The sequence below is a fragment of the Acinonyx jubatus genome, chromosome A2, assembly GCF_027475565.1.
Source record: "Acinonyx jubatus isolate Ajub_Pintada_27869175 chromosome A2, VMU_Ajub_asm_v1.0, whole genome shotgun sequence".
Lineage (NCBI taxonomy): Eukaryota > Metazoa > Chordata > Mammalia > Carnivora > Felidae > Acinonyx > Acinonyx jubatus.
In genome coordinates, this window is record NC_069383.1 from 99,885,193 (window position 1) to 99,957,281 (window position 72,089).

Below are 72,089 nucleotides of genomic sequence, written 5' to 3' on the forward strand. Positions count from 1 at the left end.
AAAGAGTGGCCCTTGTGAAGGAGTCTTGGGCCCATTTCACAATGGTTGCCCTTTCCCACATCCTGCCAGAGTCAGAAGGAATCCTTCTCACATCGTTACCGCAAAAGCTGATGCAATGCCTGCTGTGTAAAGCCACAAAAATGTAGAGACGTCCCTAAGACTTCCAACAACACTTGTTTATCTTTCTTACACTTGTTCTCATTCAGCCCCCAGTGTTGTTCAAAGTTATCATTGAAGTATTCCTGAGAGTTTATAGTGCCAGCAGTCCCAGGAACACAGATCTCAGCTGTAACACTCTGGCTTTACCTCTCTCCTCGGATTTTGTGGTGATGGCTTGCCATATAATCTCAGTTCCCTGAAGGGTCCAAAGAAAGTCATTGTTTTTTGTTTGTTTGTTTTTTATTGTCATTGTGAGGACAGAGGTGACACTTTCTAATCTCTTTAGATGTCAGAGCTGACACCAGAAGTTTTTTATGTTCTTTTTTTTTAATATTTATTTACTTTTGAGAGAGATAGCAGGTGCATGCAAGTGGGGAGGAGCAGACAGAGGGAGAGAGAATGACAGCATGGAGCCCCATGTGGGGCTTGAACCCACTAACTGCTAGACCATGACCTGAGCCAACATCAAAAGTGAGGCACCCAAACAACTGAACCACCCAGATACCCCTATCATTTTCAATAAAAAAAAAAAAGTTTCAGAGATTTATTTGTAGTATTGTAATACCATAATAGGAACATTGCCTTTTATTAAAGAGTAATTCCCTTTATTTTTATCCTTACCTCACTAGTTTGTTTGTTTGTTTTTTTTACATTTTTTAAAGTTTATTTATTTTTGAGAGAGACAGAGACAGTGTAAGCAGGGGAGAGGCAGATAGAGAGGGAGACACAGAATCCGAAGCAGGCTCCAGGCTCCGAGCTGTCAGCACAGAGCCCGACACGGGGCTCAAACACACAAACTGTGAGATCACGACCTGAACCGAGTCATATGCTTAAGTGACTGAGGCATCCAGGCATGCCCTTACCTCACTATTTTAAAAAAAATTTCTTAAGAGAACAAGATTCACAAGTGTCACAAGAACAAACTTACCTCCTTAATGGAGTCCTTTCTAATTGTATTTTCACAGGGGTGATACTTTTCTGCTTAATACCGTCTTCAGTAAGCTGTCACATTTTCACTAGGATGCAGGTAGCTTTATTTCATCAAAAATCAATTTGCAGTTTTAATGTGGGCACATTTTCCCCACAGCAATGACGTCCTATTGTGAAGCAGAACTAAGAGGAATAATTTGTCTATGTGCAGTTAAGGCCTCAAACTCTGAATCTAATTGTTTGTGTGCAAAAATTCTGCTTTATGAACTGTTACTCCTATCTTTATAGTGTAATTTGAGGGAGGGCAGCTTGGTGAGTTGTTTCTTAATTTAATGGACTTCAATATACCACCACCAGCTGCCAAATAATTTGTGAAATGCATTATCATTTTCTGCATGTTGTCCTGAGAGAGACAAAAGTAAAAAGGCTGTTAAGTGTGCGGCAAAGAAAAGTAAACATCATCCTCTAAAATGCAATTATATTAGCTTATCTTTCTTGTTTATGGATTAATTAGCACAAAAAAGTAAAATGACTATTTTTATTAAATTGAAAAATTAATCAATTAATGTAGAATTTAGCCATAATTGTTTGGCAATAATTTGTTGCCTCTACCGCATTGAAAAATGTCGACACTAACTATATAATAGCTATGCAAAGATTTTACATTCGTAAAGTGCCCATGGCATAGCCTATCACAGCCAAGATGTCTCTAAGCTCATATGTTTGCATATGCATGTGGGAGTTCAAAGCTACTCGAGATTAGAAAAAACGAAAATGACTTAAGACCGTTTCTGTTTTCTTTCTTTTATGGTTTTTTCCTTGCATTGTAATTCTCAAACTCACAGTGTTAAGGTTAACCTTAAGAAGATGTCACAGCGATGACAGCCATTAAAACCATTTAAGAATTTGGAAATGTGGGCTACCAGGGGGAATAAATACACTGCATTTGCAGGGCCTAAGGACTTTCACTCTAGATTACACTCTAGATTAATTGATTAACTTGCAAAATTGGTTAACAATCACAATAGGACATTTCAGCTGCTCGCAGATCGTTGCTTGCCTCATTTGAATGCCCCCTTATCTGGTCTTTGAAGACAGATAATATGTATTTTTCCTTGTACACTTTTCCTTGTACACCTTCTTCCTGCCTGGTTTAAAGAGCATTAACTATGAAAATTGTCGTGGATTCTTTGCTTTTGTCATGTTTCCAGGACACTTTATAGCTTGGAAGCTCAACACTGAAATATCTCCATGCCAGCACTATTTATTTAACTATGGGAAACCTAAAATAAGATCCTGCTGAGGTTCGGGCTTGTACATATCACTGAGGTTCTGTTCCTTCTTTCCCACCATACATAAGAGCAATGACACAGAGGGCCACAGTGATTATTCTACAAGCCTGTTGACAAGACTGGCCCTTTGCTGGTGTCTGTGAACTTGGATTTCACCAGGGTTCCTACCCTTCCCAGAACTGATAAGAGTAGCTCACTATGCCTAAATGGTTTGGCAAACATCGTGGTTTGTGCTTATCAAAGAAAGAAAGATTTAATGAAATTTGTTAAGGCATAGTAAGGCAGGCTTTATTCAAGGGGAGGACCATCGCAATAGGTACAGCAGCATTATAATAGAGTTTTGCAGTAAGGGAGAGAGATTGGGTTCAACCTCTGAAGGCAGCATGGGCAGTGGGGATTTACAGCCAAAGAGCAGGGTGGGAGTCAGTGGGTAGAGAATTACTAGAGGAATCATCAGATGGAATGTGGCAGGGGGTGGGGATTCTTGTCAAACCAACCCAAGAGGATTTTTGCTGAAGGCAGGCCAGGGTGATCAGACATCAGCTGAGGCATGATGGGAGATGAGGAACCTAATTAGATCATGAAAGTTATCAGATAGGAGGGTGGGGGAATCTTGCAAAACTGACTTAGCAAGATTCTTCCTAAAACTAGATTTCACTAGGAAGGGCACATTCTGACTAAAATTTGTAAAGAAGCTTTGTCATGCCAAACATGCTTTCTTTCTAGGTGTCTGAAGGTTTGGTGTGCCATGGAGAAGTTACCACCCCCACTAAAAACTCTGGGTGCTGATTCTCTAATGCATGTCTGTTATAGACTCTGTCCCTCCACTGAGACAGGACTCAGTCCAGCCTGAGTCTGGTTTCCCTCTGACTTCACTTCATGTATCATTTTCCTGATTCTTCCCTATATTCTTTTACTGTAATACACCATAGCCATGGGTAAGCCCATACTGAATGTTGTGGGTCCTCCAGGGAGTCACCGAGACTGAAGCTGGTCTCGGGGACCCTCACCACCACTGTACCCTAACTTTTTGATCCATTTAGTCTAGAACTACACCAGCTTTCCCATTCTAAACTGCTAGCTCATTCAAAGTTTTCCTTTACATTATTTCAGAGTAGTGGTAGTGTCTTTAATCTATTTGACTCCAAGACAGATAATTTTGCTTTACCACTAGTTGGTTTGAGGTCTTAGATAAGTAAGGAAGCCTCTTGAAATTGTGGTTTCTCAACTTGCATGTGACAGAATGAATCTATAAGGCCCCTCTTTCAACAGGCGGTGGATATCACGAAAGTTTGTGTTCTTGGAGTCATAGAGTCTCATCTTTTTTTATTACATAACATTAAAACATAAAAGCTCAGCTTAAATGGAAACATTTTCTGTACATCTCATCCTATCTCACTGACTAAATTCTGGCTGTTTTTGTTGTGGTGGTGGTGGTCGTTGTATCATCAGTTGAAATGCTTCTGGTTTGAGTAATAGATTTCCTGGAGAGGGGTCAGTATCTTAAACACTGAGGAGTTTAATATCACTGGTAACAAGAAGTTCTGTGAACTATGATTCCACGATTAATTAATTAACACACCCAAATAACCAAGGGCCCAGATGTCACCAATATTTGTTTTGTATCCTCAACATTGTTTTACAAATGTTCATTTTTGAGAGAAAAGGCATGAGCAGGGGAGAGACAGACAGAGAGGGGGAGAAAGGACAGGAAGTGGATTTTGCACTGACAGCAGAGAGCCTGATGCACGTATCAAAGTCATGAATTATTAGATCACAATCTAAGCCAAAGTTGGACGCTCAACCGACTGAGCTTTTATCCTCAGCATTTTTTTAATGTTTATTTATTTTTGAGAGAGAGAGACAGAATGAAAGAGGGGGAGGGGCAGAGAGAGAGAAGACACAGAATCCGAAGCAGGCTCCAGGCTCCAAGCTGTCAGCACAGAGCCCGATGTGGGGCTCAAACTTATGGACCGCAAGATCATGACCTGAGCCACAGTCAGACGATTAACCGACTCAGCCACCCAGGCACCACTCCTCACCACTTTTAATGTGTCTTCAGGCTTATCATGTCATGACTGCAAGATGGATTCCACAACTCTAGGCATTGGATTCTCACAATCTGAATCAGAGTATAGAAAGTAATGTTTTTAAGCATGTCTTCTTTCTTCAGGGAGAAAAATAGTTCTTACACAACTCCCAATAAGATGTTCATATATTTTGTCAGCCAGGTAGTAATTACATTGATAAACCTTGTGAAAATTATTCTACACGGAGAGAAAAGTAATGATCATAATACAGTTTAGATTAAGCACAAAGTAACATTGGGGTCAGGCAGGGACCATCTTCCATGAGAAGCTGAACATTAGAGGAAAAGTCTCAGACTCTGTAAGAAGAGAGGACTGAGAACATGACTGCAATAAAGGCAAAAACCAGATTCCTCCACGGAGCTTTGATCCAATCAGCTATAATGATTATAGTAGTTGCCATCACATCCAGAAACGTGTGTATTCATTATAAACCATCTTCTCATTTATACATACCTTTCCTACCTGCAAAGTTTAGTAATAACATTATATGTTCTTTAATTGGAATACCATAATCTCTTCCATGCTGTTGTTAACCACATATTACTTTCCAATATTTCTAATAAAAATACATTTATAAGTAACATAACATCTTTTTTTTAATGTTTATTTATTTTTGACAGAGACAGAGCATGAGTGGGGGAGGGGCAGAGAGAGAGGGAGACACAGAATCTGAAACAGGCTTCAGGCTCTGAGCTGTCAGCACAGAGCCCAACGCGGGGCTCCAACTCACAGATCGCAAGATCATGACCTGAGCCGAAGGCAGACGCTCAACTGACTGAGCCACCAAGGCGCCCCAACATAACACCTTTTTATGAAAATATCTTTATACATTTTTTTCACATTTGAAAAAAAAGATGTAGAATTTGTATGGAACTGTAAAAATCCCTGAACAGCCACAGCAATCTTGAGAAAGATAAACAAAGTTGGGGGTATAACACTTCCGATTTTAAGCTACATTACAAAGCTACAGTAATCAAAACAGTATGAGGTTGGCATAATAGGAAACACATGGATCAATGGAACAGAGTGGAGAGCCCATAAATAAACCCATGCATACATGGTCAATTCGTTAATGAGAAAGCAGCTAAGAATATACAGTGGGGACAGTACAATCCCTTTGATAAATGGTGCTTGGGCAACTGAACAATCACATGCAAAAGAGTGAAAGCAATTGGTTAAAACCAATTGATCATGAATAAAAAATTTTAAATGTAAGGCTGTAGAACTTTAGAAGAAAACATAGGTAGCAAGCTCCTTGTAATTGGTCTTGGTAGTGATTGTTTTGGATAGGACTCCAAAAGCAAAGACAGCAAATACAAACTTAGAGAAAAGGGACTACATCAAGCTAAAAAGCTTTTTCACAGCAAAGGAAACCATCAGCAAAATGAAAAAGCAACCTACTGAATGGGAGAAAATATTTGCAAATGATCAACCTGATTAGGAGTTAATATACAAAATATATAGTGAACTCTCAACAGAAAATAAAAACAAACAGTTCAATTAAAAATGGACAGAGGATCTGGATAAGACTTTTTTCCCCAAAGAAGACATACAGATGGCCAACAGGCACACAAAAAGATGTCAACATCACTAATTATCAGGGAAATGCAAATCAAAAACACAATTTGTTATCACCTTACACCTGTCAAAATGGCTAGTAACAAAAACACAAGAAATAACAAGCATTAGTGACTATGTGCAGAAAAGAGAACCTTAGCACACTTTTGGTGGGGATGTAAATTGGTGCAGCCACTGTTGAAAACAGTGTGGAAGTTCCTCAAAAAAATTGAAAATAGAACTACCATGCGATCTTGTAATTTCACTTCTGGGTATTTTTCCTAAAAAAATGAAAACACTAACAAAAAATATATGCACCCTCATGTCCATCGAAGCCTTTTATAAAAACTAAGATAGGGAAGCAACCTAGGCATCCATCAATGGATGGGATGGTTGGGTAAAGAAAATTTGGTATACACACAGACACACACAGAGGAATATAATTTACCTATAAAAAAGAATATCTTGCCATTTGCAACAACATGGATAAACCTTAATGGTGTTATGCTAAGTGAAACAATCACACAAAGACAAATACCATTTGATCTCATTTATATGTGGAATCTAAAAACATACCCAATGAACCAAATAAAAAACAAACTGATCTAATAGATACAGAGAACTGATTTGTGGTTACCAGAAGCAGAGGTGAGGGGAAATGAGAAGAAGGGTTAAAATGTATAAATTATCAACTATACAATAAGTCATGGGGGTGTATGTACAGCATGGGGGCTATAGATAATACTGTATCACATATTTGAAAGTTACTAAAAGAATAGATCTTAAAATCTTTTAAGATCCATCATAAGACAAAAATTGGTAATGATGTGTAGTGATGGATGTTAACTAGATGTATATTATGGTGATTATTTCACAATAACACAAATATGGAATCATGTTGTATACCTGAAACTAATATAATGTCATATGACAATTACAGCTAAATAATAAAAAGTAAGCAAAACAATGGACTCTTGCAACCCACATGTAAGGGATTAAACCAGGGAATGAACACCAGGGGGTAGGGATCCTTGGGGCCATATCAGAGGCTGCCTACCAGGGAGCCTATCACACCATGTCAGTATATATAAATCTATCTCTTTATCATTAAAACTATATAGCATTCTTTTTTTTTAAGTTTATTCATGTATTTGAGAGAGATAGAGACAGCACAAGTTGGGGAGGGACAGAGAGGGAGAAAGAGAGAATCCCAACAAGCTCCACGCTGCCAACGCAGAGCCCAATGCGGGACTTGAACTCATGAAACTGAGATCATGACCTGACCCGACATCAAAAGTAGGATGCTTAACTGCCTGAGCCACCCCACTGCCCCCAAACTATAGAGCGTTCTAATATAGAAATGAAATAATTTCCTATTTGAACAATTTCCTATTACTGTATTTTAGGATATTTATAATCTTCGACTAATTTTTTACTAAAATTTCTTGATCACATACATTTTCACATATATTCAATTATTTCTGGAGGATCAGTTTTTAGAAGTGAAATTGCTAGGTCAAAGAATCTGCACAAGTTAATTATTCATATATACTGCCAAATTGCCTTCCAAAAACATTGTTACCAATTTACCTGTCAACAATTTCTCAGTAATACTTTAAATAGTAAACATTAAAATATTTGAATATTTCTCTTTTCCATACATAAGAACTATTGGAGCGGTCCCACCTTCTTTTCATGGCCTTCTCCCCAGCGTTCCTTCCCCAACTCCCCCAGTCTGGTATTCGATGATCTGGAGCTGTGATCTCTATAACTGTATATTCCACTTAATACCCCCACTTGTGCACCTTTTATTCTCCATCAGAGAGATGTTGGTGAAGAACGTATTAGCTAGACCAGACTAAGTTGTGCTGCAGTTACAAATAAAACCAGACATCTCACTGGCTTAGAGATGAACATGTATTCTTTGCTCACACAAAGTTCATATTAGGTGTTAGGGACTCTCCATAACAGCTTTCTTCCTATGGCGATTCAGTCATCTGCTTCTATCTGGTTCCAGCAGAGCAACATGTGATCTCCTTGGTTGACGTAGGGGAAAAGCAGAGACATAAAGGGTTAATTAAGAGCTCTTAACGTCCTCAGCCAAGAACTGGCATACATCGTTTTACTCAAAGTGCATTCACCGAATTCATCTTGCAGACACACCAAGGATTTTGGTGAACATTGAATTGTTAATGAAAAGTTGAACTTTACTAAATAATGAATAAATACCAATAAACATTTATATGAATAAAATGTAATAAATAATGCTAACTGACATATATGTTAATAAACATTAATATTGATAAATTATTTAATGTCTATTAAGTTATATATCTGTCACAAAACACAACAGACAAATACACTTTTGTAGATCATAGTGACTTCTCTCAACAGGCCTAGATATTGTCAACAAATTGTCAGCCTTTCCTTGACTTTGGTCTTCTTGATAAAGTTGCCTAAAAATAGAAAAATAAAATTGTTAGTCTCTAACCTTGTCTTGCTTTTTACAGATAGACCTGTGCCCTTTTGCTCAAATGTTGAAATGATTGTTTCCAAGATAATATATTAACAAACATGTGCTCTAAGGCATTCTTTCTATAATATACAACAATATGGTTAACTTATTTTACTAGATTAAGGAATATTAGCTTTTTCAAACCTCGTAGCATTACATATTTTTAATATACTGCTTACTATTACTCTCAAGCTTATGATATACTATTCAAAATTCTCAAAGTTATAGAAAGTTAAGAGGTAATGAAGCATTTGCTTTATTTTTATTTAATGAAAATTCATGCAATCTTTTTTTCTCTTTAAAAAGTAGTAGGTCTTAATATAACCTGTACAATATTTAAAGTATTTAAGAACTATATACATTAATTACTGTTTAAAGTGTAACCTTTTCTAATGAATCAAATCCAAGAAGAACTAAATAAATGAAGATGGGTTTCATGTTCATGGGTAGGAAGATTCAATATTGTCAAAATGTCAGTTCTTCCCAATGTAATCTATAGGGTAAATGCAATCCCAATTAAAACCCCAGTAAATTATTTTGTGGCTATTATCAAACTGATTCTAAAGTTTATATGGAGAGGCAAAAGACCTAAGATAACCAACACAGTGTTAAAGCAGCACAACAAAAATTGAGGGAGCACCTGGTGGCTGACCAAAGTCAGTTGAGCGTCCAGCTTTGGCTCACATCATGATCTTGCAGTTTGTGAGTTCAACCCCCACATCCAGGCTCTCTGCTGTCAACCTGTCAGTGCAGAGCCAGCTTCAGATCCTCTGTCCCTCTCTCTCTGTCCCTCCCTGACTTGTGCTCTACCAAAAATACATAAATATCAAAAAATTAAAAAAAAAAAGTTGGAGGACTGACACTACTCAATGTTAAGTCTTTACCGTGAAGCTACAGTAATCAAGACAGTATGATATTCATGAAAAAATGGACGAGTAGATCATGCAATAGAATAGAGTCCAGAATTAGACCCTCATAAATAGTCAACATCTGATTTTAAAGTGTGCCAAAGACCTAAACAGACACCTTGCCAAAGAAGATACAAGGATACCAAATAAGCCTATGAAAAATATGTTTCACATCATATGTCATTGCAATATTTTGTGCATACCTGAGACTTACAAATAGTTTCTCTACAGATGTGTTTTAACATTGTCTTGTCATTTGAATCTTTTTAATTTATTCTCATTTTTTTTTCTGTTGTGGTGTTCTTTATCTGATATATCCTATTTTTGAGTTTTTGATTTTTCCTTTTTCCTGGTTGGTTTTATTACATTTAATTTTTCTAGTGGGTAGTAAGTTTTAGACACATATATCATGGTGTTTCAAATTGTTAGAATTGTGAAGAGAAATTAGTTTGCAAACTGATTACCTTTGAATAAGTACTGTATCTGGCCTACTATTACATAGATACATATAGCTGTAGATATAGTTATAGATATAGATATAGCTATGGATGTATATATATATACAGATGATATGGATATAGATATAGATGATATAGAATAGATATAGGTATATATGATATATAGATATAGTTATAGATAATATAGATATAGATAATATATAGATATATACATAATATAGATATAGATAGACATGATATAGATAGAGATAGAGATTTTTTCCCTAAATGTTCATAGGAACTCATTTATGAAGAATGCAGGACTCCAAAATTGTACTAATCACCATAGATAATAGAAGATAAATCCACAGGCAGATAGGCGAATTTATGGGAAAACTCCTGTTTTTTAGTGCTCTATAGAATGAAATGTAAAATAGATTACTGCTCAAATATTAGGCCAAATTGTGAAAAATCATCTATTGTTATTGTTCGTAAACCCTCCCGAATTCACTTACTTCTCATTGTCTTTATATTTATTAAAATTGGATGTAAGTAAAATGAGCATTTGACACTACTCAATTTATTATCTTTTTTAAGAAAACCTCTCTCTTCCTCTCTCTCTTTTTAAAGATAATACAGGAGTGTCTGGGTGGCTCAGTCAGTTAAGCGTCTGACTTCAACTCAGATCATGATCTTAAGGTTTGTGGGTTTGAGCCCTGCTTTGTGCTGACAGCTCTGAGCCTGGAGCTTGCTTCGCATTCTGTGTCTCCATTTCTCTCTGCCTCTCCCCTGCTTGCACTCTCTCTCCCTCTCTCTCTCTTAAAAATAAACATTTAAAAAATAGATAATTCATATTAAACGCAATCCCATGTGCATATATCTAATTACTGATAATTTCAACTTCATCTGTGTTTTGTTTGGTATTCATTGGTCATGTCTGTATTTTTAATTTTTAATTTTAATTCTGTCTAGCTGACATTAGGTGTTATAATCGTTTCAGGTATGCAGTAGAGTAATTCAACACTTGCATACAACACTCGGTGCTCATCACAATGAGTGTACTCCTTAATCCCCACCTCCTCTTTAATTCATTCTCCCAGTCCCTCCCCTCTGGTATCCATCAGTGTGTTCTCTGTAGTTCAGAGTCTGTTTCTTGGTTTGCCTCTCTTTCTCTTTTGTCCCCTTTGCTCATATGTTTTATTTCTTAAATCCACATATGAGTGAAATCATATGGTATTTGTCTTTCTCTGATTGGCCTATTTCACTTAGTATAATACTCTTTTGCTCCATCCATGTCATTGCAAATGACAAGATTTCACTATTTTTTTATGGCTGAATAATATTTCATTGTATATATATACCACCTCTTTATCCATTCATCAGTCAATGAACACTTGGGCTGCTTCCATAATTTGGCTATTATAGATAATGTTGCTATGAACATTCCGGGGCATGTATCTCTTTGAGTTAGTGTTTTTGTATTCTTTGAGTAAATACCCAGTAGTGCTAATACTATATCATAGAGTACTTGCATTTTTAACATTTTTGGGGAACTTCCACACTGTTCACAGTGGCTGCACCAGTTTGCATTCCCACCAAGAGTGCAAGAGGATTTTCCTTTCCCCACATCCACACCAACAGCTGCTGCTTCTTGTGTTGTTTTTAGCCATTCTGACAGGTATGAGGTGATATCTCATTGTAGCTTTGATTTGTATTTCCCTGATGATCAATGATGTTGAACATTCTTTCCTGTGTGTGTTGGCCATCTGTATGTCTTTGGAAAAATGTCTATTCATGTCTTCTATCCATTTTTTTCATTGGATTATTTGTATTTTGGGTGTTGGGTTATAAGTTCTTTATATATTTTGGATACTAATCCTTCATCAGATAGGTCATTTGCAAACATCTTCTGTTCTTAAGTTGCTTTTTAGTTTTGTTGATTGCTTCCTTTGCTGTGCAGAAGCTTTTTATTTTGATGAAGTCCCAATAGTTTATTTTTGCTTTTGTTTCCCTTGCCTCTGGAGACATATCTAGAAAGATGTTCCTACATCAACACAGGTTACTGCCTGTGTTGTCCTCTGGGATCTTTATGGTTTCAGGTATCACATTAGGTCTTTAATCCATTTTTAATTTATTTTTGTGTTTAGTGTAAGAAAGTGGTCCTATTCTTTTCTTTTGCATGTTTCTATCATGTTTTCTAAATAGCATTTGTTGCAGATTTTTTCCCATTGGATATTCTCTCCTGATTTGTCAAAGATGAGTTGACCATATAGTGTGTCTTCGTTTTTAGGTTTTCTATTCTGTTCTATTGATTTATGTGTCTGTTTTTGTGCCAATACCATCCTGTCTTGATCACTACAGTTTTATAATATTACATGAAGCCGGAATTGTGATGCCTTCAGCTTTACTTCTTTTTTAAAGATTGCTTTGGCTATTCGGGGACTTTTGTGGTTCCATACAAATTTTAAGATTGTTTGTTCTAGCTCCTTGAAAAATGTTGGTGGCATTTTGTTAGGGACTGAATTAAATGTGTAGATTGCTTTGGGGAGTGTACACATTTTAACCATATTTTTTTCCTGATCCATGAACATGGAATATTTTTCCATTTCTTTGTGTCATCTTTAATTTCTTTCACCAGTGTTTTATAGTTTTCAGAGTACAGGTCTTTCACCTCTGTAGTTAGGTTTATCCCTATGTCTCTTATTCTTTTTGGTGCAATTGTATAAATGGAATTGGTGACTTAATTTCTCTTTCTGCTGCTTCATTATTTGTTTATAGAAATGCAACAGATTTCTGTATGTTGATTTTGTATCCTGTGACTTTACTGAATCTGTTTATCAGTTCTTGCAGTTTTTTGGTGGTGTCTTTTGAGTTTTCTACATACAGTATCATGCCATCTGCAACTGGTCAAAGTTTTACATCTTCCTTGCCAATTTGGATGCCTTTTATTTATTTGTGTTGTCTGATTGTTGTGACTAGGACTTCCAGCACTTTAATCACAAATCAATGTTGTACTTTGTCAAATGGTTTTTTTTCTGTATCTATTGAAAGGATTGTATGATTTTTATCCGTTCTTTTATTAATAGGATGTATCACATTGCTTGATTTGTGAATATTGAACCACTCTTACAACCCAAGAACAAATCCCACTTGGTCATGATGAATGACTTCTTTAATGTATTGTTGGAATCGGTTTGCTAGCATTTTATTGAGGATATTTTGCATCCGTGTTCATCAGGGATATTGGCCTGTAGTTCTTTCTCTCCCTCTATTTTAATTTAATTTAATTTAATTTAATTTAGTTTTATTTTATTTTATTTTATTTTATTTTATTTTATTTTATTTTATTTTATACTATTCTTATTTATTTATTTATTTAAGTGATTTCTTTATCTGATTTTAGTATCAGGGTAATGCTAGCCTCATGGAACGACTTTGGAAATTTTCCTTTTCTATTTTTTTGGAATAGTTTGAGAATAGGTATTAACTCTTTTTTAAATATTTGGTAGAATTTGTCTTTGAAGTCATCTGGCCATGGACTTTTGTTTGTTGGCCATTTTTGATTACTGATTCTATTTCTTTGCTGGTTATCAGTCTATTCAAGTTTTCTATTTCTTCCTGTTTTAGTTTTGGTAGTTTATATTTTTCCAGGAATTTCCATTTCTTTCAAATTGTCCTGTTTGTTGGCACATAGTTTTTCATAATTTACTCTTATAATTGTGGTGTTAATCGTTATTTCTCTTCTCTCATTTGTGATTTTATTTATTTAGGTCTTTTCTTTTTTCTTTTTGATATGTCTAGCTAGAGGTTTATCAATTTTATTTATTTTTTCAAAGTGCCAGCTCTGGTTTCATTGATCTGTTCTATTGTTTTATGGTTTGTTTGCTTGATTTTCAGTTTCTATATAATTTATTCCAACTGTGATCTTTATTATTTCCTTTCTTCTGCTAGCGTTAGGCCTCTTTTGTTGTTCTTTTTCTAGATCTTTTAGGTTTAAGGTTAGGTTGTTTATCTGAGATTTTTCTGGCTTCTTGAGGTAGACCTGTATTGCTGCATAGTTCTCTCTCAGGGCCATTTTTCCTGCATCCCAAAGGTATTGGACCATTGTGTTTTCCTTTTCATTTGTTTCCATGTATGTTTTTATTTCTTCTTTTATTTCATGGTTGACTGATTTATTATTTATTAGCATGTTGTTTAACCTCCATGTATTTGTGGTCTTTCCATGTTTTTTTTTTTCTTGTGGTTAAATTCTAGTTTCATAGTCTTATAAGAGTGTTCATGAACAGAAAAGGTGCATGGTATGATTTCAGTGTTTATGTATTTGTTGAGACCTATTTTGTGACCTAATATGTGATCTATTCTGGAGAATGCCCCATGTATACTTGAAAAGAGTGTGTATTCTGCTGTTTTAGGATGGAATCTCGGGATATATCTGCTCAGTTACTCAGGTCCAGTGTGTCATTCAAAGTCATTGTTTCCTTGTTGATTTTCTGTTTAGATGATCTGACCTTTCATGTAAGTAGGATGTTAATGTCCCTTACTCTTTTCATGTTATTATCAATTAGTTCCTTTATGTTTGTTATTAATTGTGTTATATTTTTTGGTGCTCCGATGTTGGGTGGTGCATAAATCTTTAGAATTTTTATATCTTCTTGTTGGACTGTCCATTTTATTATGATATAGTACCCTTATTTTTCTTTTTTATAGTCTGTTTTATTTTTATTTTTTTTTAATTATGAGAGGGAGAGAGAGAATACAAGCAGGGGAAGGGCAGAGAGAAGCAGAAGAAAAACCCAAGCAGCTCCAAGCTGTTAGCACAGAACTGTGTGCAGGACTCAATTTAATGTAATCTGAGATCATGACCTGAGCAGAGATCAAGAGTCAGATGTTTAACTCACCGAGCCTCCAAAGTGTCCCTTACGGTTTTTGTTCTAAAGTCTAGTTTATCTGATATAACTATTGCTACTCTGGTTTATTTTGACACCCATATGTGTGATAAATGTTTCCCCACTGCCTCACTTTCAAATTACAGGTGTCTTTAAGTCTAAAATGAGTCTCTTGTAGGCATGAGATGGATAGGTCTTTGTTTTTTCTTTTCTTTTTTTTTTTTTTTTATCTACCCTGTCACACTATGTCTTTTGATTGAAGTATTTATTAGCCTATTTAAATTCAAAGTAATTATTCATAGGTATGTATGTATTGCCATTTTATTGTCAGGTTTTTTTTGTAGTTTCTGGGGATTTTTTCTGATCCTCTTTTTTTTCCCCATCACTTTTGGTGTCTCATTTGCACTCATCGAGTCCTCCTTCATATTTCTTGCAGGGCTGGGTTAGTTGTCACAAACACCTTTTAGTTTTTGTTTGTCTGGGAAACTATTTATCTCTCCCTCTGTTCTGAATGATATCCTTGATGGATAGATTATTGTTGGCTGCAGACTTTTCCCATTCAGCACTTTGAATATATCATTCAAATATATTCTGATCTTCCAAGTTTCTGTTGAGAGATCTCCAACTAGCCTTGTGGGTATTTCCCTTATAAGTTAAGGACTTCTTTTGTCTTGCTACTTTTAAGATTTTTTTTTATTTTGCTTTGTCACTATATTTTGCAAATGTAAATACAATATGCCTTGGTGTTGGCCTGCTTTTGTTGATGTGATGGGAGTTCTCTGTGCCTCCTGGGTCCGGATGTCTGTTTCCTTCCCCAGATTAGGGAAATTTTTAGCTGTGATTTCCTCAAATAAATTTCTGGCCCTCTTTTCTGTCTCTTCTTCTTCTGTGACTCCTACAATACAAATGTTCTCTTTGTGCATTCCCTTGTGTGCTCTTCTCTCTCACACTTCTCTGCAACTATGGCTCCCTCCCCTCCACAGCACCTGTGATCCATTTCTCCACCAAACATCTTCACCCTTCCTACCTTTTTTGATGTGTCCTCTTCTCTCCCTTAAGTTGTGGAGGTTATTCTGTCAGTCTTTAAGTTGATTTGTGAGGTATTTAGGATGATTTAATAGTTATCTAATTATGTTGGAGGGATAAGACAATGTCCTCCTACTCTGCCACCATCTTCATGGCTTTACTTTCAACTTCATTGGTGTTGATACTTGTTTCTTAGTTCTAGATAACACAGTTGTCCATTCTTCAAGACAGTTGTTTTCCGGAATAACTGGAGATTCTCTCAGTGGCTTCTATTGTTTACTTTTCCAACATTTTTCAATAGTTCATACGTCCCAAGAGGTCAAGAATCATATCTTTTGTTCATATTATCATATGTTCAATACCATGTTGTTCTTTTCTTGTATTTTCCACAGCATCTGTTAAGTAAGGCAGAGAATTCAACAAGCTGTTGACCAAGAAGAAATTACTTTTTTTGATGTCTTCACTTCTTAGCTTTCTGCTAGCCCTCCTTATTGGTAGTCTTTATTTCTTACCTATTACCTTTACGTAAAAACTATTCTTGCACTGCTGCCTGTTTTTTTCTTTGTTTTTCAATTTAATATAAAATAATATTTTATTTGACTTTGGTTCACAGAGTGCATCTGTATGATAATATCATGTCTGTATATTTGTCAGTTGTAAAGGTATGGAATTAGATTTTCTGATGTACTATACATCAGTTTATTATTTTTCCTGTAGCTCAATCCATATTTTCTTTGTTTGTTAAATAACTACTGTATTTGTTTTATGGGCACAATATATGCTCATTATAAAAATAATGAAGATGTTGAAACAAAGTAGAAATAGTAGAACAACAAATAACACCTAGAAAAATCAATATTTTTATTTGCTTTCTATTATTCTAGCCATGGTTAGCAAAACATGTACAGAAGGAAGGTCGGGTATAATGTGAGTGGATAAATGAATAGATAAACTGTTTCCCAAATATTTAAGTTAACTGATCCTACTCATGTTTTTAATCATAAGAGAATATAAATATAAGTGGTCAAATAATTTTTTTTCTTGTATTAGATAAGGCCAAGGTTCAGTTTGTTTTTTAAGTTTGTAAATCCAGATAGTTGTGTCAATACTTGCATCAACACTTCAATATTTCAACTGCTATCCTTTCCACTTTCCAATAACTCTTACTATTGAGTGGTGTGAATTGAGCTATTTTCCTTCTTTTTTTTTTTTCAAAGATTGTTTTAGGTGTTATTGGACCTTTGTATTTCTATATGAATTTTAAAATCATCAAATTCTGCCAAGATTTGCTGGGATTTTGAATTAAATTTCACTCAATTTATATATAAACCTGGAGAGAAGTTCATTATGGTTTTCCAATCCATAAACATGGTATATCTTTATTTTTTTAGGCATTAATGTTTTACAAAATTGTTTTAGTTTGAGTGTAGGCATTTTTCTAAGTATTTGATTTTTGATGCTATTGTAAAGAATATATCTAAAATTTTTATTTTGTTTGTTGCAGGAAAGTGTAAAAACATTTAATATTTAATGGATACTGTATCAAGAAAACTTGCAAAATTTGATTTGTAATAGCTTTTTATATTTTATGTATACAATCATAAATTCTGCCATTAAGGAGAAGTTTTATTTCTCCATTCACAATGCATTCATTTCCTTATTGGACTGGCTAAAACTCCATCAAAATATATATCCTTAAATCCAATTTATTTTTTAGAGTAGATTTACATTTACAGAAACATTCACCAGAAAATACAGAGAGTTCCTATGCACATCCTGCCCTACATTTGCATACCTCTCCTGCTATTAACATCCAACATCAGTGATACATTTGTTAAAATAAATGAACCTGACATGTCATTATCACCAGAAGTCCATAATTTGTGTTAGGGTTTATTCATGGTATTTTATTGTCTATGGGTTTTAACAAATGTATAATGACATGTATCCATCTGTACTGAATAGTTTCACTGTTGTAAAAATCCTCTATGTTCTACCTATTCATCCCACCCTGCCCCTTAAACCCTCATGACAATTTATCTTTTCACTATCTCCTTAGCTTTGCCCATATAGGTCCATATAGTTGGTCCATATAGTTGGACCATATAGTTGGAATTCTACAATGTGCATTTTTTTCAGTCTTTTTTTCACTTAATAATATGTATTTAAGTTTCCTCCTGTTTATTCATGGCTTGATAGCTCATTTTATTTTTATGCCAAATAATTTCATTGCCTGGATTTATTTATTTGTTTTTTATCCATTTACCAACCTATCTTGGCTCTTTCCAAGTTTTGGTAATTATGAATAAGGCTGGCTATAAACATCCACATGTCTGTGGACATAAGTTTTTAACTCCTCTTAATAAATATTAAGATACAGTTGATTGTATGATTAAAGAATGATTAGTTTCATTATACAGTAAAACCTTGGATTGTGAGTAACTTGTTCTGCAAGTGTTCCCCAAGAGAAGCAAACATTTCTAATAAATTTTAACTTGATAAATGAGCGATGTCCTGAAATACAAGTGGTATGTGATGACGAATGTCACATGATCACAACTGAGCCAATAGTTCTTGAAATTCCTTTGATTCACAAGTGCTTTTGATTACGAGCATATTTCTGGAACAAATTGTGCTTGCAAACCATGGTTTTACTACACTGCTAGATGACTTCCAAAGTGGCCATAACATTTTGCATCCCTACCATAAATGAATGAGAGTTCTTGGAGCACCATATCTTTGCCGTCATTTGGTATAGTGAGTGTTTTGAATTTTTGCCATTTAATAGGTATGCAGTGGTATTTCATTGTTGTTTTAATTTGAAATTCCCTAGTGACACATGGTTTTGAGTATCTTTGTATATTCTTGTTTACTATTTATATTTCTTCTTTGGTGAGTTATCTGATTTGCCTAGGTCTTTTACCAATTTTTAAATCAAGTTTGTTCTCTTATAGTTGTATTTTCAGTGTTGTTTGCATATTTTTAATAATAGTTCTTTTCAGATATGTCTTTTTCATATATTTTCTGCTAGTGTTTTCCTTGCCTTCTCATTCTCTTGAAGGTATCTTCTATAGGACAAAAGTTGATCATTTTAATAAAGTCATGCTTAGCAATTATTTATTTCATGGATTGTGTCTTTGATGTAGAATTCAATGCCAAACCTCAGGTCATTCAGATTTTCTTCTTGTTATTTCTTGGAGATTTATAGTTTTGCTTTTTTCATTTAGATCTGTGATTTATTTTAAATTAACTTTTGCAGTCGTGTAAGGTCTAGGTCTCTCTCTCTCCCTCCCTGTCTCTCTCTCTCCCCATATATATATATATATATATATATTTAGATATATATATATATGATTATATATATATATATATATGATTATATATATATAAGATTCTATTGATCTATCAGTCTTTTCTTTCACCAACTTTACCTTGGCTTGATTAATGTGGCTTTATAATAAATCTTGAAGTTGAGTAGTGTTGGTTCTCTGTCTTTGTTCTTATTTGATTTTGTGTTGGCTACACTGAGTCTATCCTTCTCCATATAAACTTTAGAATAATGTTGACAATATTCACAAAATAATTTTCTGGGATTTTGATTGAGATTGCATTCAATCCACAGACCAATTTGAGAAGAGCTAACATGTTTATAATATTGAGTGTTCCTATCCATGAATCTAGAATATCTGTCCATTTATGTATTTCTTCTTCACATTTATCAGAGTTTTACAGTTACTCGTCCCATAGATCTCATATACATTTAATTAGATTCATAACTAATTATTTTATAATGGGGTGCTAATATGTATGGCATTGTATTTTTATTTTAAAATTCTACTTTGCAATTGTTGGTATATACTAAAGCGATCTGTATATTAGCCTTGTATCCTAAAACTTTGTGGTAATCACTTATTAGTTCTAAGAGGATTTTTTTCATTCCTTTGGATTTCTTACATAGACTATCATTTATCTATGAACACAGACCATTTTATTTCATCTTTCTCAATCAGTATACAATTTATTTGTATTTTCTTGTCTTATTGCATCAGGTAGGGTTTTCAATCTAATTTTAAAAAGAGTGGTGGGAGGGGACAATTTTGCTTTTTTCTGATTTTGGCAGTAAAGATTCTAGTATCTAATAATTTAAGTTTTAGCAGTTGGGTTTTTGTCTAATTTTTTTTTAATTCCTCTCTACACCCAATGTGGGGCTCAAACTTTACTGAGAATAAGAGTCACAAGGTCTACCAACTGAACCAGCTAGGTGCCCTTGCAGAATTTTTTTTTAATCCAGTTGAAGAAGTTCCCCTGTATTTCTAGTTTAATTAGAGAATAAGATTTTTTTTTTTTTTGCAAAGTAGTAACAATGGTAGCCTTGTGTTCTTCTTATTATTTATCTTATTGTTAGAGAAAAATTCTTAATTTTTACTATTGCAAATTATATGAGCTATCAGATTGTAATAGATGCCTTTTATCAGAATTAGGTGGTTCCCTTCTATGGCTGGCCAGCTAAGCAATTTTTATTATTATTACTCGATGATTTTTAATTTTGAAAACAGTATGTTTCTTTATCTGTTGGGATTTTCATAAGATTTCTTCTCTTTTTTTTAGTGCAGTAAGTTATATTTATTGATTTTAGAACATTAAGCAAACTTTGCATTTCTGAAATAAACCTGATATATATATATATATATTTTTTATGTACTGCTGGATTTGTCTTGGGACTATTTTAATGGAGTATTTTCCTATCTGTGTTCATAGATTTTGCATCTCTGTTTATTTGCTATAATGTCCTCATGGAATTTTGGCATCAAATACATGTTTGTTTCATTAAAAGTGTTGGAAAATTTTCCTTTTCCGTTCTTTTTTAATTTTTTTTAATGTTTATTTATTTTTGAGACAGAGAAAAACAGAGCATGAGTGGGGGAAGGGTAGAGAGAGAGGGAGACACTGAATCTGAAGCAAGCTCCAGGCTCTGAGCCATCAGCACAGAACCTGATGTGGGGCTCGAACCCACAGGCTGTGAGATCATGACCTGAGCTGCAGTTGGACGCTCAACCAACTGAGCCACCCAGGTGCCCCATCTTTTTCCATTCTTGAGGAGAGTTTGTGCAAACTTGATGTAATTTCCTCCATAAAATTTTTGGAGAATTCATTAATTAATCTCCTTTGCTTTAAGAAGAGAGTAAAGTTTAAATTGTATTTATTTTTTCTCTCATCTGTGTTAAGTTGCATTTTGAACAAATTGCTTAAATTTATTCATCATATACTCTTAATATCTTTTGATGTATTGAATATGCAATTATGTTCTTTTTAATTCCTGGCACCTTTTTCACTAGTTACCCCCTACTCTTTCTTTTTTAAATTTTTTTTGTTTTAATTTTTGAGAGAGAGAGAGAGGGAGAGAGAAAGAGAGGAGAGTTTAAGCAGGGGAGGGACAGAAATAGAGGGAGACACAGAATCTGAAGCAGGCTTCAGGCTCTGAGCTGTCAGCACAGTGCCCAATGTGGGGCTTGAACTCACGAACCCCGAGATCATGACCTGAGCCCAAGTTGGACTCCTAGCAGACTGAGCCACCCAGGAGTCCTCCTCCTCTCTTTTTGATTCATCTCTTGGGTGGTTAGAGTTTGTAAAAAATTTAAAATATCATAAGTATATTCCATGGTATATTTACTGATACCTTAAATGTCTGATCTTGCTTGTATTAAACAAAGAAACACACACACACAGAACATTTGTGGGGCACTTGGGTGGCTCAGTCAGTTGAGCATCCAACCTTGGCTCAGGTCATCCTGTCACAGTTCACAGGTTCAATCTTTGCATTGGTCTTTGTACTGACAGCATGGATCCTGCTTTGCATTTTCTGTCCCCTGCTCTCTCCGCCCCTTCCCTGCTTATGCCCTCTCTCCAAAATAAATAAACATTAAAAAATTAAAAAAAAACTTGTGGTACACCTAGATTCTTAGAATTTCATATAATAATTTTATCATTTTATTTATAATTTATTTTCTATAAATTTTATTTATACAAAAATAAATTTTATTGCCATTCAGTTTTGTATTAATCATTGAGTCCCAGTTGTGCCTAATTTGAGACCAGTCTGATATTTTTCCCTTGTAAGAGAATGACAATTTCTTTCTCTATGCATAAATAATTAGTTATCTTCAAATTCCAGGACATAACCAAGATATGCATCGTTTGGCAAGTAAATTTCATTTTTGTTTCACGGAAAATGAATTTTAATTTTGTATCTAAATGCTGTTTCACCTCTATTTTTAATATTGCCTATCCAGTATTATCCATTTCCCTTACACAATGTCATCACTGTCTTTCGTAAATTCTATCATTTTTCCCTCATAGGTGTTAATCTCTTGTTTTTTTCTTCTACTGGAAAAGAATCAGATTGTATCTGAGAATTTATTAGAAATGTGTGCTGAACTCAAGGCTTTTGAAACTTTTCAGAAAGTATTTGGTCAGAATCTTCAAAAAGGTCTCACTACAGAGGGATCCTACATTCGTTCTATCCAGAAAGCCAGCAAGATTATTCAAAACTGTCTCTATACGCTGTTGTAACAAAGGCAGCTGGCAAAGGAAATATTCTCAGCATAATGAAAACTCTGATGTTAGCTTAAGTCTCATATCTTTCCAGAATCTGGAAGCCAATCCGTTTTTTGAAGAAGATACTAGTGTGGTTTCCTACCTTTAGTTTATGTAAGAAAGATAATATTGTTATATTTTCTCTGACTTTGGGAAAAAATAATGTGCAGCAGCTACTAAGAATTATTTTTCAACACTAAGCAAATGTACTTTCTTTGGGGAGAGAGGGGGAGTACACACAGACACAAGAGAGGGAGGTGCAGAAAGGGGGAGAGAGAGAGAATCTTAAGCAGACTCCAGACCCAGCTCAGAGCCCAGGGCGGGGGCTCGATCTCGGAAACCATGAGATCATCACCTGACTTGAAATCACGAGTCCAGCTACCTTTAACCAACTGAGACACCCAGGCTCCGCAAGCAAATGTATTTGAAGTTGTGCAATATCTCAGAGGTAATTTTATACTCTTTATTGTTCTTTTTTCCAGAAAAATAGCAGTGTGGTTGAGGCAACTAAGTATGAACACGGTATGTCATCTACTTCTGCAACCGTTTACCACATCAACTGTACAACTTATCCCCAAGTCATTTCGGGTGAAAAACTGGGACTAAAATTGTTCATGAGAAACTAACTTATTCCCATGATCACAATCTGAAGGTTAGTGTGGCAGTTAGATAGAGGGTATGTCTGCCCCCATAAATACCTAGCCTTTTAAAATTATTTTATTTAATATTTAACTGTCTTCTAATCATTTTCTTAAGAATAAACCAGGCAATAAGACTTGGGATACAGAAGCAGCCAAATTATGTTCCAGGATGAACATTAACAGCACATAATTTCACTACTGATATTCATTATCAAAAGAAATGCCCAGTTTTTGGGGCAGTCTGTTAAGCATCCAACTTCAGCTCAGGTCATGATCTTGTGGTCCGTGAGTTCGAGCCCCACGTCGGGCTCTGTGCTGACAGCTCAGAGCCTGGAGCCTGCTCCGGATTCTGTGTCTCCCTCTCTCTCTTCTCTTCCCCCGCTCATGTTCTCTCTCTCTCTCTCTGTCAAAAATAAATAAAAACATTAAAAAAATTTAAAAGCAATACCCAGATTTTAATATGCTTCTACCTTGGAATTGGAGTGATAAATGAGGTGAGAAAAATCAAAACTATTTATAATTTTTATACATTTTTCCCCAAAACTAAACAAAGCAAAACAAATCCTTTCCCTTTTACTGCCTGGTTCTGGGAAGAATTGAGATTATTTACATTTCCAGCCAAGGATGTCATTCAAAGCATTGGATCACAGCTGCCATATGGGTCTCTCTCAGCTACTTCCCCAAATACAATCTCATCTGTTCCTTCCCATAAGGTGTCTCTAACCCACAACCATCTTCAGTTAATGAACCAGTTCATACTTATCCTCTGCTTATTATGTGAGTATCCGGAAATCTCCAACCATACTCTTGACTTAACTAATATGATTTTCTCTTGTAACCCTTTTACACGGATTATGTACTGTTGGACATCTGCCATTTAATTCTAATTGCTATTTTTTACATCATGATTTTTCTTTTACTCCAAAAGTCTCATCCATTTGTAAGCAACTATACAACCTTTTTTATTTTGCTGCCAGTATCTCTGGACAGGAATCTGGAAAATCATTTGTCTTTTAAAAAATATATTTCCTCTTTAATATTCCTAGAAAACTGGTTGAGTTCTCTAACAGATATATAAATATGGAATAGCAGCATTGATAAATTTTTAAGTATGGCATTAAAATGTGTCAGGAGTGTACCTAATGCAGAAATGTATTAGGCAAGGCCCAATTATTTGATACAAAATACACTTTAGTTTTAAGCTTTCTGGAACAAATATGAGCATCTTTCACTTAAAGAATATTTTCAGATTATAGTTTAATAAAGTTCACACATGAAGAGGCTAATGGGAAAAATACAATTACTTAGATATCAATGGGGACATTACAAAATCAACTGTCAGCACACAAAAAGTCCTAAGCTATTTGATTTGGTTTAAAAATATAAAGAGTGTGGGACACCTGGATGGCTCAGTTGGTTGACCTTTGGATTCTTGGTTTCGGCTCAGGTCATTATCTCACAGTTCCTGGGTTCAAAGCCCCACCATTGGTGAAGCCTACTTTGAATTATCTCTCTCTTTCTGCCTCTCCCCCACTCTTTCTCTCTCAAAATAAAGAACTAAAAAAATGTAAAACATGCCACTTTTCTACATGCATTATTTAAATAAATGAATAATTTCCTAAAGAAATTATTAATGATTTTAACATTCAAAAACTGAGATGATTATTTTTGTACACTATTGTATGGCATAAGAAAAAAAAGTCTTTTGACGTTTCTAGAAAAAGAATGTTGCAAAATATAAAGCAATAAGATCTTATTAGAAACCAAATGCCAACATCATTAATCACTGAAAATGAAATAATCATACTGACAATGACAGTATTCTTCGTAGCCAAAGATCTTTTGCTATTCTAAGCTATAGCAATTAATAATTATTAATGAAACTAACATTAAGGGGACATATCATCCATCTATATATGAAAAGTAGCATATTATACTAAAGAGTAAACTATGTAATTAGTCAATACCTGATGCTAGCAAGTGAATTGTTCTGATTTCTTATTTAATGAACTGATATTTCTACTTACATCCATTATTAGGACATTTAAATATAATATACTAGGCAGAAAACAATATTATCATCAATATTTCAATACATTTTGTGACTTTATTAGTGACAAATAAGAGAGTATTATTGGTTTCACTTGAAATTAAAGTGATAAGAAGTCAAGAGCTTTCATATTTATTAGCAATATGTATTTTGCAATTGGAATTGAACACAAGTAGTGACCACAGAAATGATGCAAATGGACCCAATGATTGACTTTCCTCTTTTTTGTGATGCAGCCAATTAGGAGCTCTCGCTGCAGCCTGGTCCATGCTGACATTTCATCCTGCAGTTCCTGCCCCCTCAACGAGAACCTCTAAGAATAATGATGCTAGCTGAACTCAGCCAGCAAGAAATAAACTTTCACTTTTGCCGTTGACACCTCAAGATCACATTTATATTTTCCCAGTGTGAGACGAGAGGTCATAGAAAATCACAGCCCACAAAACACGATGCTAGGAGAACAAATAGAGCATTGTTTTAACTATTATTCTGGTTTATTTACAACTCTGATCAAGACCTGAATGACCATCAAAATGTGGGGGGGGGGGGGGATAATGTGTTCTAGGCTATTAGCCTGATTATCCAAGGACAGTGTACTCCTCACAGAAAACACTCAGCATCTTGTATAACTCTTAGGGTCTTTCCCCAGCTCAGCGATGCATCTGAGATCTACTGCTCGTCACATAGATGCAAATGAGATATACTTCTTAAATATTTTAAAATCGGGCGCCTGGGTGGCGCAGTCGGTTAAGCGTCCGACTTCAGCCAGGTCACGATCTCACGGTCCGTGAGTTCGAGCCCCGCGTCAGGCTCTGGGCTGATGGCTCAGAGCCTGGAGCCTGTTTCCGATTCTGTGTCTCCCTCTCTCTCTGCCCCTCCCCCGTTCATGCTCTGTCTCTCTCTGTCCCAAAAATAAATAAACGTTGAAAAAAAATTTAAATATTTTAAAATTAATAATATGCCTTTTCTCAACTGAAAATGCACCCCCTGCTTTAACTTCTCCTAGTACTTCTCATTATCTGTGTCTTGGTGTTTTAAAACCAAAAATGGTAAATATATCAACCTTTGGGAAAATATGCTGTCTTGTGCGGGAACCCTTTCCTTGGCTCAAGCATAGCTTGAGTATCACATAAGGAAGACAAAAAAAAAAAAAATAGGATTATAGAGCAAACCCAAAGCAACTTTGTATTGTGTACAGACTTCAGTCATCTGACTGACGACTATCTCTTAAATCTCAGTCACTCTGGCCTCCCCTCCCTTATCCTCCAGGTCATCAGATCTCTGTCTATTGTAGTTGTCCACTGAGCCCCATGAAACTGGGTTTTGCCAATGGCAGCACTCTGCAAGTTGCCATGCACCCTTCAACCTGGTTGGGTCTTTCGGTACTACTGGAATCAGCCTAGACAGGCTTCAGTTTCACTGTGAATCTTCTCCTGTCCCCTTGTCCACTGCAGCTAGTTTACAGCCCCCCATCTGGAGTCACAGTCATTTAGGAAGCCCAGGAAAACGAATCTATCTCTGGGTTCTAGTTGGGGCAAACACAGAACCGTGCAGTCCCTTTTGGCCAGAAGGCAAGAATTTCTTGAGCATGTACTAAGCCTAGGTGTTTGTCCACAACCAAGTGAGCAGAATGTCAGGGTGTAGGCATCACGATGTTCTGTTGGAGTAGACTAGGATACGGCAGGGATCCTCAATTAGGATAAGAAGAAAGACAGTGGTATTGACTTGCACCATTTACAGGGAATGGATTACAAAATCTCAGCAATCCCAGTTATCCCTTCCTGATAGAGGCTATACTGAGCGTGAAGGCTATAGGGTGTGTATGTGACGGAGGAGAGCACAAAGTGCTCTCATTCAAAGCCTGCACATGATATATGTGTCTTCTCATAGATCTCCAAAATGAGACATGTGGGGGACTGATTTCACTCATGAAGAATTTAAGTTACAAAACAGATGAACATAGGGAAGGGAAGCAAAATAGTATAAAAACAGAGAGAGAGAGAGAGAGAGAGAAACCATAAGAGACTCTTCAATACAGAGAACAATCTGAGGGTTGCTGATGGGGTGTTGGGGGTGGGGGAGGAGGGCTGAAGAGGTGAGGGACATTAAGGAGGACACTGGTTGGGATGAACACTAGGTGTTATATGCAAGTGCTGAATCACTAGATTCTATTCCTGAAAAAAAAAAAGGTGTGTTAAAAAAATAAAATAAACATTAAAAAGAAAGAAATGCCGGTATTACATCGGATTCAAATCCATTGAACAAGTTCTGCCCATGATTGATTTTCCCTAAGGAATGACAGACTTCAAAGGATGCTTACTTACTTTTGTTTGGTTCATTGGTTATTGTTTTCCATTGCCTTAAGGAGCAGACTTTTTTGTTTGTTTTACTTGTTCTTCTAAAGTTCATGCTAGGGTTGAAAAACAGATGGAAGTGTGGATTTATTTTTCCCATATTGTTTTGGCATCTACCAATAATAGCAGAAGAGTATTAGAAGTGAATGACTTTTGTTTATGTTTCCTTATTATTCTCTAGTCCCAGTGAACTGAAGACAATGCTCTCATTAAAACAGACGATAATTTGATATGTTCTCTTCAATAATCTGTCAGTGCCCACCACCTGAGGGAAATCATAACCTAAGCCTGTATTTCATCCAGAACAATGTCTTGTCCTTGATGTCCAGATGAACTGTAAGCTGGGCACATACTTTCACCAGGAGATTTTATTTTCTCTCTTTCTTTCTTCCATCCTTGGCTTTTTAAATCAAATTTATGTTGGAGGACACACACTAACCCCCAGGTGTGACTTTAACAAAGAAGGAAGTATTTTAAAGTATCAGGAACATTTGTAGTTACTCAGGGATAGCTTAGTGATCTGGAAGCCAGAGTGTGACTGGGAAGTAGTTTGACTGTTCTTTGGCCACTGTTTTTGTGACCCTTTCCCTTGCTCCTCTCCATATACAGACACGCTCATCAACACGCATGGTCCTTCCAAATCACAGGAAGTTCGGCCCACAAATGCAAATTTACATATTCATTCTTTATTGCCAAGGACATGCCTTCTGGGTCTCAATGGCAAATATAGACAAAAAAAATTTAGGTTTACAAATGACGCTTCCTAACTCAAGTGTCCAATTCTGATCTAATGACCTTAATCGTCAGGAGCTGCGGATGCTGAATAGCTGTGGCTGCAGGATTCTTTGACTGAATTGTGTCTCCACAAAATTCATATGTTGAAGCCCCAACCCCCTGTATTTGGAGACTGAACCTTTACAGAGGTGATTAAGGTTAAATGACATCTTAAGTGTGGGCCCTAATCCAATAGGGCCATGTCCTTATAAGAAGAGGAAGAGAGGTACCTGAGTGGCTCAGTCGCCTGACTCTTGATTTTGACTCAGGTCATGATCTCACGGTTCTTGAGTTCGAGCCCCACATTGGGTTCTGTGCTGACAGCATGGAACCTGCTTGGGAGTCTCTCTCCTCCTCTCTCCCCCACCCCCCATCCTTCTCTCTCTCTCTCTCTCAAAATAAATTAAAAAAAAGAGGAAAAGGAACCAAGGATGCACACACACACACACACGCAGGAAAATCCATGTGAGGACAGTGAGAAGGCAGCTGTCCACATGACAAAGAGAGGCCTCAGGAGAAGCCAATTCAACCAGCACCTTAATCTTGTCTTTCCCGCCTCCAGAACTTTAAGAAAATTAATTTCTGCTATGTAAACCACCAAGTCTGGAATATTTGTTGTGGCGTCCCAGCAGATATATATCTATATATCTATATATATCTATATATCTATATGTATCTATATATCTATAGATATCTATATACCTATATATCTATATAGATATATATATAGATATCTATAGATATCTATAGGTATATAGATATCTATAGATATATATATATACACACACATATATATACATATATATGTGTATATCTATAATAAGAATATATATTACCTAATTATATAATGTAATTTTATGTTGTCTATAATACTATATTTTGTATATAGTGTATGCAATACATACTTATGTATTATATATTATATATATATATTTATATATATTTTTTTTCTGAGAAAAAGCACCCTCACAGGGGTAGTATGCCTGAACCACCAAAAGTGTTATATGTACCTAACAAAAAAGAACATACTGATCTAAGTTTCTTTTGCTAGAGGATGCCATTTTGTTTTCATCTGTTGCTTCTTTTTGCCCTCTTCCTTTCCTCTTACTTACTCCTTCTTTTCACAGAAAATGTTGTATACAGCCTTCTTTTAGTCCTGGAATCTGTGCAGATGCTCTCTTTTGAATTTTGGCCCCACATTTTCTATAATGCTTTTAACATCTGTACCAGGTTATACGGCCAACCTTCCAACACATTTTATCTAAGACTAAAATAATTTACATTTTGGCAAACTTTCTCCCTCCTTAAACTCTGCCCCCAGTGCCGCAAAACATGGAAATATGTGTCGAGCCACTTCTGAGTCCTTGTCCTCTCCTTGGCCCCTGCCATCTCTGCCCTGCCTCCTTGTCCTAAATGAAACACCAGAGGGTCTAGCTTATTTATTCTTCAAGATTAGCCTTCCCTTTCAAGTTCTTACATGCACACTTACCCCTCCTGTACAAATAACATGACTAATGAAGAGCTAACTATTATTGTTAAATAACACCTCAACAATACATGAATGAACAGTTTAGAAGTATTTGCAGAGACTGACAGAATTGGCTTTGCAGGACCAATTACCACTTAGTATATTTATTATACCAGTGTTGGAGTTCCTCTGTAACCAGTGACAAGCCATTCCTAGCTCAATTCTGCTGAGCAGCTAGCTAAGGTAAGAATTTGTGGCCATTAAGGGGAAACAAAGAAAACCAAACACACGTTTTTAAAAAATCAGCAAGCATGTAACAACAGCATAAAAAATGCTTTTGCGTCTCTCACTTTTTATGTCTTGGATTCTCTTGTAAGATGGAATTGCACCACTGGTGACATATTAAACATTTCTGTTACATTCGTAGGGTAGAAATGTGGCTGTCAAAGAACATATTCGGGGTAAATATTTGATGTAAGTCACAGACACCCTAGAATATCCTGAAACCTCTGACCATCTGTGTACAAACTTGGTGTTTCCATGCGGAGGATGTTTTGTTGTGGGAGGAAGTGAGATGAAGAGAGACAAAAGAAAGACATCAGCGAATCCAAGAACAATGGGCCATGGAAAAGCAGCAGCTCTTGCTACTTCAATATAGATTGTATGTGCCCTGCCGTCTCTGAATATCAAGTAGACATGTAACCTGTATGGCCCAACAATATCCCCCAAAGGAGTAAATGGATTTATGGAGAAATGTTTTCTATTGCTATCGTAACAAATTACTGTGATTTAATGCAAATTGTTGCCTTATGGTAGGTAGTTTTCCTGGAGACCAGACATCTGAAATGGGTTTCACTGGATTAAAATCAAGGTGTTTGCCGCACTGCATTCCTACAGGGGCTCTAGGCGAGAATCCGTTGCTTGTCTATTCCAGCTCTGAGGCTGGCTGCATTTTTGGCTGGCTGCCTGCTGCCATCGTTGAAGCCAACAAAGCTGCTGAATTTTTCTCAGGCTGCCATCTCTCTGTTTCTGACTCTTCTGCCTCCTTCTCCCGCATTTGAGGGGGCCTTGTGATTTTATTAGGCCTGCAGTGATGAGCCAGGATAAAATCGCCTGGTCTTGAGATCAGCTGATCTTAAACTACTAACCTTAATTCCTACATGGCATGCGACAGAACATGTTCACAGTCTCTGGAGATTAGGACACTGCCATCTTTGGAAAGCATTGTTCTACTTGTCACAATATACTTGACTGGTCTTGTTCTTATTTTGGGGAGGGGGGAGTTGTTTGGTTGGTTGATTTGGTTGGTTTTTTTTGTTTGTTTGTTGATTGGTTTGGGGTTTTGGTTTTGTTTTTTATGGTTTTGTTTTTTATGGGGTTTTTTGTTTTTGGTTTTTTGTTTTTGTTTTGTTTTTGGTTTTTTATGGTTTTGGGGTTTTTTTTGTTTGGTTTTTTTGTTTTTGTTTTGGTTTTGGTTTTTTATGGTTTTGTTTTTTTGGGTTTGTTTTGGTTTTTTGTTTGTTTATTTGTTTTTGTTTTTTGTTTGTTTGTTTTTGACTGAAAGATTTGGCCCTTTCTGCCCTTATTCTTGAAATCTGCTCTATTACCATTTTTAAAAAACATACCCACACGTTCCTTTCAAGCTCAACTGCAAATCTCAGAACACTGACACCTGATGTGGACTAGTACCCCATGTTTCCCCCTCATAAATCTCCTCAATGTATCATATGTTCTGGAAGTACACATAGCCAGACATTCTGAGTGGTTAGTCAGGAAAAAAACACTTCACAGGACACCAGCTTTCATCACAATCTCATTAAATATTTCAGAAAAAAATCATGAGTGGAAAACAAGAAACGTAAAGCTTAATTTGAAGAATTTATCTTTTTACATTCAACTTAGAAACTGTGGCTGATGTGTAATGAGCAGGAACTGACCCTAGGATATCTCAGAAAATTCTCTATTCACAAGAACCTTAGGGTGAGGGCAACCCCACAATAGCCCTCAGAGGATGGCGGTAAATTCACTGCCTCTTCCGATGCAAGCCCTGGTGAAAATGTTTGTTACTCAGGTTGTTAAACATCTCTTATTAACTAGAAGCTCATGACCCCCTCCTTGGATTTTATTCACTTATGAGTGTAACCTGCCCATTCAAGAAACACTTTTTATAGATTAGAGTAAAAGCCTCAACCCACCATTGTACCAAGTTGCACACTGTAAGGTCTACAGGGGCTAGAGAGCAAAGACAATTGCCCAAATAGAGCTGACTTCATAATGCACCATTGCAGAATGTCCTTTTTGACACTCATGCTCCTGACATTTCAGTCCTCAGTCTGCTCAAGCCCAAATTCTTATCCCTACATTCAATTATTTTCCAAAACCTTGCAGTATGAACCACATTAAATCCACTGTATGTTGTTTCCAGTCTTGATTATAAAATGGATTAGGTAATTAACATTCTTAAATACTTCACTGGTTGCCTATAGCTATAGCTTTTGGGGTAAAATCCCAAGTCCACAGTTTAGCTCATAAACCTTTTTATGAACTGGCACCTGCCCTCTTGGATGGTTTCAATCCTACTCTATGCCTATCACAACACGTTCTTCCACTCTCCAGAGCTGTTCGTAAATTTTTGATCATATACTATTTAGATATCTGTGTCTTTGCTCATGGGTCCCTATCCAGTGTGTCTATGGCCATCCTCTTCCCTTGAGTAAGTTGAACTCCTACACAGGCTTCGAACCTCAGCTCTAACACTATCTACTATTGGAGTCTTGTGATTTAGAGACTACTTAAGTGCTTTTGTGTGCTTCCTTCACAAATGTTTTTCATAGGATTTACAATTATGTCATCTCATTATTGAACAACCTTGTAGACATTCTTGGACAGTGGACATAACCTATCTAGCTTTATATTTCCAATGGATTGCACAGTGGCACTGTGGGCACAGAAACACCTGTGGATTGATATAAAAATACTGCATTTGGAGATAGACTTCCACATTTACTAATTAAAAAAAAAATCTCTATTTCTTCCATTCTCCATACCTCAAATCTGTGAAAGTAGCAAATTTGCCTGTAAGGTTATTGTGCAGTGAAAATAATAAAACCAATGAAATCATTTCCTAAACAACTAACTTGTAAGATTTCTTACCACTGTGCAATTATTTCATAATTTGTCCTAGTTACAAATTAAAAAGAAATTGACAACTAAATTGGAAGCTGAGTTATCAGGTTGTGGCAGAGTTGGTTCTTAAACTTGATTCAAGTTTCCACTCAAAGTATTTTTCAAACGGGTCAGATCTTCGCCAATTTGTCGGAGGAAGAAGAAATGAATAAAGCAAGGGTTTTCTCAAAACCTTAACAACCTTGCCATTCTATTTGCTATTAGCATTAAAATAAGTCAGAACACAAATAAGCTTTTTCCTTTACAATTTTTCTAACCACTTAGATTTAAAAGCCTTTCTGGCCTAATCTCTCCACACTCATTGAACATCATCCAAATTCTGACTGGAAGTTACATATTCATAACACTTGTAGGTCTTATCACTGATCGGTACAATGAAACTAAGCTTGAGTCCTTATAAAAAGTACAATATAACAGCGTTCCTGTAGTGCAGGATGATCGCCGATTTAAATTACAATAAGGTACAAATAAAAGAAAGAAAATAAAAACATTCTGAGGCTTATTGACTTCAAAGGCTTAAGTCAAAGACTACTTCTTCATCAATCGTAACATCAACCCAGTAGTATCAAAGGGCAAATTTCAGTACCAATAAATACCAGAGTTGAGTGCATTTCATACACCATCAAAAGAAAATGAGTCACAAAATGTTAGAACTGAAAGGAATATTTCAAGTTACTGAAACAATCGCCTTACTTTGTGGTACAAGAAACCTAACTCCTAAACTCTGCCCAGCAGTTGAATCCTCCAGTTGTACCTCGTCAGTCTATGAAAACACATTCCCCTACACTTTCTATTTGTCATCTATCGTTCCATAACACATCATCAGAGCTTGATGGCTGGGGGGAAAAACAACACAATAATTTGTTACCTCGAGGAATTTCTACAGAATAACTTACCTGGGTGGTTCTCATGAGGTTGCCGTCTAGATGTTGGCCAGGGCTGCATATATGTCTGCCTCCTAGGAGCCCTATTCATGTGGTCGGAATGTTGGTATTGGCTTTGGAAGGAGGCATCCATTCTTTACCTCCTGGACACCTTTATAGGGTTTATAATATGGCAGCTGGCTTCCTTGATAGTGAGGGACTCCAGAGAATGCAAGATATAAGCCACAGTTTCTAGGCCTAGCCGTAGACATCATACACAATCGTAAAATCTTACTGATGACACAATCAGGCCTACTCTCTGTGAGAAGAGGCCACACAATGGCATGAATACAGATAAAGCAAGAATCATGGGGCTATTATGAACAACTGGCAACCATAGCTCTATTATTTTTTTTTCCTCCTGGTGTTTCTTTTCCCACCTGTCTTCCCCGATTTGTGCCAGTCTTCACTTCCATTGCAACCTCAAACAATGACAGGTTACCTGCTTCCGGTTTTGGTTCCTATTCCAAAGCTTCTACCAATTACAGAGTTGGTCAATGGGTCAAAGTCCTCTGTGCTCTTCATTTCTGCTTCCAACCAATTACTCCCCCGCGTTCTTCTAAAAAGGACAACGCTATTTGGTTCTTGTCATCAACTGACGGGTCACCAACCAACAAGTCAGTCACTCCCCATCCTTTGCAATGCAATCTTCCACTCCACCTCAGGCCCTACTCTCATTTGTCTGTGAAAATGGCACCCCAAATCTCCTGGCTGCCCGGATCTTTAAACTTCTTGTTGCCCAAGAAGCCAGCCCATTCTGCTGAAGCAAAGCAGGCACATGACCACAATGTAGGGCTTCAAAATCAAGTTCCTTTCACTCAGACAATTGTCTTCTACCCATATTTGCTCACTTTAAATAAATAAGGAAATAAATAAATAATAAAAAAAACAAGCAAACAAATAAACATGTAAAATTTTCAGAAGGTTTTTTGGAATAATTTTAGATTTACCGAAAGATGATCAAGATATTACAGAAAGTTCCCATAGACACTTCGGTCACTTTCAGTTTTACCTGATGTTACCATTTCAGGTGGTTGTGGCAATGGGTCAAAACTAATACACCCACACTGGCATATTCTTTTTAACTGAACTCCAGATTTCGTTCAGATTTCTCTAGCTTTTCCACGAACATTCAAAAATCCAATTCAGGTTCCACAGTGCATTAGTTATCACACCTACTTAGTCTCCTCATGTCTGTGACAGTTTCTCAGTCTTTCCTTGTTTTTCAAGATTTCAGCAATTTAGAAGATCAGCCACGTACTTTGTAGAAGGGTGAACCATTTGGGTCTCATGAACATTTTTCTCATGATTAGAAGACTATAAAATTCTGTAAAGAATTTACAGAAGTGAAGTGTTCTTACCATGCTGTGTCTGGAGGGATATGACATTTGCAAGACCACAGTGGTGACCTTAATCCCGATCTCAGGTATGGTAGTACTTGCTAGGTTTTTGCACTTTAAAATTAGCTTTTGCTCTTTCCATACTGTATTCTCTGGAAGCAAGTAACAGCTCCTGTGGAGTTGAGCATTAAAGTTTTCCTCTGGTAGAGTAAAATATCTATATATATTATCTAACTTTTTCTGTAAGAAGGAGCTGCATACTCTTTACCATTCATGTGTATATGCATGTATACATGTATGCATTTATGTCATTATAGGCTCATGTACTTTTTTATAATTAGGATTAGAAGGTTGTTAGCTCATTTTTTCAATCATTCCAACAACTATCATTCTTAGTTGGATGAGCCCTACAATCCACTGAATGGTGTAAATTTCCTCCCAATCTCCCTCTTCTGCCTCAGATACTGCAGCCCATTTTGTCATGTGCATCTCAATCCCTTCTGCTGTGCTAAACATAAGAACAAACCTTTTAAAAAATATATAAGGAGTGGGAGGGGAGGGGGCTGGGTGGCTCAATTGGTTAAGCATCCGACTTTGGCTCAGGTCATGATCTCATGGTCCATTAGTTGGAGCCCCACGTCTGTGCTGACAGCTCAGAGCCTGGAGCCTGCTTCCAGTTCTATGTCTCCCTCCCTCTCTGTTCTCCTTCCCCACTCATGCTGTCTTCTCTCTCACTCTCTTAAAAATAAATAAACATTAAAAAATAATAAAAAAATACACAAGGGGCAGTAATACTACAAATCCTACAAATTAACTGTTACCCAACAAAAATGGACTTTCAAAATTTCTGAATAAGCTTTTATTTGATTTACCCATTTATCTTAATAAAATCTTCTTTAAAAAAACACTTTATATGGGACCTCATCAAAATAAAAAGCTTCTGCACAGCAAAGGAAACAACCAGCAAAACTAAAAGGCAACCGACAGAATGGGAGAAGATATTTGCAAATGACATATCAGATAAAGGATTAGTATCCAAAATATATAAAGAACTTACCAACCTCAACACCCAAAAAACAAATCATCCAGTGAAGAAATGGGCAAAAGACATGAATAGACACTTCTCCAAAGAAGACATCCAGATGGCCAACCGACACATGAAAACATGCTCAACATCACTCATCATCAGGGAAATACAAATCGAAACCACAATGAGACACCACCTTACACCTGTCAAAATGGCTAACATTAACAACTCAGGCAACAACAGATGTTGGAGAGGATGTGGAGAAAGAGGATCTCTTTTGCATTGTTGGTGGGAATGCAAGCTGGTGCAGCCACTCTGGAAAACAGTATGGAGGTTCCTCAAAAAACTAAAAATAGAACTACCCTCCGACCCAGCAATTGCACTACTAGGCATTTCTCCATGGGATACAGGTGTGCTGTTTCGAAGGGACACATGAACCCCCATGTTTATAGCAGCACTATCAACAATAGCCAAAGTATGGAAAGAGCCCAAATGTCCATGGATGGATGAATGGATAAAGAAGATGTGGTATGTATATACAATGGAGTATTACATGACAATCAAAAATAATGAAATCTTGCCATTTGCAACTATGTGGATGGAACTAGAGGGTATTATGCTAAGAGAAATTAGTCAGCCAGAGAAAGACCAAAATCATATGACTTCACTCATATGAGGACTTTAAGAGACAAAACAGATGAACGTAAGGGAAGGGAAACAAAAATAATATAAAAACAGGGAGGGGGACAAAACAGAAGAGACTCATAATTATGGAGAACAAACTGAGGGTTACTGGAGGGGTTGTGGGAGGTGGGATGGGCTAAATGGGTAAGGGGCACCAAGGAATCTACTCCTGAAATCATTGTTGCACTATATGCTAACTAATTTGGATGTAAATTTTAAGAAAATAAAAATAATACAAAAAAAACACTGTATTTTTCAGGGAAACTTTCAAGGTTACAAAAAAATTGTGTAGAAAGTACAGGGACTTCCTACAGATTCCATTTCTTTCCTCCTCCCACGTACAATTTTTACTATTATGAACATTTTGTATTGGTGTAGTGCATTTGCTAAAATTGGTGAACCAATGATATTATTGACTAAAGCCCAGTTTACATTGTATTGTAGAGTTCCACAGATTTTAGCAAATGTGTAATATCATATAGTCACCATGATAGTATCCTACAAAATAGTTTTTCTATCCTAAAGCTTTCCTTTGCTTTACCGATTCATCCTTTTCCCTTATCCCCAAAACCCTGGTGATCACTGGTATTTTTTATTGTCTTTAGAGAGGTCCTTTTCCTGAAGTCATATAGTTAGAATTATGCAGCATGCAGCCTTTTCAAATAGGTTTCTTTCACTTAGCAAAATGCATTGATTATCTCATGTCTCTTTGCAGCTTGATAATTCATTTCTCTTTATCACTGAATAACACTGCATCTTACAGATGTACTACAGTTTATCAACTGGTCTACTGGAAGACATCTTGCTTCCTCCAATTTTAAGCAATTAGAAATAAAGTGCTGTAAAAATTTGTGTGCAGGTTTTTGTGTGGACATAAGTTTTCATCTCATTTGGTCATATCAAAGAGCCCTATTGCTTTATCATAGTGTATGCATATGTCTGGTTTTATAAGAAACTGCCAGACTGTCTTCCAAAATGCACCATTTTGCACTTCTAGCAAAAATGAAAGGGAGTTTCTGTTGTTCCACATCTTCACCAGTATCTGGTGTTGTCAGGATTTGGGGTTTGAACCATTCTAATAGGTGTGTGGTGGTATCTCATTGTTTTAATTTACTATTCCCTAATGCCATGTGATTGAACATCTTTTTATGTTTATTTGCCATCTATATATCTTCTTTGATGAGTAGTCTGTTCCAATGTTTTGCATTGTGTTTTCACATTGCTGAGGTTTACAGTTTCCTTGTGTATTTTAGATACAAATCCTTTATTAGATATGTATTTTACAAAATTTTCTCCCAGTTGGTGATTTGTCTTTTCATGCCCTTAAAGTGTGGTTTGCAGAACAGAAATTGTTAATCTTAATGAAGTCCTGTTTATCAAATTTTTCTTTTGCAGATCATGCTTTTGCTGTTGTATCTAAAAAGTGATCATCCAATCAAGATCATCTAGATTTTCTCCTGTATTACTTTTATTAGAGGTTGTATAGTGTGCATTTTTTGAATGTTTATTTTTTAGAGAGAGAGAGAGAGAGAGAGGGAGGGAGAGCTCTGTCATCCCAGAGCTTGATGTGTGGCTTGAACTCCCAAACTGCAAGATCATGACCCAAGCTGGAGTCAGATGCTTAACCTACTGAGCTACCCAAGTACCCCTGTTTTGTATTTTAAATTTACACTTTTAACCTATTTCTTATGAAAAATATAAGATCTGTGTCTAGACTTTTTGTGTTTTTGCATGTGGATGTCCAGTTTTTCCAGCATGATTTATTTAAATAATAATCTCCTTTCTCCATTTCATTGCATTTGTTATTTTTTCAAAGATCAGTTGTTTATATTTATGGGGTTTATTTCTGGGCTCTCTATTCTGTTCCACTGATCTATTATCTATTACTTATTACACTGTCTGGATCATGGTAACTTTATTTATGTGTTTATTGTTAGCTTGCATGGATGTTTCTCTTATTTCATTTCATTTCATTTCATTTCATTTAAATCCAAGTTAGTTAACAGCATAATAATGACTTCAGAAGTAGACTTCAGTGATTCATCACTTACGTATGAATAGCACCCAGAGCTTATCCCAACAAGGGCCCTCCTTAATGCCCATCACATTTAGAGTAAATCTTTTCTTTTCTTTTTTTTTTTTTTAATTGTAATTCCAGTGTGGTTAACATGCAGTGTTTTATTAGTTTCAGGTATACAATACAGTGATTCAACACTTCCATACAACACCCGGTGCTCATCACAAGTGCCCTCCTTAATCCCCATCACCTATTTCACCTACCTACCCCCCCCCACCCCCCTCCCCAACCCACCTCCCTTCTGGTAACCATCGGTATGTTCTCTCTAGTAAAGTCTATGTCCTGGTCTGCCTCTCTCTGTTTTTCCCTACCATGCTGATTTCTTTTGTTTCTTAAATTCCACATATGCATGAAACCATATGGTATTGGTCTTTCTCTGACTGACTTATTTCACTTAGCAGTCTTCTGACTTTGTCCTTACATAATATGTTGGCTGTTCTGGGTTTTTTATTTCCATATAAATTTTATAATCAATTTGTCAATATTCAATAAATAACTTACTAAGATTTCGATTAGGATTGTCTCGAATCTATAGATTAAATTGGGAAGAGTTGACACCTTGATATTAAATGTTCCTACCAGTGAATATGATGAAACATACATTTGTTTAGATTTTTGTGATTTCTTTCATCAAGGTTATGAAGTTTCTCTCATATGGATCTTGTACACATTTTGATAGGTTTCTACCTGATTATTTCAATTTTTAATATTAATATAAATAGCGTAATTTCTTTCTAGTTGTTTATTGCTGGTATATAGAAAAGCAATTGAATTTTGTAAATTAACATTACATTTGGTGACCTTGCTATAATTGCTTATTTGCTCATTTGTTGTTATTAACTTTTGGGGTTTTCTATATTGACAATTATATTACCTACAAACAAAGACAATTTTACTTCTTCCTTTTCAATCCATGTACCATTTATTTCCTATTCTTTTCATATTGCATCAACTCAGATCTCCAGGTGGTGAATAGGACTGGTGAGAGGAGATATAATTTCTCTCCTAATAATGTCATTGTTTGTTTTTGCCACTAGGATAATGCTGGCTTCATAGAATAAGTTACGAAATATTTCTTCTATTTCTGTGTTATGGAAGAGAACATAGAAAATTGGCATAATTTCTTCTTAAATGTTTGGTAGAATTCACTAGTAAACCATCTAGGTTTTCCATTTTAGAAAGTTAGTAATCATTAATGTAATTTCTTTAATAATATAGACCTCTTTAGATTGTCCATTCTTCTTCTTTGAGTTTTAGTAAATTGTGTTTTCAAGGAATTGATCTATTTCATTTCACATTTCAAATTTGTGGGGCAAAGAGTTGTACTTACATTCCATCACTGTTCTTTTAATGTCAATGGCATCACTTGTGATAGTTTCTTGTTCATTTCTGGAATTAGTGATTTGTGTTTTCTCTTTTTTTCTCTCTTGGTTAGCCTGGCTATATGTTTACCAGTGTTGATCTTTTCTAAAACCAGCTCACAATTATTTTGATTTTCTTTATAAATTTCCTGCTTTGGATTTTATTAATTTTTTTTCTGTTTCATTTGAGAAAGGATCTAAATTTATTTAGTATTTCATGTGGGTAAAAATGCCTGAGTACTGTTAATTGGGTAATTCCTCTTTCACCAATGATCACCACGATACCCACAAAATATCAAGTTTCATAAAAATTAGTCTTTTTCTATCTACTTATCTTTATATGCATTAATTTCCTATATCCTTATAAAACATTTATTTACTATAACTATCAATTTAACACCTGTTATAGAAAATATTTCTTTATAATTTTTCTTTAGGAATATCTCTTAAGTACTCTTTCGTCTTTCCATTTAAGATCCTAATTGGGATTTTTATTGAAATAGCATTTGAGAGTTTCAACAATTTAAGGAAAGCTGAGAAGACTAAGATATTGAATTTTTTATCATTAAACTTGCTAAAACATTTTATTGTTTTAAAATTTTCTCCCAGGCTTATGTTTAATTTTCCTTAGGTATTTTATAGTTTGATATTATAAATGCTATTTTTATTAATTATACTGTCCTTGATAAATATATGCAACTGCTTTTTAATCTTTTAGGATTTATTTTATTTGCATCAAACTTGTAACACTCTGCTTAATTGCAATAATATGGGAATTATTTGGGGTTTTCTTGTGAAAATAAGCTAAATCATTTTGGAATAAAAATTAGTAGCTGATTTTGGCCAGCTCTTCTAGGACAACATTTAAAAGAAGAAAAATGAGTAGAGCATCCTGTTTTGTTCTTACTTTATGTATAATGTTGGCTTTAGATTTGGGTAGGTACTCTTTATCCATAAAGGAAATTTCTTCCTGTACCGTACGCTATTATGAAATTTTATCAATTTTCCTCCATATTTTGATATAGTCATATTGTATATGCGTATATTTATAAATATTCTGTTATATATGTGCATAATTTATTGGTGCCCTCTACAATATGTAAACTTTTAAACTATGGATAAGGTGAATTACAGTAATAGGTTTTCTAATGATATACCAACATGGATCATAAAAATATCTTTCTTATACATCACTGGATTTAGTATATTACCTTTTAATATTTTATATTACTTTAAAATGTGTATTCATCTTTTTTATTCACAAAGACTTGTTTTTATTGACATCAATTCTAATTTCATTGCGATTAATGAATGTGATTTATTTTATAACAATTTTGAAAACATGTTAAAGTTTATTTCATGAGAAAAACATGGGTCAAATCTTACAAATGCTTCATGGTTGCTGGAGGAGAATCTACAGAAAGTATTGTGCTTAGGAATAATGTCAATCATATTAAGCTTGTACATTGGTCATTTACATGTTCCATATATTATATACTTACCATTTATGGAAAAGCTTGACAATCAAGCTGACTCAATGACCACACTAATAGTTTGTGTTCAAAGTATGACCAAAATACTTCATCTAAAATACTGTTAATTTAATTTAGACATGATATTAAGTTAACTGTCAAGTTAAATATAATGTCATGGGATGATGTTATTAAGAGAAGACATTATTGAAAAAACAGAGATCTCCAGAATGGTTCCAGGCATATTTCACTTTCTGTGTCCTTAATGTAAAGTTCCCAATTACTCCTGATTCTATCCCAGTCTCCTTTTTCCCCTTCTTTGAATGACCCATTTACTATCCTCCAAGATAATGCATCTCTGTGATGAGATCTAAAGAAACTTAACTATGTTTTCCTTGATTTTCTGAGCTCTTCGTCAAATTAATCATTCTGTACCTCATTTTCTTGGAAAGCAGGATTAGTAATAGTGTCCTACTACATGGGATTCCTGTGAAGGATAAATGGAAGAATATACACAAAACATTTGGAAGAATGCATGGAACATAATAATGGTTAATGGTTCTTAATCATTACAAATGATTAGTTTTTACTGTTGTCATCCCTGAATACTTTCTGTTTCCATTGCTCTCTGTAGGCATCACGATTTCTCAATAAGATATAAAGTACTGGATGACAGCAATTGTGATGCATTTTATTTTGAAATTAGCTAGGCTGGGTAAGATATTGTAAGTTCTGTCCATCTAGTTTAGGGACTAGAAATATTCTGGACCTTTAGTAATCTGCCTTTGACCTAATTGTGGATATGTCCAAGTACCAAGCTTCAGAGTTCCTTCTTGTTGACACCAAGTATAGATCAATCAGTCTGAATGCATCTGATTCATCATTCATAATTTCCCTGCTGGAGTTTCACAGCTCTTTTGGAAAAGACTAACAACCTTGACGAGTTCTTCCAGCAGCTCTGTGTTCTCCAGTGTGTGCATTGTGCTATAAAAGATGCACAAGTATAGTTTCATGATTTCGTTTACATGTTTTGTTTTTTTGTCAATAAATCTTGCCATTCTCTTCTGTTAGGATAGAATGATTTAGAATTGCTTGATGCTCCTGGACTTCCGTTAGCACTCCTGGAGCTGGCTCTACCTGCACAGACACTGACACACAGGAAAGAACTATGGAGGACAGACATTTCCAACGGAGCATAGTTGGAAAGAGGCTGGAGTTGATTTTCTGGGGCAAAAAGACACTGAGACGAGAGAAACTTCCCTGGGAGCCTAGGCATGAGGACACTGCCAGTGTTCAACCTGGGTTCCTCTAAAGAGGGACCTAATTCCTCTCCACCAGCAGACCTTACTCACAGCACAGATCCGGCAGTGAAGCCGGGCAGAAAACTCTCCCAATGATCAACGTCTCTTTGCCTCCTTCTGGGCATTTCTTTGGCAAGTTGGTCAACACGTTTGCCTTGATGTCCCAAACGCTAGCCAGTTTTTTCAGGAAAAGAGAATTCAGTTTACTTCATTGACAGTTGTCGGGGCCAAGGATGCATGTCTAGTTTTCTCTTTGGCTTGGACAGCATTGAACACCCATGGTGTAACATTTCTCACTCAGGCACCTTCTAAGTTTAATCGCCAGGATGGCCATGCAAATCATTCACCTTTATCCATTTAACTGGTAAGATTTACAGCCATTTTTTTAAGTAGGAAAGAGAATTTGTCTTTTCTATTTGAAGATGTGAGATCAATTTTTCAAAAGTCTTTAAATGTAAATGAATTAGTTACTGTATTTTTAAAGAAGAAAAACATCTGGAAAGCAAGTTTTATTGCTCAGACATATGGTGTTTCCCTAATGAGGGAAAACTATATTACCAAATGAAACAACAAAAAGGTTATAATGTATCTAAGATTATACGAAAAAAGAAACGGAGTATTTTGAACTCAAGTGAAATTAGAGACTTTTACTATTTAAAACAATAAAACACGGCCATAGATTTTACATACTAAGAAGTACATATTAACAGAACACAGGAATATAGAATTTTGTCACAGAAGAGAGTTGCTACCTCACTTTGAAGCATGCCAAAAAATAGGAAACTGCTTTTCCTTTGGCTTCACCATTGGTATTCACTGGTGACCGTGACTTTGAGTAGAGCAGGTGGACTGAAGAAAACATCACCTTGATCATGAAGTAATTAAGTAATAAAAGTCTAATGTGTTGTTTCTTAGGGAAATCAAGAATAAAATGAATTGAAAATAAAACTGAATGAACCACACCAAAAACAAGCAACTGTAGGCCAGGTCTATTCAGACACACAGGCATTGGAGTGACAGCTCTCCCACGGTGTCAGGAGAATATGCCACCAGCCAGAGAAGCAGCACTACCCAGTCCCTGTTGCGCACAGAGCACGGCCAGCCCCTGTGAGTGGAAACTGTAGAATCGATCGTTAATTTTGTCCTGCCCAATTGAAGACAGAAGGTCACCATGTTTCTTTTAAAGATGAACAATCCTTTCTCTTTCTACCAAGTTTATGGCAGTGCAACATACCTCTGAACCAAGTGGCCACAGGCCGTCAGCCCATTTCTGAAGATCACACCCTACCTGCCCCCAGCAGATGCACCATCTGTCACAGTACCTAGTGGTTGCTTTGTTATATGATCTTCCAGGTTTACAGACCAAGATCATTAGTATTCGTGCTCTGATCATAAATAATTAGAGAGCATCCCTCTTCTCAGAGTTCAGGCCAAAACTCTGCCCAGACTCAACTAAATCAACACAATGAGAGGAATCATGGATTAAGAATAAAGGAGCAGAAGGGTAGAGGTGATAGAGAAGAGTGGTTGAAAGAACCAAGGAGGGTGAATCTGGGAAAGAAAAATCCCTGACCACCTTATAGCTGCCTCATGAACTTGGACATTTGTCTTACACGTGAGAGATTGTACTTGCTTTGGATCCCAGTGGGTTAATATCATACATGAATAGTTTAAACTCAGTTTAGGAAAGAATTTTATGGAAACTAGAGCTACTTAAAAAAAAATAGAATGGACATTCTCATAAGAGTAAGGTAGTACTCCACACTTGGAATGTGTAAAGGTAAGCTAGAAGCCATTATGGAGTTCTCCAAGAATTGTGTGAGGTCCAGAATTATTTCTATTGATTGATAGTACTTATGTGTTTCCAGGGATCTTTCCTGCTGTGGCAATGATCAGATTATTGAATGGACACTTAGCTCCAGGAACCAGACACCTGGAGACATCAGACACCAGGAACCATGCACAAGGTCCTTGGGAATTTCTGCACAAGAAACAATGGCAAAAAAGAGCAAAATGTCACTTAATTTTCAATGAGGCATTGGCTTCAAGGTATAAAATGAGAAGACTGGGGAAAACAATACAGACAGCACTCATGGCCCCCGAGAGAGTTTGGGCTGAAGATGTTCTCCAACAGCAGGCCTTGGTGGTGAGCCCTGCCTTGTCCAGTTCCTCTGGATTCTGGCCCCAACAAGGAGACTTTGTCCCTTTCCCTGAAAGCAATGAAGACCCACTAAGTAAGTAAGAGCAACTTTTGGAAACTGACATCTACACACTGTCACCCAGTTGTGAGAAGAAAGGAAAAAGAAAGAATCCCATCCATGGGCTGATCTTTTCTGTTTTTATCATCTGGGAACTGCCTCCACATCATTGTTTTTCCTAGACACGCATATTTATTTATGTACAGGGCTCTGGCTCTGCTGTTTCATTTTTTTTTATTTTAATAGAATCAAACCATATGTGTTTTCATGCATTTTTAAAATTAAAAAAAACTCACAGTTTTAGAGGACTTTCTATCAATGTTCACCCTAAGATCCTAATAATAGGATAAATTTTCTTGTAACTATTTTTTTTTTTTTTGCAAATAATTTAAAGTAGCTTTCATAGTTAAGTCTTTAATCTCCTTGGAATGAATTTCTGAGTTTTCTATGAAATGGGGATCCCATTTATTTTTTTCTAGGTGGAAATCATTTGTCCAAACACCATGGATTGAGTGGAATGTCAGTCATCATTACATAGCAAATTTCCATATATACCCATCTATCTGTAGATTCTTTTGTATTCTGGATTATTTACTACAAATTCATGTTAAGATAGTACCTGGTACAGGTAATATATTTTTGTTATTCTTTCTTATGAATGACTTTGGCCTATAGGAGGGTTTGCTTTTTTCTTCTCTATCAGGGACCAGCAAACATTACCTGTGAAAGGCCAGATAGTAAATATTTAGACTTTGCAAACCATATAGTCTTTATTACAATTACTCAGCTTTGCTGTTGCAGTGCAAAAGTAGCCAAGGGCAATTTGTAAACAGATGGTCATGGCTGTGTTCCAATAAAACTCCTTTCACAAAATAAGGCAGTAGGTTGGGTTTGACTCAGGAGACATGGTTTGCTGACCCATATTCTATATAAAGGCCTTGTGGGGATTTTGAATGGAATTTAATTGAATCCAAAGACCAACTTATAGAAAACTGTTAACACAGAAATGTTGTCTTTCTGTTTTTGAACGTGATATAACATTCCATAGTCTTTTTAAAAACGATATGCACTGAAATTGTAAATGCACATCATAGAGAAATTTAGGCCATGTTTATTCCTAGCTCTCCTATAGTTTTCTGGGATTCGTTCACGTATATAACCTTATTAATTAAATGAATTATCTCCATTCCATTCCCCAACTCCCCATTCATAGTCTACTGTTTGGATTTACTTTATTGCACTGACCAGATGGCCATTTGAGTGCTGAATACTTGTGGTGACATCGAGCATGCCAGTGTGGCAGTGTCCTTTGGTTTCAACATTAAGTGTAATATTTGCTGTAAGTTCTGGCAGGGTTCTTTTAACAAATTAAATGTTCTTTGGAGTTTGATTACATGTACACTCATCTGGAATGGATACGGAGTTTCATCAGCTGGTTTTCAAGATCTGTGATGAAAAGAATAACTATGTTTTCTCTTAATATGTTAATGAAGAGATTCAACTTGAATTCTTTAAAAAAAAACCCTAGTTTATTATAAACCATTATTCTTTTCCAATCAACTTGTAATTATGATTTTAATTTCCTGAATCTAGATTTGTAAGTGTGATTAGTCTATACCTTTCCCTGTGATCCCTTTATTTGATTTTGATATGAGGTTAATGCAAGTCTCTTTTGGAAGTTTAAGAATAATCCCATTTTCTGTTATGCCCTGGAACAGTTTCACTAGTGTATCAATGTCAATAATGTACATTATTAATAACTTCTGTTTGTTGTAAACTGGACAAAAATATGCCAAATTATGACCAACCCATAGCAATTGCTCCCTCCTGGAAGAAGTTATTCATTCATTCATTCATTCAATTTTATTGTGGAAGAAGCAGATACTGAATAAGATAGAAAGCAAAGTATGCAATATGTTGGCTGGCTACTAAATGAGAAGGAGAACATTAAGGCAGGGAATGAAAATACAAAGTGGATGAGTTTGATATATTTTGATATGCTGGCAGTTTTGATATGGTGGCAGTTTTGATATGGTGGCAAGTGAGAAGGGTAACATATGTGGTAAGAGAAGGGTAACATATTTAGACATGTGAAGGAGTTCAACGATGCGCTCATAAATATCTAATAGCAAACAATGAGAAAAAGACACTGAGATTAGAGAAAATGTGTCTAATTTGAAGGAAAAGAGAGTCAAGCAAGCCTGGAGAGAAGTAGAAGATGAAAAGAGAGCAATCTATAAATCCTGGTGCCACATCATCCCATTTACCTCTGTGGCCATACAGTTTTCCTTTTTGCTGTGAATTCCTTATATTGCTTTCAAAGCCCATTCCTCCCTCTACTACCCAATGATATTACACTAGAAATGTTCTCCTCTATCTTCTATATCATCAGTTTCCCCTTCAATGTTAATTTCCATCAGCAAACATACTATAATTTCTTCCATTTAGAAAAAAAAAATCTTTAAATTTTTCCACCCACTTCTGAATGCTACTCCATCTCTTTGCTTATTTTAGACCAAATTTTTGTGAAATTGTGTATTCTCACCATCTGTAATGAAGCACACACCCCCTCCTTCCCATTTATACTGAATCCCATACACTCAGGCTTCTACCCACCACTGAAGAAAATCTGTCCCTGTCAAGGTCACCAGTTGTTTCCACACACGTGACTCCAAGGGTGATTTTCAAACCCTCATCTTACTGACCTATCAGCAGCATTTCACATAGCCAATTATGAGGAAGACCTTCGTCATCTAATCCTGTCTATATTTGTTTATTTTTGTTGTTTTTGTTTTTTCCTTTACTGTTGGTATCTCTTGGTCCTGTACTGCTTGCTCTTTTCCAACTCCTTGAACTTTAAGATCAAAATGCCTCAAACCCAGTTCTTGGATTTCAATTTTTTGTCTTCACTCACTGATTTGGGGGTCCCCACCCCAGTGTTAGGTAAGTAATACACACATTTAGTTCAGGATTGTTAAGTGTTTACCCTAATTTAGAACCCATCTGAGCTTCAAGTCATGTCATCTCCATTAGAATGTCTAGTAGGCAACTCAAACCTTACAAATTCATAACCAAAGTTCTGATATTTCCACCAAGAAATGGGAATTCTACTTTTTTTGTTGTTGGTCAGGTCAAACAAACTTTGTTTTCCTTCTTGATTACTCTCTCACATTCCACATCCAACTCATTAGCAAATCCTATCAGTTACATTTCCCAAATATCCCAAGAATGCGACTATATCTTCCCATCCCTTCCCTCACCACCAGCATCTAAATCTAAGCCACTACCAGCCCACATGGATATTGTATCCTCCCCATAGTCTTCCTGTTTATTACTTACCTCCAGCACCTTACTTATGGCGGAGAAGCCAGAGTAAATCTTTAAAACTATAAGTTCTCTGCTCAAAATTGTTCAATGGTCTCAAACTCATTCACAACTACCATGTTCTTAGGGTCTCTGGGTAAATAGTACTTTCTGATGAGGTCTCTTTTGACAACCTGATTTAAAATAAGCAGCTTGTACACTACTCACACCCTCCTTCCAACTTGACACTTTCTACCTTCCTAGTTTCGTGATATTTTTTTCCCCTTCCGTTGTCCTTATCACTAAATGGCAGTATAAATTTTGTTTATTTGCTTGCTTATTGGTTGCCACCCCCAACTAAATGATAAGCTCCATGAGCAGAGAGTGTCATTTTGTTTGCAATGTAACTACCTTATAATCATTACCTCCTCCTTCTTATTCAAAGGTGCTCTTTTGCTGACAGCTATGCCCATAGAGGAAATGTGCTTGTCTTTCAATCCTATAAAGTTAAGGATTCATAAAGTATACACACTTTGTAGTCTGGGTTTTTTTTCACTCAAAATTATTTTGCAAAATTTATTCATGTTGTTGTGTACAGCTGTAGTTATCTTCAATGCTGTGTGCTATTTCATTGTAAATATACCTTATTTTATTTATCCCTTCTTCTGCTGACATTTGGTTGATTCAAAATTTTGGATATGTCATTTAGTACTTCTAGAAATTTATTATTCATGTAATCTGGTGCACACAGATTTCTTCTCTGTATATTACCAAATATATATAATTCCTGGAAAAACCTCAACATGATTGAGATGTATTCTCATTTTATATATTTTGTTTATGATGTTTACACCTGTGCTTGTGAAAAATACTGGCCTGTAATTTTCCTTTCTTAAAACACAGTTATCAAGTATAAGCATCAAATTCACATTGGCTTCATAAAATGAGTTGGGAAGTCTTTCCTCTTTTCCATTACTGCAAAAGTTAGTGTAAGAGTGGTGTAATTTTCTTCTTTAATATTTAGTGCCATTCACCATTGTCATTAAAGTAATATAACATAGATAATGATACAAATAATCTTCTTAGTGGATAAAGACATCAGCTCTATAGATATTTTATATTTGTATAAATGTCGATCCCTTTTTCTACTATGACCCAAGGTTGTGGCTGACCTCGAGATGGTTGCATGGATATAAACTTACTGGTAGTTCTCTTTGGAACCATGGCTATGAAGGAGCCAGAAGACAGGTTTGAGGGAGAGACTGAACGGAGATACAATTGCCACAGAGAGCTCAAGCTGGCTCTGTGTGGACCTGACAAGATATTCAGAGCTGTTTTATATTCAGAAATTAAGATAAAGGGGCTAAGCCTCTGTACTTTCCAAGTAGACCTATCATCGGATGGCAGCTGTCTCTTGGGAGGAAGGATACTCTCTGGAAAGGCAGCTCTCCTTAATCTGGGGACGATTCTGGGGAGATCCTTGGTCCTGAGTGGTCAGCAGATAGTGGATCAGATCCTCTGGCCTAAAGGGGCATCTCCCCCTTAGCATCAACTATGACACGCATTTCAATTATCCCAAACTAGTGAAGAGAGATACAGGAAATGTCTTGATTTAATAAGGACACACAGCACATTAACCTTTGCAATTTGTACTGAGAGGGAAGACATGGTGTACAAAGGAAAAGAGGGTTTCCTCTGAACTCGGGTGAATATCCACTGTTCAAATCCATTTCCATATCGATAGGGAAATTTTTCAAAGTAAATTGAGCTTGATCAGTGCTGTCATTGTTGATTGTGGAAAGGAAAAAAAAAAAAAAAAAGCCAGAGAAGCTTGGTCCTAATATCCTATGAGCTACATAACAGGGTGAAAAAAAGTCAAACTCAAGGGGGAAGACACTTTTCTCAAATCCCCTCCCTCCAGTGCTTTTTGGATATTAAGATGAGATACTAATGCAAATGAAGAAGAAATGGACATCATTTTGAGACTCTGTAGCTGGTTATGAAGAATTACTTATGACAACCTGGCTCTGCCTTTGGAGGGGATGAAGGAAGGAACAAAGTTACTATAAAGTGTGTTTTTTTTTTTAATGTTTATTTTTGAGAGAAAGAACACAAGCAGGGCAGGGGCAGAGAGAGGGGGGGACAGAGGATTGGAAGCAGGCTCCTCACTGACAGCAGAGAGCCTGATGTGGAGCTTGAACTCATGAACCGTGAGATCCTGACCTGAGCTAAAGTCAAGTGCTCAACTGACTGAGCCACCCAGGTGCCCCTACCATAAAGTTAATTAGAAAAAAAATCATGGAGAGAGGAGTCATGGAAAGAATTAAATACATGGATTTTCATGAAAAGGGGTGAGCTAAAGAAGATATCTGCTTTTTTCTCTTTATCATCAGAACCCTTTTACATAACTAAAAATCCAAAATTGTATGCTGCTCAGTAGATGGGAAAGTGATTCTCTGCGTTCTAGAATCCAAAAAAAAGCCAGGTATTTCCTTTCCTTGAATACTGGCACCAAGGTCAGGGGCACATGACTGAAGCTGGCCAAATAAAAGCTGTAGGACAGAATTTTCCATCTCGAACACAAATGCAAAGAAGCTAAAGTTGTTTGCAATCCCTTCTGCTATAAAAGGTGGTGAATATCCAAGGTCCAACAAGTTATAATGGAGGAGCCAGGTACACAGCGATTACAGCTGCCTCCCGTGTTTCTTTTATTGGACCTGGGGTCCTTTCATTCCTGACCACTTTCCAAACCTGGCGCTTGATCCATCCCGTTAATTATTGTAGCTCAACCATAATTTCTACTAATCCTTCTTTTTCTTTTTAAGTTGTTTAAGTTTACTTTTCTCAGACTGATATTACTACTCAAATCCTGAGACCATAAAATGATATGCCCTTAGGAGGACAGAAATCAATGCAAGGTGTTTAGAGGTGGTCCCTGGGACAATTCTAAGACTCTTGCTAATCTGGCACCACCAAGTTGGATTGGTGTGGAAAATTTAGGCTCCGAGTTCTGACTCCCCTGTCATGGAGGGGTATGGCCCCACAATTGTTAATACATTAATTTTTGATCCGTTACATGAAGTATTGTTAATATCTTTGTTTTCTTAAACATTTTCGGTCTTAAAAATATTTACCCAAAATTCGACATTGGTTTGGTCAAGCCAAGAAACATTAAGAAGAAATATTTCCAAGAATATTCCCAATTTGTGAGTTTAGAGTTCAGGGTTATTATTACTATTTTTCCTAATGTGATGGTGTGTGCTTTCATTTTGGACAATTTTTAAAATCGGCATCATGGGACAAAAAATTTTACAAAGCATCACTACACGGTATGTCCCAAGATCATTTTATTTTATTACAAAGACATTGAAGGATTTGGGATGAAATGTCCAATTATGATTTTAAAAATAACACTCTGATAAATTCATAAATGCATAAGGCAGGGAGATTGTTTTGAAAAAAATTCCAATAATATAAGAAACTAATTTTATATTGGCAATGGAAATAAACAGAAATGAAATAAGAACATTTAAAGACAAATATTAATAATGGAGTTTCCATGAGAGATTAAGTCCTAATGTCATAAGGCACTAGCAGTATATAATTAACTTACTTATGTCCTCTGCATCTAGAATGGTATAGTTATCTACCATTTTTAAGAAAATGGTGAAAATAGTCAACTCAAATAATTTCCTATGTTCTGTAATTCAGATAAGGACCCTGGTTGAGAAATGCTATGATCACTTGAAGGTCTGATATTGGTTGACTTAATAGATTATAGAGGATTTACTAAGCCTGAGACTGTAGGAAGAGAGCAAGTGTGGATAAAGGTGGCAAATTTTGTTTTGGAGTTGGAATTGCTAATTCAAGAGTCAATGTTCAGGAGGCAATAAGAAACGTGAACTATAGATATGGATTTGGAAATTACCATTGAGTGTGATTATTGTAGTTAAAGGTCAGAAATAAGATCACAGAAGGTAGGTAAAGAAGAAATAATGGCCTATAGTCCAAAGTTGAGGCATAGATAGAGCAGAGCAGTCTTGTTAAGGCCCTAGAAGAGATCCGAGATATCACTACATCAAACACAAAGAAAGCTTTTCAGGATGGTAAATATTTGTAATCTGTATCATACGAGGAGTGAGTGAAGGAGCTTGACAGAAAAAGATTAAGATACCACTGCTACAAATGTTAGAAGACGCCACAATTTTAATAGACTAAATGTACATAAAGTTGTTTAATTCATACGACGAAAATTAAACAAAAGTCCAAGCAACTGAATGGCAGGGTTTTACTCAACATAATAAAAGCTCAAGATATTTGAATTGCAAAGACTGAAGTCCAAATGGAACCAGCTTAAATAAAAAGAAAAATATTGATTCCCCATCTTAAAATTTGAAAATGCTAAAACAACCATCAGGAAACATCACCATTTCCAGGACTCCAAACACATACCGAATTGCTTCTCCATGCAAAGCAACCCACGGGGAAAGGGAATGTTCACAGAGCACTGTTTCTCCAAGAGTGGTTGAATATTTCTTCTCAGCTCTGATTTAAGCCGACCCTGAGAACTTGGACTGGTGTGCACAGGGTCATGTGCACACGCTCTGAAATCATGATTCATGTTCTGCGAGACAGGGATCAACATTTTCTGCCTCCATTAGAAACAAATAATTGCAGTTAAAAAAAAAAAGAGCAGGACCCCAGAAGACAATGGAAGTATTCCCAAGGATGAACAAATAGAGCTGGATGGACAAACCAGTGATGTCCACTAAGCACATGCTATATGGAGCAGCAAACACCATTCGGTGGTCTCCCATATTTGTGGTTAGCTATTAATCTCTAGATGTACCAAACAGAATGTATTTAGATTGTTCACTGGTTAATTTTCATAATAAGGCAGGTAAGAAATAAAGGAAGAAAAGAAGAAAGGAAGAAAGGAAGGAAGGAAAAAGAACATTTCCTGATCAGTTAGGATATGCCCGTGACTTCGCTTTGAAGTTTCACAGAAACCATCTCATCTGGGTCTTGGTACTACTTTATCAGCATTATTATTCATAATTTGTGTGTGTTCTAAACTGCAGAACACATTGCTACCCCAATTATTCCTAGGTCTCCTGGGTTGTTTGTTTGTTTTTGGCTCTCCTGAGTTACTCTCAATAACTTTGGCCTTTTCTGTCTCTCAGCTCCATGCCAAGCTAGACACGGAACTTGGTCCCATTTTGAATCTTGAACACCCAGCACCATACATATGTGCTCATATATCAAACAAAGGATACTTATTAACATAAAACATTAATGGGCTCATGCCCCAGAAATCCCAAAAGTTAAAGTCATATATATTTTATATACATAAATTATCACTGCTCATAATAATGGTGCTTTAACTATAATAACAAGTTTGAAATCTATCCCGATCTCTTCTTCCTCTCCTTGAATTTCTGATTTATTTTCTTTAATTCTTCAGCCTTCCCAGCTATATATTCTAATGCAGAATATATCTATATCTATATCTATATCTATATCTACACACACATACACACACATATATGTATATATGTATACATATATGTATATATATGTGCATTATGTGTGTGTGTGTGTGTGTGTGTGTGTGTGTGTGTGTATATATATATATATATATATATATATCTCCCATTGTTTTTCTTTAAAGCTTGCTTTCTAATTTTCCACAAAGGTATATTTAAAGTTTTATTAAGACATCTGTTCAGAGAGACAGAAGTGGGTTAGAGTTAACAGGGGCTGAGTGGTGAAGTAAGAGATGTGATTAAATGGGTACAGAGTTTCTGTTTAGGATGATGAAAAAGTTGTTGAATTAGATGGTCCTGATAGTTGCACAACAATATGCATGTAGTCAATGCCCGTGAATTGTACCCTTAAGAGGGTTAAAATAGCAAACCATGTGAGATATATCAAGAAAGACAGACAGACAGAAAGAAAGAAAGAAAGAAAGAAAGGGAGAAAGAAAGAAAGAAAGAAAGAAAGAAAGAAAGAAAGAAAGAAAGAAGAAAGAAAGAAAAGAGAAAAGAAAGAAGAGAAAAGGAAAGAAGGAAGGAAGGAAGGAGAAAGAAAGAGAAAGAAAAGAAGGAAAGAAAGAAAGAAGAAAAGAAAGAGAAAAAGAAAGAAGGAAGGAAGGAAGAAAGGAGAAAGAAAGAAAGAGAAAGAAAAGAAAGAAAAGGAGGAAAGAAAGAAAGAAAGAAAGAAAGAAAGAAAGAAAGAAAGAAAGAAAAGAGGAAGGAAGGAAGGAAGAGAGAAAGAGGGGAAGGGAGGAAGAAAGAACCAGTGTGTGGTCTACTCTGGGACCCAGTAAGGTTCACAGGGACATTTCCACTGGGCCAGTCTCCCAGGTAACTGAGCCCTAGACAGGCCAGTCTTCCCAGTCCCCACCCTATGTCATCCTCCATTCTACCTCCAATCCTGGCTCCTGTAGGTTAGCCTTCCCTCCCAAAAAAGCCTTCCGCAATTTAACTCTGCAGACCCAGTTCCCCAGGGAGCCCACCACCACACACACAACAGGGGAACGGAAGTTATTTTGCTTTACTAAGTAGGTTTATGCATCATCTGAAAAAAGACTGGATAATACTTTATTTAATCTCTACACGTAGATACAGGAAAAGGAGCAGAAATACAGTGAGCTCACCTAAAGCTTCACTCACACTAGGTGACAGATCTGGGATTAGAGTCCGTCTACCCCAGAGCTGTAGGTAGATTTTCCAAAGTAGCAATAAAATGGTTTTCTCTATTCCCACAAAGGCATTGCTGTCAGTGCCTTCCAAATAACAAAATGTAAAGTATATCTGTAAGCATTTGGTCGGGCACTTTTCTTCATACTAAATTGCAGCGTTGATGAGGAATCCACTTAGGTAGAGAAAGTCTGGAGAAAAGAGTAAACCTATTTTAGCAGCTCATATGGAACTGATGTAGGATTCTAAAAAATAGGTTTTTTTGAAAATAGATTTTACAAAATGTGCACTTTTACTGTTTCCTTGAAAGTGTTCCCACTGGAAGATTTACATTTTTATCCACTGTGGTAAAATCAGGGAGCGTAGTTTCCATCAAAAACAAAAGGGAACAAAGCAAAACCAAAACACGGCAACAACAAAGATAATTGTAAAAAGGCATATTTAATATTTAGCCTTAAAAAACATTTGGCCTATTCAAGAAGCTCTTTTAGGAGCAATGTGTCATATACTGTGGGTCACATCATGCTATTTAAATGGACCTCGCTCTGAGTAATATTAATATTTGCCATTTAGGAGAAATAAAGTCATAGAATGACAAATAATAGCCAAACCGGATGAAGACCTACAAACACATTCAATTTTTATATCAGAAAGTGGGGAGCATTATTAGCAATGGACACCAATCAATCTATTTCAAGTTCCATCATCTATAATGATGTCATGGAGCCACCGAGGAGGGTCTGGGTGGATCAGTCCATGGAGCATCTGACTCTTGATTTCAGCTCAGGTCATGATTTCAGGGTTCGCGAAATGGAGCCTTGCATGGGGCTCTGCACTGACAGTGCTGAGCCTGCTTGGGATTCTCTCTCTCAGTTTCTCTCCGCCCTCTCACTCACTCTCTCAAAATAAATGAACTTAAAAAAAAAATTTACTTAGACAAGGTAAGACAAGATAATTCCCCCTGGGACTCCTCAACACCAATTCCTGATCCTGGAAACAAGACTTTCCTGTACGTAATTTCTGATTTTCACAGCACTCTTTGAACTTAGATGTTATATAGAGGTGGTAAATAAAACAAAGAGGGAACAAAAGAGGGCTCCAGAGATATTAGGGGAAATGAAGAAACTAACACGAATTACAAACGGCACACACACCACAGACACACACGCACAGAGAATCAGGGCGGAGATGTGTTAACAAAAATACTCAGAATCAGACAAATGTGATATGAATTGTGGCCTGAGGACTTCCTCATTCTGTATCCTGGGGCCAGGATGCCAGTGTCTGAATGGTCAATTCTTTCTTTTGATTTCAGGAATAATATTGCATAGGGGCCAAGGTTGTGATTACTGTGTCCCCCAGAAACTCTGCTGCAAAATGAATGTTAATAAAAGCTAGTACCTGTTAACATATCTAATCTGGACCCTGTCCCTCGTTTCCTGTGCTTCACCTTGAATGGAATCCTGTCTCTCCGCATTTTGCCATCAAGCACTGTTACTGGACACCCCCCCACCCCAAGTCCAAGTTCTTGAGTCTCAATGTCATAGAAGTGAACATTGAACTTGAGAGAAAGAAAGCAGGCAGAGTTTATTAGAAATAGCCTGTAAAAAATAAAAAGAGAGAGGGAGGCAAATGATAAGAAACTCTTTTTTTTAATTTTTTTAATGTTTATTTATTATTGAGAGACAGAGAAACAGAGCATGAGCATGGGAAGGGCAGAGAGAGAGGGAGACACAGACTCTGAAATGGGCTTCAGGTTCTAAGCTGTCAGCACAGAGCCTGACGTGGGGCTCAAACCCACAACCATGAGATCATGACCTGATTCAAAGTCAGACGCTTAACCCACTGAGCCACCCAGGTGCCCCACAACGTGAACAGTTTAAAAGCATGTGACAAATACCTGTAGTGCTTCACAATATGAAAATTATTTCCCTAATATTAAATGAGCTCTTGGGAATCAGGAAGGGACTGAAGACTCCCCACAATCAGCATTGAGCATTCACTATGGCATTTCTCTCTCTCTCTCTTTCTCAAAAATAAATAAATATTTTAAAAAAGTGATTGATTGTGTATCCAATACCCTTTAGCAAGTTTTCTTTGATCTCATATCAGTTCACCTTGTTGTGTCTTTCCTTACTACCCTGTACTTCTCTTTCCATAATACTGATAACACTTAACATTGTGGTCAGTGTTTCTTTCTCCAGGATCTGTTTTTTCCTGCTCCCCTGGGATGCTCCTTTATGCCCCGTGCTTTTTCTCTGTGCTCGTTTTTTTTCCTTTTTCTTTTTCCTCTTCCCTTCTCCTAAGCCCATACAATTTGCAAAGGTAGTATTTCCCAGGAAAAGTCCACCTTTTGTTTTTCTCTGTCTGACTTATTTCAGTTACCATAATACGCTGTGTTGTTTCATCCATGTTGTCACAAATTGCAAGATACTCTTTTTTATGGCTAACATTCCGTTGTACATGTATGCCACATTTTATAGCCACTCAGGCTGTTTCCATATGTTGGCAGTTGTAAACAATGCTGCAAAACAAGTTTTGCTAGCTAAAATTTCATAAATAAATATCTTAAGATTATCAATCAGGACATCATTTCTGATTATTTCACAGGGAAACATGGCCGTTGGAAAAAAACATCAGTGAACAGCATCCTTCATAAAAATAATAGTCCTCACATTCAATTGCACAGACCATGAGAGCCCCAGAGGCTTAGATACTGGTGACAAAGGCATTGGATCCTGAGATAGTGGCTTTATTTACAGTGCTGGTCCAGAGAAATGCTGGATCTTAGAAGTCACTATGAGTTTTACCTACCTTAGATTTTACCCTTTCTTTCTTTCTTTCTTTCTTTCTTTCTTTCTTTCTTTCTTTCTTTCCTTTTCTTTTGTTTCTTTTGTTTCTTTTCTCTTTCTTTCCTTTTCTTTCTTTCCTCTTTCCTTTCCTCTTTCCTTTCCTTTCCTTTCCTTTCCTTTCCTTTCCTTTCCTTTCCTTTCCCTTCCCTTCCCTTCCCTTCCCTTCCCTTCCCTTCCCTTCCCTTCCCTTCCCTTCCCTTCCCTTCCCTTCCTTTCCTCCCTTCCCTTCCCTTCCCTTCCCTTTCCGTTAAATTAATGGACATTATTTTTTTGAGCAGTTTTACATGTACCAAAAGACTGAGTGGGAATTATAAAGTTCCCATATATCATACTCACACAGTGTCGTGTTATTAACATCTTTCAATAGTGTGGCACACTTGTTACAATTAGCGTTTTGGGTTTTCTTACAACTGAACCTCGACTCTTTGATTCCGTATGTGTGTGAGTAGCGCTGATTGTGGGGTCAGGTGGAGAGGGGGTTCTAAGTGGGAAGTGGTTAGGTTTGAAATTGTACCTGTGTGAAATTCACCTCTGGCTTTATGTGGAGCAATATCCATTTGATGAATGGGCACCTGTAACCCAATCACCTTCCATTTATGCTTCCCGTTCCTTTCCTCTTCTGGAATCTCCTCCATCCCAACTGTGTTTTGCTCCAGGTGGCCAGTGTGTTTCCAAGTTTGCGCCTCCTCTCTTCCTATACTTGAACACCTCTACTATGTTCCCTCTTCAAATGCCCCTTCCTTAACTTTCTGAGCCTGTAGGTCCCCAGTGCATTGACCAGATTGGTGTTGACAACTGACATTGGTGCGTTTAAGGAAATTTCAGCAGTTGGTGGAAATGGTATTTGGGGACAGAATTTCTTCAAGCAATTGATGCATTTTCTTGCTTTCTTTTAAATGAAATCATATAAATGGTTATCTAAAATATTTATATGTTAGATGAATTTCGGTGTTTATTTTTTGGTATAAGAACACTAAAAAATACTATTGAAATATTCCACTCTTTAACTGACAAAGATTAACTCCCTCAAATCAGAAGATTTTTCAGAGACACGCAAACACTAAGGAACAAGATTTCTTAGCATCAAGCTTCCTTCCCACCCTCTCTGGTGGTAGTTCTGCCAAGCCCTATAAAACAGTCCTGCTGCTGTGCCCTAGTACTAGAAACTTCCACGACATAAATAGCACTTACATGGGAGGAATAAACCTAGTGAACTGTCATACTTTGTTGCTCATTGTTTTCACAGCTTTGTAGAAACTCCTGACTTCAAAGTCTACATTTTCAACCAGAGGTCATGGTTTAAATTTTAGGCATTGCAGTTGAAAAAGATCTTATAGTTCTTGTTCATGTCGAACAGCAGCTGCTGCTGGAAATGACACCTTTAAATAAGGAAAAAAAAAGACCCAAGGGTTCAAACGGACAGAGCAGTGGTTTACTAGAGCACCAACTTATCCTTTGGAATCATACAATAATCAAAACTGAGATTCAGGACAAGCATGAAATTCAGATATAAAAACTAATGAAATGACAGTTTGAATTAGTTAATAATCTGAATTACCGAAAAGGGGAAATGAATCCAGTATTAGAATTCTAGGATTTTAAATGAAGGTAATGTCTAAGATCAAACTGTTTGCCACTACATACCTGGAGAAGTTTTTCCTAGTAGAGGAATAGAAAACCCAGTTAATTTAGACAATCTGATTCAATTAATGGATATAGATCATATACTTAATAAACAATCTTTTACAAGAAATATACAGAACTTCTCTATTATAAATTACTGGTATTTGTGTAACTTGATCACAAGAACAACCATGTTTGAAAAGATGTTATAACACTCACAGAATAATACACAATACATCAAGTATGCCAAGATAAGTTATATTGATAAATGGGATTCACCATATTTAAATTAAGCTAAAAGCAAGTGGCAAAAGAAAAGAAAAAAAAACAGTTACACACATGGAACAAGTATTTTATTTTGTCAGCAATTATAATGCATATATTCATTTAAAATAGTGAAAGTTAGAACATCTCTATCTCTATCTTTCCTTATCTACACATGCACACACAAGTGCATATGAATATATATATATGTATATATATATACACACACACACACACACACATATACATGTGTATATGTTTATACTGTATTTATATACTATGTCTATGTAAACCTACATCTATGTGAATCAAAATTTGGATACAGTGCTAGAGGCTGGAATATGGCAAAATCACTAGTCATCAGGATTTGGAATTGGAAGAAGAAGATACTGGAACAGCTCTATTATATAGTTCCACATGTATCATTAGATCATTCCACGATTCTTTCCCTCTCAAATCATTCCTCCAGCGTGTTCTACTGTGGTGCCATATGCTCAGGAAGGCATAATGTCTGCCCACTGAAATCAATGAAATTTTGCAAATGGAAGAAGGTCCAACACATAATATTCATTCTGTCCATTACGAATACCCCCATTGCCATCTTGCCTCCATTATGAAGAATGGGCAATGCAACATCAATAATTTGCCACCTAAAGCCTGTTGGATGATACATTCACTATTCACTTTACTGTGCAGTAAACCTTGTTAAAATTATCATTACAACATGATTTTCAAAAACATCACATGTAAAAAAAAACTCTTTTAGGGGGATTTGGTTCAAGATAACATGCGGTATTCACTCTCTACCCTTTCTCTCTCATTGAATAGTGTTACAAAACCTGGCAAGAATGCATGGAAAAGCTATTTGAAGATGGCGAAAAGCAAAGCATGACAGTACAGGATGGATGTCTCAGCAAAGAAACGGAAAAAATACAAGAACCAAATAAAAATAACTAGAACTAAAACACACTTTACTTGAAAAAAAGAAAACCAACAAAAACAAATGTTGTTTCGTATGGCTGTTGTAACAAATTAACACAAACTGGGTGGTTTAAAATAACAGAAATGTATTGCCTCACAGTTCTAGAAACCAGAAGTCTGAAACCAAGGTGCTCTGTCCAGGGTAGAATCTGTTACTCACCTCTTGAGTTGCTGCTGATGGTTGTAGCCATTATATAAAGCATGAAAAATAAAGGGCCTACAGATTAGAAGGAAAGGGATAAAACTATCACATGACTGCTTATGGAGAAAATCCCAAGGAATATACAAAAACACTTCTTAGAACTAACAAATCAACTTGTCAAGGTTGCAGGTTACAAGATGAACATAAAAAATTAATTTTATATTTTTACCTGTCAGCCATAAAAATTGGAAACTTAATTAAAATATTATGACTGTGTTTTACAATAGTTTCAAAATAAAGAAAATACGAGGTTCCTGGGTGGCTCAGTCGGTTAAATGTCCGACTTCAGCTCAGGTCATGATCTCACAGTTCATGAGTTCAAGCCCCACCTTGGGCTCTGTGGTGACAGCTCAGAGCCTGGAGCCTGCTTCAGATTCCGTGTGTGTGTCTCTCTCTATGCTCCTCCCTCTGCTCCCAGTCTCTCTTTCAAAAATAAATAAAGATTTAAAAAATTATAAAAAATAATGAAATAGTTGGGAATAAATCTATCGAAATAACAGGTACAGTTTGTATGTGAAAAACTACCAAATGCTAACAAAAGAAGAGTATCTGAATATCTTGAAAGACATATTATTTTTATGGATTAGAACACTCAACATAATAACAGGTGTCAGGTAACACCAAAATGAACTATAGATGTACCACAATTTACACAAAACCCCAGGATGAATTTTTATAAACATAGGCAAGCTGATTTTAAAATATATATGAAAGCTAAAGGAACGGGTACCCCAAAGCAATTCCGAGAAAGAAGATTATAAAGAGAATCACTTTACGGGGCTGTAAGACTCACTATACAGTTATAATAATCAAGACAGTGTGGTATTGGTGAACAGCAGACCCATCGATCAGTGGAACAGAAGAATGTATTGATAAATAGAACTATACGCATATAGCCAATTGATTTTTGACAAAAGTACAAAGGCAATTCAACGGAAAAAAAAAAAACTATTCTAACAAATGATGTTGGAACTCTGGGACAACCATCCATACACAAAGGACCTTGAATCTAAATCGCACAAATTACACAGAACTAACCTAAAGTAGATCCAGAATTTAAATGTACATATATAAACAAATCAAACTTAAAAAGAGAGAGAGAGAGAGAGAGAGAGAGAGAGAGAATAGCATCCTGCCTACAGTTAAGAGTATGAAACATAACATCAAAAGCACAATGCATGAAAACCAATAACAAAATAGACTTTGTCAAAGCTGAAGCTGCTACTCTGTGAAAAGCCTGTGCAAGGCCATGAAAACACAGTCTATAGATGATGAGGCATTTTGAAATTACCTAAGTGACAACATTTTTATATGCAGAACAAACAAATTTTTAAAACTTTCAAAACTCAAAAGTAAGCAATTACTTAATTTTTAAATGGGTTTATTTTTTATTGTTTTAATATATTTTTTAATGTTTTCATTTATTTTCGAGTGAGAGAAAGAGACCGAGCCAGTGGGGGAAGACAGAGAGATAGAAGGAGGCACAGAATCTGAAGCAGGCTCCAGGCTCTTAGCTGTCAGCCCAGAGCCAGACGCGGGGCTCGAGCTCATGAGCTGTGAGATCATGACCTGAGCTGAAGCCGGACTGACCCGAGCCAAAGTCGGACACTCAACCAACTGGGCCACCCAGGCGCCCCATTAAATGAGTTGAAAAGTAAACTCTTCTCCAAGAAGCTATTCAGATGATAAATAACCACATGAAAAACGTTTGACATGACTGGCAATGTGAATTCAAGACCACAATGAGATATGGCTGTGGAACTATTAGAACAGCAAATATAAAACTTAAACACTGGAGATATATCACTGACAGGATGTAGAGCAATAGAATTCTCACACATTACTGGTAAGAATGACAAGTGGTACAACCGAGCAACAATTTGTCAGTTCCTTGTATGTACGCATCCTTACCATGTGACCCAGCCATCTCACACCCGATGGGTGTGTATAGCGACTCCATTCACAATTACCCCAAACTTGAAACAACCCCAATGTCCTTCAGCAGGTGAATAGGTAAACAAATGTGGTAAATACTTGGGTAGGTGCCAAGGGCAGGCCACCCAAAAGATACCAGAATGGCATACTGATCACAGCAAAACATTGAATCCAATGTTTTGGAGCAAACATTTCTAATAAATTATAACTGGATAAACACGGGATGTCTTGCAATACAAGTCGTATGTGATGCCGAATGTCACATGATCACAACTGAGCCGATGGTTCTCGAAATTTGCTTTGATATCCAAAGGCTTTGGATGACAAGCATGTCTCCAGAATGAATTATGCTCGTGAACAAAGGTTTTACTATTTGTAATTGAAGCTGCTTGGGGAGCATCCAGTTCCAGGACATCAGACCTTCCCCCGGCCCCCTGAAACAGGAATCACATCTCCCATTATGAAAAACACCCTCCCCGAACTAAGATGTAAAAGACATCCTTCTCAACAAAAACACGGACTTTACAGCCAAGAAAGTAGTAAAAACAAGCCTTCTTACCTTCTTTTTCTAATCGACTACCTCAGTCTAAATTCTGCTTAGAATTCCTTGCTAATAAAGCCCCAAACACCTGTTTTCTTTATCCTGTCAATTCCTCACAAATCTATTGTGTCTTTGTCTAACATGTATAAAAAACACACTTTGGTTCTTTCTTGAGGTCTCATTTTACTCTGGGAACCTCTATGGGCAGGTAATAAAACTCCCCCCCCCCCACCTTGGGGTTAAACTGTCTTTATGTAAATTTACTTCTTCGTCCAGCTGGCGGAAACTGCAAGATAAAGAATTTTTCCTTCCCTATGCAAACAATGGAACACTGTATCACAATAAAAAGAAGTAAATCACTGATATGCTAAGCAACGTAAGTGGATCTCAAAAGCATTATTGTAAGTGACATTCTATATAATTTCGTGGAGAACCGATCCATGGTCTCCAAGGTCAGGGACAGTTTTGACTACAAATGTGTTGCGTTGGGGACAGAGGTGGTTCTGATGGTGATGGCACTGTTCTGTATCTAGCTCCCTAATGGGAGTTACATGAGTCTGTACATGTTTTATAATTCATAGAACTGTACACAGAAAAGTCAATTTTCCTGTATGTTAACTGAGACAATTTAATTTAAAAACTCCTGTAATGAATCAATCTTTTTCCTACCGTCAGTTTTTAGACTTCTGGGTAATAATCATCTGTTGCACTTGAAATGGTGTTTGTAAGGATATGGCTATTTTGCATCTGTATTTATGCTCGTTGAATAAATATAGTAAGAATTTCATTTAAAATGACACAGGAGAGTATAATATCTATGCCTTCTGAGCGGAGGTCACTTATTGTGAATGAGTAGGGTCTGACATAATAAAACTTTTCTCCACTTAATGAAACACCTTCTTGCAGGCTGGAATTTTATTTATTTTTTCTAATACACTAATACTGACCTTGAATTCTAACTCAGGCACCAGGCTTCTCATCTCGTGATCAAATAACTCTGCTCATTGGTGAGGTTCCTCCCCCACCATCTGCTGTGTTTGTAACTCCCAGCATTTTATGGGAAAGCTGCACACTTGTCTTTCCTGTTAACCGTTAGTCAAACACAGAGAATGCAAGAGAAGATGGTCTAAGTCCCGTGGGCAGAGAAGACTCGGAATGCAGAGGTTTCAGAACGGCTCCTCTGCTGAATGAATCTTTCCTATGCTTTGTCTAGGGGCCGCCCCATGGGCTACCCTCTCCTCCAGCAGGCGCATCTCCTCCTGCCCTCTCCCTTTCCTTATGCACCTGCTCCCTCTGTGGTTGTTTGTCACAGCCTCCAAAACACAACACAACACAGGTTGAGTGTCTAAACACAACACAACACAACACAACCCACAGCAACCTGCCTGTGACACATCACCTCCAGCAGTACCTGCTTCTGAGGAAGGACATCTGGAAGGGCTGACAAGGAAGCAAAGTCCAGAGGGCCCTGCAGTGAAGAAGTGGACCTTACATTGCACACATTTTGGAGAAGTTTGAAAACAATAAACAGAACGTTCACGCCTGTATTAAATTCCGCTAGCAAATCCGTAATTTCTATTACACAAATAGAACAAAACACATCCTCTTTTCTGACGTGAATTGTATCCACAGATGTCTATTTTCTATTATTTTTTTTTTGTCTCTGGATATGACTTGTTTCAGTGAAGGTCAGAGAAGAGCATGGGGGTGATAAAACTCACACCCCTTCCCTTGAAGCTGATGAAGAGTCTACGCGGTCTGTGCTGACACAAACACGGTGGCAGCGAGGTCGACTGTGTCTGTGACCAGAGTGGGGCCTATATGCAGCCAGAACAACGTCCCTGTACCAGTCAGAATAATGAGAAGGGCCTCATTAAAAGTAGACTGTACGGCGACACGTGGCATCAGGGTTTTCTCCATCGTGGGCCACGTCAACTGGACATTGTTTACCAACATCACCAACACGCTGTTTGACATAAGTGAGACTGTTCCGAGTTTAGGTAAAGTTCTAGAAAAAAATCAATTCAAAGCCCTACTCTGATTTTGCATTTCCAGCTATCCCCTGGATTGCCTCATTTTTCTGCCCTTTCTCTGATAGATCGCCTCTTTCTTGTGCCACATCCCAGCAGTTTTCATTTCGCCCACCCCGTGTGTCTGTTTGCATTCTGTCTTCACTGGTACCAGCGCTGTGGTTCTCAGTTGGGGGACTCCCACTTTCTGGGGTGGGGATTGAAAACCGGAGCAGGTGATGTAGTCGGTCTCAGTCATTGGGGTGCATGGTGGTGAGCAGGTCCCATGTACTAGATGCCGGCAATGCAGAGACTTTAATACAGAGCAACGTGTGACTCACACCGCATGTAAAAATCATTGTGCAGCTGGCGATAATGCAGGTGAAATTGCTTATAGTGGACAACTGAGAAAAGACACAGAACTGAAATAAAACAAGTGTCCATTTGGGGTCTCGGAATTGAAATCCGGGGAGCACAGATATAGTAGGAACTCAAATTGTGTCTCACTAGTGAATAAAAGTCTGGGCTCTTTGTATATTTGTTTAAGTTTATTTATTTTTAAGAGAGTTCAAGCAGGGGAGGGGCAAAAAGTCTGGGCTCCTTGTATATTTGTTTAAGTTTATTTATTTTTAAGAGAGTTCAAGCAAGGGAGGGGCAAAGAGAGAGGGAGAGAGAGAATCCCAAGTAGACTCCACACTGTCAGTGCAAAGCCCTCTCCTTAATGGCCTCCTGGCTCCATATTTATTTATTTATTTATTTATTTATTTATTTATTTATAATTTTTTAACATTTATTTATTTTTGGGAGAGAGACAGAATGTGAGTGGGGGAGGGGAAGAGAGAGAGAGGGTGACGCAGAATCTGAAGCAGGCTCCAGGCTCGGAGCTGTCAGCACAGAGCCCGACTCGGGGCTCGAACCCACGAACTGCAAGATCATGACCTGAGCAGAAGTGAGATCATGACCTTAACCGACTGAGCCACCCAGGCGTCCCCACTCCTGGCTCCATTTTAAAAGCCCTTGTTGTAGTGAATCTATTTTATTTCCCCTTTCAGATAATTATTCACGTACAGAACCAAACGCTACATGTTTCCCTATAAACACAAAGTATCTTGTACAATTGTAATCAACTGAATCGAATTCTCCATGAATGCAACTGCCATAAACATCAAGGAAAGTCTGTGCCTTGTTTTGTTTCAAAACGTTAGCGACTGTTGGTCCCAGGTCAGAATAAAATCACACCGCTGGCAGAAATACCTTCTCCACTTCGACTTGCCTCTCTGACCGTCCGTACTGCTCTGCTTTTGTGGCCAGCCACCCCCCACCTTTAGCCCTGGTTCTATGTTCACCAAATTTTTTCTCTCTCTCTTCTCTGTCAGACAGCTGCCCTGATTTCTCAAGCTCCCCAGAGTCAGGTGGGCTGTCTGGACATTTCTCACCAACGGGGTCCCCTCTGGGCTTCCTAAAGCGTGCATGCCCTCTCATCCGCTCTCCCCTGCTGTCTCTGGGCCAGAGGCAGAAACTGTAGCTAACACTGAAGCCTGGAGATTCAGAAGCCATGAAGCCCAATGGCGTGGGGTGTCACTGACCCTAGAGAGAAGCCAACCTGTTTCCTTTTAAGCTACTGTGATTGAGGGAACGAGCACTTCGGCACCTAGGACTACTAATCCTTATCAATATAAAGAGTAAGCATCAGACTAATTCACTATGCCTTCCAAGGTAGCAATACTTTGCAAGTGGCATCCAAAATCACGCACTGTTTTATTATAAATTACTTTCCTGTTAGTTTTCCTTCGTGTTATACCTAAGTAATGATGCATTTTTAAAGGGTGCTGCTATGCACAGTTTATATTATCTGTGATCTCATTTCAGAAAAACAAATGGGGTATTACCGTACATTTGTTGTGAACATGGTATGGGTTCACCAGAATCCTTGATAAAGCCTTGTTTTCTCCTGTGATAGTCTCATAGCTGATATAAATGTCTAATTTGGACTGGCCACTGATGTGGTTGGCAGGCAGTTTCCTGTAAGACATGGCCTCCTCCTCAAACACAAATATTAAAAACCCAATTTACCCTCTTAAGAAAGTAGAGCAAAACTCCCCATTACTGAAATGTGGGCCGTGCCTGGTGTTTTTCTTCCAAAGTGTGCAATAAGAAGAAGGGTAAAAAGTCATTCTGCAGTGCATAAACCTGACAAGCACCCTCTCGCTCCCATGATCAAGGTTAATGTCAACGGCGTTTGTTTAAGTCATGCTGATAGCACTGGTCATGATATGATGTGATAAGAATGGCAATCTATCCCGTATGGTCTTCTTTCCCCCAAATCCTGAACCCCAGTGGATTCATGAGAAAAAAAAAGACAAATCCCCGTGTAGGGACATTGGACCTAACGGGTGATGTGCACTCCTCAAAACTGTCGTTGGACACAAAGAAAATCTGAGAAACTGTTACCGTCTAGAGAATCCTGAGGAGAGATGGTGGCTAAATGTGAAGTGGTATCTCAGATGACATTCTGGAACAGAGAAACGACAAGTGATTAAAATTAGGGAAACCTGAATAAAATGCGGTCTTTATGTACTAATAATGCAGGAACATTGGTTCATCACTTGTGGCAAAGTTACAAGTGATGAACCAATATTGACCCTCATATAAGAGGTTAGCAATAGGAGAAACCGGGTGTGTGGCCGTACGGGAACTCTCTGCACTGGCTTTGCAACTTTTAAGTAAAGCTCAGATCATTCTAAAATTTAAAAAGTTTATTAAAAACAAATCTTTCCCTTTAGCCACTTTTGGTCCCTTTACTCTGTTCCTCTCTGTTAATAGTTCACCCTCCAGCCAGTAAGCAGGACACGTTGGGTACACTATAAACTTAACCTTGCCCTCGTCATTCTAGTCCATGGCCTGAAATTCCTGTCAATTCTATAACCACATTGTCTTTTTTTTTTTTACATACATTTCATCCCCTGTATTAATTCTGTCATTTCTCTAGTAAGAAAATAATTTCTTCTTGTGTGAACAATTGCAATGTCCTTATACCTGCTACTTGAATCACTTTCCCACATGGCATTGATCTTATTAAATATTGACATATATAGCTTCTCCTGTTTGGGAAAGCGTTAATATCTGGCTGCCTCAGGCTTTCCAAGGTCCCAAGATGACTTTTCTCCCTACTGGCCTACTGCTTTCTGCTCAAAAGTGATCCCATCTTGCTGTCCTGCCAGATCTATGCTTTCTTACCTTGAGATGACAAGTATGAGTCTCTCTGTCTGGATCTCTTTCTAATTCCATAGATTCTATTTCCAAAACTCCCCTCTCTATAAACAAAAACAAAAACAAAACAAAAACAAAAAGAATTTTTTCAATGTTCTTAGCAAAAATAAAATAAATAGTATAACCCCTAACTTTTCTCATAGTGCTTATATTTTTATCACCATTTAACACAGTAAAATCTGTTTTCTTGTTAAACTGCACTTATTTTTTAGTTTTGTGAAACTGTTTATTTAATTTGAGAAACAGGAAGAGAGAGAGAGAGAGAGAGGGAGGGAGACAGCGTGCACACAAGTGAGTAGGGAGGGGCAGAGAGACAGGAGAAAGAGAGAATTCCAGGCAGGCTCCACTCTGGAAGCCCAGAGCCCCACACAGAACTTGAACTCATGAACCGTGAGAACGTGACCTGAGCCAAAATCAAGAGTCAGATGCTTAATCGACTGAGCTACCCAGGTGCCTCTAAACTATGTTTATTGAAGTCAGGTTGTCTCTTACAATTTCCCAATGTACCATGCACACAATGGGCACCTAATAAATGTTTATTGGGAAAAAAAACAGTTTAACAAGTCAATAGTTAATAATTCAGTGGGTTAATGGTGGAAATACAGATGACTTATACTTATTGCTTTATATTTCCTTGATGATATATCCCCCCAAATTTTTAAATAGAAATTTATTAATTTAAAATTAAAATTAAACAATAAATCTCTTGAAGACTCAGGTATAAACAGTGTGGTACACATCTCTTTACGTCAGGTGTACGTTCTGTGCTAATGGATGCAAGGAAACGATGCAGTAAGGAAGGAAGTGTAGATGGGAAGTAACACAACTCTTACCTCTCTCTGTCGATCTTTTTCATATTATTATAAAGGTGTGGTTTTATATTATCCAATTCAAAATCCTTTCTATCAGGAATCCCTCATTACACACCTTGGAAAACTAGGCTCTAAGAACATAGCCAATTTCAAAGTGTGGAAATGGACTTTGTTGTTGTCCAAGACCACATTGCATGGCATCTTTTTTTCCAACCCCAGTGAGGATTTCAAGCGTATAGGAAAGTTTTGTCTTCAGATCCCTTTGAGGCAGAAATTCTCTCAGAAAACATCAAAGTGCTGATGAATTATTAGGAACATTCCCCATTGTAATACTTTTGCATAAAAAGTGTTTGGGAATGTTACTGATTCAAATGGAAATCCTTTGTTCAAGGAAACAGAGAATGATCTTGATGGACCAGCATTTGGCCTGCGAACTCCAGCTGGCCCCAGGAAAAGATGTGATGTGTTGAAAGTTCCCTAATGTTTGTGGTACCAAGAGGCAAATTATTTTGCTTCTTTGATTTCAGCATCCGATGACAGGTACTTTTTCAATCTTCTGTTTATTATTGTAAATAACATACCTGCAATGTACTGGCTTTGGGAGTTTCCATTAATATGGATATCTCAAAACTGACACAATCCAAGGTAGCCTCACTGGAGAAAACTCTGCTGCCCACAGATAAAAGGGGAAAAATAAAATAGACTTGATTTTCCATTAAAATAAAAAGCCAGGTGCATGGCCACAGATGAATCGCATCCTTTTGGTTTTCTTCCAAAAGCGCACATATAAAAATCCTGCTGATTTTCAATAATGCTAGCACACAGGGCTTCCTGAAAACTTACAAAGGGTATAAGAAAGTTCTAAGGGCAGGTGGGGCAGTAATCATGATTCCACTTCAGTGAACTGGTTCCTTTTTCTGTGCTCCCTATACCACACTAAAATCTCATTTGGAAATTAGGGTGAGTCGATGCTGAGTTTTGGCATTTGGTGAACCTTATATCTCAAATAACCCCCCCTTTTTTTCAAAAAAAATTTAACATTTGTTTATTATTGAGAGACAGAGAGAGATAGAGCACGAGAAGGGGTGAGGCGGAGAGAGAGGGGGACACAGAATTGGAAGCAAGCTCCAGGCTCTGAACTGTCAGCACAGAGTCCGACACGGGGCTCAAACTCACAAACCGCGAGATCATGACCTAAGCCAAAGTCCGATGTTTAACTGACAGAACCACCCAGGCACCCCAGTAATAACCCCCCTTTTTAAAGAATCACACTTTCGGGGCGCCTGGGTGGCGCAGTCGGTTAAGCGTTCGACTTCAGCCAGGTCACCATCTCGCGGTCCGCGAGTTCGAGCCTCGCGTCAGGCTCTGGGCTGATGGCTCAGAGCCTGGAGCCTGTTTCTGATTCTGTGTCTCCCTCTCTCTCTGCCCCTCCCCCGTTCATGCTCTGTCTCTCTCTGTCCCAAAAATAAATAAACGTTGAAAAAAAAATTTAAAAAAAGAATCACACTTTCTACTGAAAGAGAAATTGGAAAATTTTTGAGGATAACAGACTGGATATGGAATAAAAAGGATATAAATCCTGACGCTGTAAGAAAATTGCTATGATATGATTTCTTTCCTTAACCAGACGCTCAGAGAGGGAGGGAGGGAGAGAGAGAGAGAGAGAGAGAGAGAAACCTACTTGTCTACCCTGTATATTATCTGATGGACGAGTGGGTTATATTACTTTTATATGGTGCATGTGATCAAACATGGGATTTATTGATGTAGAATCCCAGAATCTTGATCTCAGGAGCATCTTAGAAAAAAATAAAATAAAAACTGTGGGACAGACATGAGTATTAACTTGCTGTCCAATACAGTAGGAACAGAGGAGAGTATTTTTATGGCAATAGATGCAGAGTTGATGTACAAGCACTTACACATTCTTTCTCTCTCCAAGCTTGCTACCCCTTGTGATTCCTTGACTTAAAATCATATGCAGATTTTTTTTGATCCCTGTGTCTTGTACCGTCTGTTTCTTCTGAAAGGATCAGACTTTCCTTCATTCCTTCCTTGCTTCCTTGCTTCCTTCTGTCCTTCCTTCCTTCCTCCCTCCTCTTTTTCTTTCTTTCTTTCTTTCTTTCTTTCTTTCTTTCTTTCTTTCTTTCTGTCTTCTCTCTCCCTCTTTCTATCTCTCCCACCCTCTCACTCTTTTCTTCCTTCCCTCATTTCCTCCTTCCTTCTTTCTCTTCTTCTCTTCTCTCTCAAAACTAGCTAGCTCATGTGTGTGTTACCAGAAAATCTCCTTAAATATGATTGACAAAGTTGGTAATTCTATGTACTAAGCTAAATTTAACCCTTATC